The sequence below is a fragment of the Carassius carassius genome, chromosome 7 (genome assembly GCF_963082965.1).
Source record: "Carassius carassius chromosome 7, fCarCar2.1, whole genome shotgun sequence".
In the NCBI taxonomy this organism is placed as follows: Eukaryota; Metazoa; Chordata; class Actinopteri; order Cypriniformes; family Cyprinidae; genus Carassius; species Carassius carassius.
The window spans coordinates 33426821-33498909 of NC_081761.1; the positions used below are offsets into that span (position 1 = coordinate 33426821).

Sequence of the window (72089 nt, forward strand, 5' to 3'; positions counted from 1 at the left end):
TTAAAACATATTCAAACAAATAACACTTATTTTAATTGTAGTAATATCCTTATTATCGATGTATTATTATTTAAGACATTTCAATTCAGATACATACATATTAAAATATATTTAATATCATTAAAAGGTTAAAAATATCTTGTGCAACACTAAAATGGACAATCCGATCAGAGCATCCATGTTTAAAGGGTCCAAATAACTAGTGCTATATTTTATGAACAAGATCAAAATAATCCTTTCCTCTCTTATTTATTTTATATCTCTCCCATGTGTCATTCAGATTTCCATTACCAGCGACGCAGTCCTGAGCCCTGAGCTCTGATAGGCTTTTAATGGCCACACACATGCTGACAGCCCTCCTATGAGTCCTCAGTCCTCCCTCCCTCGCCCTCTCTCTCTCTTTACTACCTGGCTTGGCACATTACCCTTGAGAGCCACCTTCTCTCTCTCTCTCTCTCTCTCTCTCTCTCTCTCTCTCTCTGTCTCCTCAGCCAGCCTCACGCACCCAGACGAACCCGGGGCATGTATGAGGGAGGACGTGATGTGTCATTGTGTAGTCGGCTCTTCTCTGTGAATGTTGTTTAAGTGTGTGTTGACACACTCGGCTGCCGCTGTCACTCTCATCGCTGTGTGTGCGCCTGCCAACCGGCCGTCCTCCTGGATAGCAACATGTTCCGCCGAACCAAGAGGTAAACGAGAGAGAGAGAATTATTTGGCTCTCGCTTGCAATTGTGACTCATCAGAATGTGCTGCTCGGGTTTGATTGTTCTGCTGAATGTGTGATTTTGTTGTTTTTGGTGATGGTGATGATGATGATGATGATGATGATGCGCTGTGATTGTTGAGGCTGATGTCATCGTCTCTTGGCCGGTTCATGGAGGGATGACAGCTTGTGTTTTGCAAGTGTGTTTGCACGTGTTAACTCATGAGGCCTTGTCTTTCTGTTGAAGGAGTGATAGACCGATATATCGGTCAGGCCGATTAACGACCTTATTTTGAGATTATCGGTGTTGGCTAAATTGACTTTTTGTCACACCTGCTAATGGTGGAATAACATTTACGTCACATAATTTTTTTTGGCATTATTTATTTTAATAACAATGCATAAAAAATATATTTCAAATTAAATATTATTTTATTATATTAATGATATTTTCTGTCACATGGTAAAATTGGTGTGATTTTTCAAAGAAATAATTTAACTCGGCAAAGATGCATTCAATTGATGAACAAAAAAAGTAAAGACATTTATAAAGATTGGGATTCTATTCATTAAAGAAACCTGAAAAAAATATGGTTTCCGCAAACATATAAAGCGGCAAAACACTGATAATAATAAGAATCATTATTAATAATTATACACCAATAATAGAGCAGCAAATCGGCATACTTGAATGATTTCTGAAGGATCATGTGACACTGGAGAGTAATGATGCTAAAGAATTCAGCTTTGCATCACAGAGATTACGTTTTTAAATCTATTCAAATAGAAATCAGTTATTTTTAAATGGCAATAATATTTCACAATATTGCTTTTATTTTTCATCAGACAAATGCAGCGTTGCTGAGAGACTTATATCATTAAAAAAATCATATCTTAGAATAAAGTATGTTAGACGAAAATAAATAAAAGCAAACACTTCTGTTATTTATCTGGTTAGACACAGAGCTGATAATCTCAAAACTGTGCATTATTGACATATAGGCTAAATCAACCTTGCTTACTGTATAGCACACAATATATCGACCTAACACTAATTATATTGGCCATTGATCACTTTGATCTCTGTATTTTTGCAAAACTCATATAGGTCGACCACCTGTGTAAAACTGTGATTGACCGAATGTATACAGCAGCATATACAGTACACACATTTGTTTGGCTTGGCATGAGAAGATATAGTAACAGCAGCAACTATATGTGTTTATGTTTGGTGCATATGCTGTGTGTGCTTCTGTTTGTGTGTTTATATGTGTGATGTTGTGTGACAGAAGAGATTAAAGTGGCTTTGAACACCTGTGTTTGTGTGTGTGTGTGTGTGTGTGTGTGTGTGTGTGTGTGTGTGTGTCTGTTTTCACCGTCTCTCTCTCTCTCTCTTCATCTTTATCTGTCCCCCACGGTGCTCCATTCTGTCTGCACTGACGCTGTCGAGCTCACATTAGTCATATTCTGCTGTGGAGTTTGATTGCACCTGAAGACCCCACTGAACCGGACGTATTATTATTCATGTTTTGATTTTCTTTTTAACTGTTGCTCCACTATGACATGCGTTGACCCGACCAAGGACTTCAACTGTTTTATTCTGTGAGCAAAAAACATATTTCTCTATTAATGGTCGTTCAAAACTCACTGTGTTTTGAGGAAATTAATTTATAGCATTTACACATTTTTATGTAAGTGTTTAGTTTAGTGTATAGAGGAATATAAATCCCCCATATTTTATCAACAAAAAAAAAATTCATTTATATTTCATCATATTTTAGTAGGCGCTTTAGCTATTTTATTTCTTTTAATTTTATTGTATTTAGTTTTATTTGATTTTTTTATCTCCATTTTATTTTAGTTTTAGAGGTATTTAATTATTTAAATAAATGTTAATATTTTATCATATTTTAGTTGATGTTTTTATTTTATTTTATTTTATTTATAGAGGTATATTATAAACCCCAAATATTTTCTCATATTCAGCTATTTTATTTCTATTTTATTTTAGTTTTAGAGGTATTTAGTTTACAGAGAGAAATGTTTTAGCAGTTTTTCTTTTAATATATTTAATTTAATTTAATGTAATTTTTTGTATACATTTTTTTTTTTTATTTCTCCTTTTTTTTAATATATTTTTAATTTCTCTCTGTGTTTGACATCACAGCTCTGGACAGTCACTAGTAAAGGCTTGGGATTGCGCACAGAATTCAATTTGTGTAGCTCGAAGCATTTGTGTTCACATTTGTGTTCAGATGCTGTTTGGGGAAAGTGTGTTTTGTTATTTTGTTGTGTCTCTGTGAGTTCAGTGCTTTGTGCTCCTCTGGGCTGCTCTGAGCCTCCTATGCTTCTATGGAAGAAAACAGACGGAGAGGGAATATGAATGAGAAGGAGAGAACAGAAAGTGTGAGCCTGAGGAGATGTCTTGGCCTATATTTGAGAACAGTGAGCGGGTTAACTGAGTTCCTCTCTCTTCACCCTGCACTTCACTTTCCTCATTACTCATTACTGTGTGTTTCATCTGATCATGAGATCTCAGCCGACACTTATCAAAGGAGAACAAGAAAAAGAGACTCTTCAAGGACTGAAACGTGTTCTGGTGTGAAACGCCTGTTTTTAAAGCTTTCAGACTGTGTTTGTGATCTATCTGTCTGTCTGTCTGTCTGTCTGTCTGTCTGTCTGTCTGTCTGTCTATCTATCTGTCTACCTGTTATATTCATTTTTTTGCATGTTGGAATATTACTATTACTATATTTGAAATACTTGGCATGCAATATATAACTTTAATAATTATTAATACTAAATTATTTAATTGTATTTGTCCCATCCACACTAATCAAAAATAAAAATAGATCCCAGATCTGCTGTGAGCTAGGCCTATATGAATACAATCTTATTTCGTGTTATGAGTCATTTTAATATATTTAACTATATAGTTTTTTTTTTTTCAGGAAATTGGATGAAAATATTTTATATGAAACGATATTTGTGGTAATGCCTATTTGTTTAACGCTCTTTGGTGTGTTCTGTTTTTTTGTTTGATTTTATTCTTTAATGTATTTTCATGTTTATTTATTTACTTATTCGTTCATTCATTCTGACCATTTATATTATTTAATTTTTTAAGAATTCCAATTGCTATATTATAACCGTGTATACAATCAAATGATCACAATCAAGAGTTTATCAGCATTGATTTCAGATCATCAGCTCTGCTGTTGGTAGTGTTTTTGTGGTCGTATCATTAGATCATTAGAGCGACTATATTTTTCAGTTCAAACTGAGAAATGTCTGAAATTGAGTTGACTTTTAAAGTCTGTCCGTAAGCTTAATGTAGCTGAATAGGTGTTAGGTAATAAATGCGGTTGCATGCTGAATTAACTGTAGATATCTCACCCGCATCCCAGTGAAACAAACAGTATGCCAATGCTTTTTTTTTTAGAATGAAAGTCTGATGTGAACCTGGCGTTAATGCTCAGTTGGCCGAGGTTTAAAGATTGCCTGATTTAGCCTGCAGGAGATCACAGCATTTTAGATTAAAGCAAAGCCTCTCCTGGAGATTTCCTGCAAAATTTAGATCTCTGATCAAACACACTTGACCAGCTCATCAAAGTTCAGCTTCACGTGCACGTTACAGACAGGTCTTCAGATCATTTCATATGACTGGCTGCAGCCCTGGCCAAAGCTTTGATAGCATGAGAGAGGCATCAGGTACAGTTGTGAGAGGGTGCGATTGTGACAATAGAAACTTTGACCCTAACTTTGATCTTTAGAATTACAACCAATGGTTATTTATTTTATGTTAACAGTTATTTATGTTATGTTCCATTATTATTATTATTATTATTTTTAAATATTGCAATTTATTTAGATATTGTATTTATATACTTATTTATATTTTATTTTTTTCTAATGTAGTTTATTCTATTAAATTTCACTTTATTTTATTATTATTTATTATAAAATGTTTTATTTTATTTTACATTTATATTTATATTTACGATATTGCATTTCCTTTTCTATTTATTTTTTTATTGTATTTGTATTTATTTCCTTTTCATGTATTTTATTCTATTCTATTTAACACTTTATATTTTATTGCATATTTTTATTTATTTTTAAATATCGCAATTTATTTTCTATTCAAATTCTAGAGTTGAGATGTTTATATATTGTATGTATATATTTATTTTTAATGTATTTGCTTTTTATTTGCTTCCAATTCTATTTCAAATTCTATTTTGTTGTAGTTTCTTATGATGTTTTGTTTTATTTTATTAAAAATATAGATTTTTTCCTATTTATATTCTATTTATATATTTTATTTGTATGTATTTTCTTTTAAGGTATTTTATTATATTCTTTTTTTTTTAAATGCATTTTTCTGTTCTGTTTCACTTTTATTTCATTTTATATTTTATTTAATTGTATTTATTTTTAATAGACTAATTTGACAGGACTTCCTAGAAAATGCACATCTCTAATTTGAATGCAGGGACATCTTCTCTATATCGCAAGGACACCAGATATTGCTGAAACTGGGCCATATTTAGATTTAAGTGAAATGTGTCTGGACACTGAGACACACACCTTGTGAAAGCAGGACATCCCTGTTTATCACTGCGGTTTGTCCTTCTTTCCCTCCACCTATCATGAGCAGAGACCGAAGTGAAGGTCCTCTGTGAGCTTAGCTCTCTCACACTGCCGGCAGAGTCTATATTTATCCCATTCACCTCCTCTGAGCCTCTCTTTCACCCCTTCACCTGCACACTCGTCTGTTCTCTTCACCTTCTGCCTTTTCTTCTCTTTCTGCAAACCAGTATCTGCTGTAGTACCCTCATCCTATTGCCTAGCAACCAGAGGTCAGGTGACCTTACATCACCACACCCTGTGCATTATGAATAGAATTTCTACTCCATATAAATCAAATCTTGGGATGCATACAGTATATGTGTGTGTGTGTGTGTGTGTGTGTATAGTATATATAACAAAGTTGGTGAGTGTATAACCATTGGTGAAACCATTTTACTTAATTTCTTATCTCATGCAGACCTGCTTTTCTCATTACAAACCTTGCACTTGAGACATTTTTTTTGAAAGCTAGATCTTATTTTATGACCCACTGTTTGGTGACACAGGGCTCAGTGGGACGCCGCACATCTGTATCCAAACACAACATATGCTAGTGACTCGTCGTGTTGCTGTCTACAGCAGGAGCAGCAGATGATGAAGCATCAGAGAACGCGCTCTAGAGGCACATGAAGATGAGAAATGTAACAGGTGTGAAGTAAGGATGATGAAGCGTCCCAGCTCTCTCAGCTTTAGTCTTCTGTAGAGCAAGCAAGCGCTGTGTGTGTTGTGTTCAATAAGTCAATCTCCCTGCTCTGTGTCGTTAAACAGCTTTAGTGTATTAGTCGTGTTGTAATCCAATGGGAGATTATTAGTCTTTATATGAGTGTGTCCTTTTAGAGTCTGAGGCTGTCTGGGTCAATCTCCATGGGAACCATTGATTTAACCTCTGACCTTGTGATGACCGATTTCCGACGGGAAAATTAGCACTTCTTTTGTTTGTTTGTGGCTTTTGAAAGTGTCTCAAATCGCATAGATTTTTGTGTTCATTCTTCCATCCTCTATTCTTCTTCTTCTTCTTTCAGTAGAGGAACGTTTTCAGGTGACGTTTTTCTCTCTCAATCCCTGAATATATAAGTAGAGGAACAGACGTCACGGGTCTTGGTCAGATCCCTGCTTCGGTGCACTCACAATCCTTTAAATCCGACACAAAGGAATCGCCAGCATTCACATTTACATCAAAACCAAAGGAAATTCATATATTTGTTATATTATAATTTTAATAACCCTACTCATGGCATATTTTAACAAAAATCCTTTATCTAAAATAGTCATTCATGGGTTTATATATATATATATATATATATATATATATATATATATATATATATATATATACTGTCGTGTTTTCATTTACACAGCTTGTTGATCTCTTTTGTATTCAATCTGAATACAATTGCAGACTTACATTTCCAGATTGATAAATGTTTCATTTTCAGAGCGTACTGTAGTCATATTCTTTGATAAGCAGCATTATACGGCCGTAGGTCCCCTTGAAACCACAAACTGCATGCTTTCATCCAGTCAAACAGCATTAAAATATTTTCCTTTTGTCTTTACTTCGAAACACATTTGAAACTGGAATTGAGCATTCAGATGAACTTTTCCTGATGAATTGAGTATTAAAACCCAACAACGACTCCTGATGGCCTGGCAGTGGCGGTAAAGAATAAATCAGACGTTCCTCTGCTATAGAAGCGCTCCGCAAACACTGAAAAAACCTCTGTTTGTTTACAGAGAAGCACTGAGGGGAGTTAATGAAAGAGAGGTTGCTAAATGGCTCAGTGCTGCTGAATGTCACTGTTATTGTGGCAGTTGTGTATGTGTGCGTTTTATTTTTGGCGCTGTATAATGCAGTCGTGATTGGCAGAATCAGAAGAGCATCAGGCGCCGGTGTTTTCTCCTCGGGTGGCCGCGTGTGTGTGTGCTGTCAGAGGTGTTTGTGATTTATTGCCCTCTTCGGCTGGAAGTAAGATCCAGCACAGATCAAGCATATGCACCCAGACGCACACATTTCCTCTCCAGACTATTTTGTTACACGCAAAAAAAGCTCAGAAACTGGGGATATAAGATCCACCTGTCAGTCATGCTTTGTGTTTCAGAGATATGAACGTTTCCTGTCTATAAGACACTTCCTGTCTCCAGCTATATGAAAGAGATACTGCACCATATCCATCCAGACATCCAGTCCTCTCTTCTTCACAGTCGAATGTTCACTTTGTGTTATTCATCCGCCAGTGATTGTTCTTCTGAGTTATTATCTCAAAATTACAACTATTAAAACAGTTTTGAGTAATTGAAATATAAACGGTATCAATTAAAAAATTATATAAATATTAGATGAAAAAGTCAAGTTGAAAGGCAAGTAAGTTAAGAACTAAACTGAGTAAAACTAAAATAAAAATGCAGTTAAAAGAAAAAAAAAAAGGAAATGGAAAAAATAAAAGTTACAAAAGCACATAACCAAATTCCTAGAACTTAAACTAAAATAAATTGAATTGAAAACTTCAAAATGAAAAAACGGATATAAATAAATATTACTAACTTGACATATTTGAAGTACTAAAATTGCTAAAACTTGAAGGATAAAAAAGCCAAACAGAAATATTATTTAGAAAAAAGAAAAACAAATGCAAACTACATAAGCAAACAACAAAATTACATAAATGTTAACTAAAATACAATTATTATTAATACAAATATTATTTATTATAATAATAGTAATAAATTCTAGATGATCCCACTCTTACTGGTCAGCATATTGACAAACATTTCTTGAGGTACTAAAACTACTAAAGTGCAATAAAAATAAATGAAAGTGAAACATAAATATTTAAAAGCAAAACTTTTAATACCAAATACATTTAGGACAACAAAATTACAGAAATGTAATAAATACAACTAATTAGCTTGTTGAATTTTCTCTCGCTCCTACTGGTCAGAATATAGACAAATGTTTCTTAAAGTACTAAAATAACTGAAATCAAAATAAATAAAAGGTAAACAGAAATATAAAAAGGCAACATGAGCACATAACAAAAAACATAAACAAATTAAAAAACATAAACAAAACATACAAATCATTACAATATACTAATTTTCTTTGTTGAATATTCTAGATGATCTCAGTGTATAAACAGACGTTTCCTGAATGTTTTCATTGGCATTAATGTGCACAGAACGGCAGGAAGGCCTTTCTCATATTTCAGTAAATGATATGAAGTGAAATTCACTGCACATGACACAGTGTTCATTTCTCTTGTAAAGAGCGCAAGTGATTAGAAAAGCCATTTCTCAACCAGACATAATAACCTCATCAAGAATCACAGAAAGAGAGAGATAATAGCAGTAGAGACGTGGACAAAAGACAGGCAAAAGAAGAGACACAAATTGAGAACAAGAGAGAATTTGGGAATTTAATGCACTCTTTATTTATGTACATTTGGGGGGGGGGGTTACTCTATAACATGACTTAATTTAAAATGAGAAAAGTACAAAAAATAGTGTAAAAATAAATAAGTGTGAAAGCAATTTAACTCTTAAAAAAATCTTTAAAAATATATTTTTATGACACTACTTTATTTATACAATTTGTAAAAAAATAAATAATAAAATCATAATTTGTAAAAAAATAAATATATATTATATATATAATTTATTTATTTATTTATGTTTTTACAAATTGTATAAATAAAGGAGTTTATATATATAATAACATCAAATAATAACAATTTAATTTAGGAAAGAAGAAATATAGTCAAAATATTTTACTATTTAACTATTTATTAAAAATAATTATTTATTTAAAAATTAAGAACTAATTCTAAATCCAAAGAGATTGAAAGAATAACCAAACAGTAATAAATTAGAAAACTCAATAAAATAATAACTGAAAGCAATCACAAACACATTTTTTTTTTTAAATAAATAACTACTTCTAATTACGAAGAGGCAAAGAGAAGAAAGTATGTAGTTTTTTTCATTTTCACATGCTTTTTATTTAATCACAATTGGGGCAAGACAGTAGTAATAAAACTCAATAAAATAATTCCTGTGAAAGCAATTCCAATCTTTGTTTTAATAACTAATTTGAATTACAAAGAGGCAAAGAGATGGAAATATTTTGTTTTTGAATTTTTTGAATGCATTTATTCATTTGGGACGAAACAGTAACATTATGAGTTATAACTAAACAATAACCTGTTCATTAAAATTCAGTTGGAGAAGAAAGGTGGAGGACAATTAGCTGTTTTATCTTCGCTGAGCTCCTGTCTCTCTCACACATTACTCACTGCTTCCTGCAGTCTGATGCTAATGCACTTCTGTTCAATATTTCACAGTGCACACGCTCTATCTGTCCTGCTACGATGTGACTTCTTGTCATCGTGCGTTAGGCTCTTCATGATAAGAAAGAAGCCGAGGAGAGAATCGCATTCGGACTGACAACTGCTGCGATTTTCAGATGTGTATTTTTAGTTCTACCTCTGTTCTGTCCTATTTTCTTAAGATATGATATTTTTGAAGTGGATACTGAGCATTTAATTGTGGGATTGTGTGAGAATTAGACTCAAGAACATCGGTCTTCACTTGAATGCTGAAGCTGTGCATAGTTGCATAGTTTAATGTTGCAGAAACAGTGGAGTAGCCACAGTATTAAACTGAATTGTGAGAGGAAAACACCAACATCTAGAGCACTTCATTATACACAGACTTCCTTACTGAGAAAAATGTAAATGCAAGGTGTTACGTAAGCTTCAAACACTGTGTGTGTGTGTGTGTGTGTGTCTAAATTGCATTAATAAAAAGTAAATATTTTTATGCATTATGGTAATGTGAATTTGTTAAATAAACGGCTGTACAACAGTTTGATATTTAAATATACTTCAGACAGTTACTTTTTTTTAATCACATTACATATTCACACAATGGCAGTAAATTATTCATAGTTTATTTATTCACCCAAATTATTCTTAGTTTCTTATATTAGTTTTTATTTACATTTGTTTTTGTTTTTTTTGTTTTTTTTTGTTTTTTAATGAATTCATTAGTTTAATTTAACCATTTTATTTATTTATTTATTTATTTATTATTAATCCACAACCCCCAGTTTGGGAAACTCTGGAGTGATGTAATTTTTAATACAGTTACTGACGTTAATAAAGAATGGTGTAGATTCTTTTAGGTCAAAAGTAATCTAAAAGTAGTCTGAATAAATGACCAAATATGTGTAATCTACTGTAAGAGATTATGTTGCAAACTACAATTTCCAGCATTTAATAAGTAATCAGTAATGGACTACATTTAGTAATTTTGTCAGTGAGTGTATTGGCATGTTTTTTGAGTGAGAAAAAACACCAAGTAAAATTATATTTCGTGTTATATTTCCTTTGATTCCAGGGCTGAAAGTCATCATGTGTTTGTGCATATTTTAGTGTTCTTCTGTTTACACACACACACACACACACACACACACACACACACACACACACACACTTGTAGATGGGAATCTATAGGGCAACATGCAGCCTGAGGAACTACAAGAAACAGATGAAAGCAAAGCAAGAGAACAAGAGACTGAGAACATGATCAGATGGGAGGAGAGCAATGGGGAAAACTGTGAAGATCACTCACACTCTCTCTCTCACACACACACACACATTCTCGCTTAGATAAGGTGTAATGAGCAAGTTGTTCACTCTATGCAAAAAAAACCTTTCTGATTATTGCATCATGTCATTAAGCGAGCTGTCACCCACAGCTGTGTCTCAGGGAGTTTTATTGGACGTGATGAAGTCTTAAGCAGCCAATCCCTGCGCAGATTTGTCCTGCGGAGGCTGTCGGCGTTGTTGCCGTGGCAGCATGCCATTTCACTTTCTCCTTCATCCCTTGTGTCCGGCCTCACTCGCTGTATTCTCTCACCGAATAACTTTATTCCAGCAGTTCTCTGAGCTTACACTGTCTTCATGTGTTTGGTAGTAAGACAATAGCGATCTTATCTTGAATGTGTGATGGTTTGTTTGATTTTCAGCTGTCGCACCAGTAACCGAAAGAGCCTGATCTTGACCAGTACGTCTCCCACTCTTCCCCGGCCTCACTCTCCTCTGCCGGGACACATCGGTGAGCACAGCACTCCTCACTGATCACATGACCTGCACCTCTGAGGTACTGTCCAGACACGTTCAGTGTGGTCCTCTCTGTCTGTCCCACAGGAAGCAGTCCGCTGGACAGTCCTAGGACCTTCTCCCCCAGTGCACCGGCCCATTTCTCTTTCGCATCATCAAGAAGGTAAATAAACAAATCACTAAACAACCAACAAGCTGTTCTTCATTTGTTCCATTAGGCCTATGATGTTTTTTAGCATGCCTGTCTTTCCTCTTTTTAGTAATTGTAGTACAGCCGTCTCTTTATTTTGTGAGGCTTCATGAGTTTAGTACCAAACTGAAATCTCATGATGGACACAACAAACAGATCAGATTTGATCCCTCGTGGACAGCCAGTCCTAAAGATCAGATTTGAAGAACAATTTTTTTTTTGTTTGTGTGAACAAAGCCTGACTGAAACTGCACATTTTCCCCAGTCCATCTTGGTTTCACTGAAACAGAGCGATTCTGTTCAACAATAAAAGTGATCTCAAAACATCCAGAGCAGAGCTAAAAATCAATAGACTTTTTTTCCTTGCAAGTGCTTTTAGCTAAAAGTTGCTATTTTCTCTTTGCGTTTTTTGACCAAGCAATGCACAACTCCTTGCTCTTGTCTCTTATGTTTACTCTAAGGCTGCATTTATTTGAACAAAAATACTATATTACAAATTTTCTATTTGAATATATTTTAAAATGTAATTGGTTACTGTGATACATAGGTGAGTTTTCAGCATCATTAATATAATATACTGATTTGCTCCTCAAGAAACAACTTAATATTATTGATGTTGAAAACTTTAAAAAAAAAATTTTTTTTTGTAGAAACCATCATATTTTCCATTGATGAGAAGAAAGTTCACATAAACATCATTTATTTGAAATATAAAAGTCCTTACTGTCAATTTTGATTAATTTGATTGCCCTTGCTGAATAAAAAATAAATAAATCTGATGTTTGAGTGGTAGTGTACATTATGAAAACGAAACTTAAAATATATTTAGATTTTATAACATTTTTCTAAATAAATACGTTTTTATTCGTATTTATTTATTCATTCATTCTTATAATAAAAAGAATTGCCATAATATTATTATTAGTATTATTATACTGTCAATTTTGTTTAATTTGATTTGTTCTTGATCAATAAAAGTAAAATAAAAAAAAAAGAAGAAGAAATCTTATTGATCCCAAATATCGGAATGGTAAAAGTCTGAAAATGTTACAAATATATATTAAAAATCTTAAAATATATTTTCATTTTCTAAATAAAGTTTTTTTTTTGTTTGTTTATCCATTCACTCTTATCATACAAATAATTGGCATAATATAATATTTTATTATAATAATTTCTTTAATAAAGCTGTTAATTTAGGTCAGAGTTTCATTTCATTGTAAAGATCAAGTCTGCTTTTGCTCTGGTTCAGAGGTTTGGGGAAGTCAGATGTGTCTTTAAGGAAGGAGATTCTCCAGACGGCACACACACACACACACACAGACACACACATCTCAGCATCATCCTTCCCCAGCGCACAACAGCCGTTTGTCTGAAAGACGAGATTGAGGGACGAGAGACAGACGATTGATCCACGCTCTTTCCCGTCTGACGCGGCCCTGTCCTGCGAGGGCTGATATTGGATTTAGCCAGTATAAATCTGGTGCAGCGAAATGGTTGCACAGCATGCGTCATCAATCCTGTCCAAAGCACAGAGCAGCTGCTCGCAGCAAACACAGGAGCATGAAATATAGTGCTTTAAAAAGAAGACACAATCCAGCCCAGAGCAGTGATACATCACAAAAAATGTTTGTGCATGCACACCATCAACAAATGGGCAGGGCTCATTGGGGTCATCCCTGCTGAGATGCTCTTTTCATTAGGAGGAAGCTTTGGTTCTGAGCGCACTGGTTCTGCTTTCTTCTAATGTGGTGGGATGACAGTTTTAATGACCCCACAGGGAACGCTGCCCGCACAGAAATACACACTAAACCATGCAGAAATGCGACGGTTGCCTAGTAACCTCACAAGAATGGCGCCACATGAAATGGACTTATAAACTCTGCCCACAAAGAACTGCGAAAACTGCATGTTACTCGCTCACATTTAATGTTTTACACAAGAAACATCAAACATATGAGTTTCAAACAGCCAGACGGGAAGCTCTGCCATTTCTGTTTGCCAGTGGCACTGACATTACACACTTTACCTTTAGTTTATAAACAGAAAGAAATATATATTTTTTAAATGTTGTATTATATAAGTCTGTTATGCTCATCTAAGCTGCATTTATTTAATTAAAAATACAGTAAAAGCTGTAAAATTGTGAAATATTATTTTAATTTAAAATAACTGTTTTCTATTTGAATATTTTTTTAAATGTAATTTATTCCTGTGATGCAAAACTGGATTTTCAGCGTCATTACTCCAGTCTTCAGTGTCACATGATCCTTCAGAAATCACTCTGATACACTAATTTGCTGCTCAAGAAACATTTCTGATTATTAGCAATCTTGAAAACAGTAAATATAAATATATTTGTATATATAAAATGTGACTTTTTCGAGATTTTCGACAAATAGAAAGTGAAATAAAAAACTGAATTAATTTAAAATAGAAATCTTTCCTACCATTACAAAGGTCTTTTACTTTCATTTTTAATCAATTTAATGCATATTTGCATTAAAATATTTAGTATTAATTTCTTTCATCAACAGACTCATACTGAACATGCCTACATTTTAAATTTGCTTTATATGAAACATTAAGCTGAACCTTAGCTTTTAAACATTTTGTTGAAATTAACAATATTTGTTTTTCTCTTAAGATAAACTCTGATAAACTATGGTAATACTGTGCAAAATCTGGTACATTTATGTATAAGGAACCGTTTGGTCTCCCTCCGTAGGGCTGATGGCAGACGCTGGTCTCTGGCCTCTCTTCCCTCCTCTGGATATGGGACCAACACACCCAGCTCAACGGTACAGGACAAACTATGTATATACAGTATATGCCATTCTACAGAATTGGTGGAAACTGCCGTCTCACAACCAAAAAACACATTTAAAAAGCATTTAAGTAATAAAATCTTAGGTGTTTATTAAGATCTTTCTATTATCTATTGAAACACACAGTAATAATTCAAATATTAGTAAGCTTAATATTTATAAAATCATAATTTATTGGGTACTTTCAGGTGTGAGGTGGCTGTCCCGAACCTTAACCCATAAATTTCAACTAATGAAAATGATGAAAATTATATTGAAAAATTTTAGTTTTTAAAAGTATATTTTTGATTCTTTTAAAAAGTGAATTTCAAAAAATTATATTTATATTATATTATATTTATATTTATTTATATTTATATTATATAAATTATATTTATTTTATATTTTCTTTGTAAATTATGAAAATGAAAATTATTTCCATGTCACTACCGAAACGGTGTATGTTTTAGTCCATTGGCCGAGCTTGATTTTAAACACACCCATAAATTTGTGATCAGGAAATATTCCAGTGTCCTTCTATATCATAGCTATGAGGTGTAAGTAGATAGGTCTCAATATTTTGAGGTAAATGTGTTCAAAAGTCTGAAAAATCTGTAACTTTAAGGAACGTTGCTACCAAACACCTTTTTTTCTGCAGTTAAGTCCACATTTTGGTAGTTATTCCATAACTTTTAGCTTTTAAATGAATACCAACTGTGCTAGCTAACCATGTGCTGATTAGCATCTTTGAGCTAGGTTCAAAAGTATCTAAAATTGTCACTACAGAAACAGTCACTACCGAAACATTTGGTGGCATTTCGGTAGTGACATCTTAGGTTTTTTGGGGGGAGGGGGTGTTGTCCCATAGAATTGTCACTACTGAAACATTTGGTGGCATTTTGGTAGTGACATCCTAAGTTTTTTTTGGAGGGGGGGTTATCCCTAAGAATTTTCACTACCGAAACAGTCGCTACTGAAATTCATTTTGTGTTCTATTTAATCCGTGGCAATGCAGAAAACAAGTTTGTGTTCATCCAACCATTTGACAACTGTTTGAGCTCTTCAGTTTTTGTTTGTGATAATGCCAATACAGTGTTTGGGGATCAAATGATTTTCATGGTTGAAATAATGGTTTAACTGGTGCTTCTTGGAAAGTGTTCTTGGGTCCACCATTTTTCTCATAAATTCAAGTTGATTTTGACCTTTTATTGACTCTAGAGTGACATATATTTGCAATTAAAGCCACACTCATTCACTCATTAACACGGTAACATCAAGTAGGAGGGAAAATCATTACCGCAGGTCTGTGTTTCATTTACAATTCACTCCACTCATTTTGGCTGGTAATCTTATCTTTATAAGTCTATCCTGGATTTACTGCACAAGACAAGTGGAGCATACACAAATAAATGGAGTTAGACAGATCAAGCGCATTATAAACCTCGTAAAATGGCTTTGGCTCTGTATATTCAAGCATGCTGTATATTCAATGAAATGACGAAAGCTATGATTCTGAAGACATGTTACAAAATAGGCTATATTGAATGCAAAAAGTCGAAAATTGAACATAACTCTATAAAAACATGTCAAATATATTAGCAATTTCTTAAAAAATTTGTTTTTTCTCATCATTTTATGTCAACACCAGTATTATTATCATTAGCTAAAACTAAAACGCTTAAAAATAAAAACGTATGTGAAATAAATTACAAAAATGTACATGAAAAGCAGCATTAAACATTAAATTATGCATTTAAATGTTTGATAATACATTTTGTTTAATGAATAATATATGTAATATATGTAATTAATTTTAATTATTACTTATATATAAGAAATTTGCAAATCATAAATATAAACAATTACACATATTTTATTTCCGCTATTCACCAAGGCAACATTTCTAATTTTCATTTCGTTGAACAAGTTTTAAAATCCTAAAGTACTACAAGGAGTAAAACTAAATGAAGAAAATTCTATAACTATATAGACATATATATATATTTATAAAGACTGTGAAGAAAAATGACTAAATCTCTAACTAAAATGAAAAATGAAAATAAAGTCTCATTCAAAATAATAACAAAAACTAAAATTGTTTTTACCAATAAAATAGCACTAATCAACATTGTCAGATTGACTGATTGATTGACATCGTTCAGGATAATGCCTGATTTGTTATTATCTGATTTTCTAAATTTTTTCATAAATATAAAAACACAGCTGTGAATCCTAAATAAAAGTATATATTTTAGTAGACATCGTTTCTTTTTATTTCTGTTTAAGTTAGAAATTTTATGTATCAAGATGTGTTTTTTAGTGTCAAATAAACACTAAATCAATCTGTCAATGGTTTTTTTTGTGCAAATATTGTTCTTTTCAAATGGAGTAGTAACATTGTGAGACATTTTTGGTCCCATGTAAAGTATAGACATGTGTGTCCTGTATAATGTAATTTCTCACTCGGTTGTGTTGTCTCTTTAGTCTTCCAGCTCGTCTCAGGAGCGGCTGCATCAGTTGCCGTTCCAGCCCACACTGGACGAGCTGCACTTCCTGTCCAAACACTTCGGCAGCACCGAGAGCATCACTGATGACGACGGCCGGAGATCACCGCATGTGCGGCCGCGCTCACGGAGTCTAAGGTGCACAAGCACACACAACGCACATCTATACCAATTTATGCAATTTATGTCACTGTTACTGTCCCGTCTCTGTTTCTCTCTGCAGTCCAGGGCGATCACCTTCCTGTTATGATAATGAGATTGTTATTATGAACCATGTTTACAAGGAGCGGTTCCCTAAGGTTAGCAAAACACAAACGCTTCAGAATAAAATTAGATTGCATCCGATATAATATCATTGTGATTGCATTGTTGCATTATTTTCTGGGAAGTGTTCATTTTGAACTATATATATATATATATATATATATATATATATTTTTTTTTTTTTTTTTTTTTTTTATGCATTTAGCAGACGCTTTTATCCAAAGCGACTTACATTGCATTCAGGCTAACAATTTTCTACAATCATGTGTTCCCTGGGATTCGAACCCCCAACCTTGTTGAGCTACAGGAACATATATATATATATATATATATATATATATATATATATATATATATATATGTGCCCTATTTTTGGAGATGTTATTCAAACGCTGTCTATCCGTTACCTTCAGGCCACGGCTCAGATGGAGGAGCGTTTGGCTGAGTTCATCGAGTCGTTTTCGCCTGAGAACGTGCTGCCACTGGCCGACGGTGTCCTCAGCTTCATCCACCACCAGATCGCCGAGCTGTCCCGAAACTGCCTGACCAAATCTCGCGAAGGCGTCATCACCACCGTCTACTTCTACGAGCTGCAGGAAAACCTGGAGAAGCTGCTGCATGAAGTGAGCATATGTGTGGGCTGGATATGAGGATGTGTGTTTCAGCTAATATGAATTCATGTCTCACTTTAATTGACTGGATATTAAATAGTTTTATTAGTTACATAATATTTTATTAGCTCAATGTTTGTTTGCTTAAAGAAATTAGCTAGTTAATATCCAGTTAAAAGATAATTTATAATAGATTTTTTTTATTGCGTCTGATTACTTTTTGTGGGTCTGTGTGTTTGTTAAAATAGCAGATATTTCCAGAATTTCTCTTTTTTTGGTAAATGTTCAAATATTTTTCAGTTAAAATTATTTTCAGTTTTTCCTCAACAGTTTTTTTTTAAGTTTATTTACAATATATAATTTTGTTTTAATTCCAAATCATCAGACATCGAAGTTTCACTACTATGGAGAGCCAATTTTTTTATTTATTTATGTAAATAATTAAATAGGTTAATACTTATTTTAATTTAAAAAAATTATATTAATATTTTAATTAAAAAAATATCGATGAATTGACAGCTGTAACCCTGTAATTGAAAAAAATAAAATAAAATCACATGCTTGTACTTGCATAAAAAAATCAATCCAAAGGTGATGATAGAAAATAATAATGCTTATTAATGCTAATTATAATGAATTTGTTTATAATTTGAATAAAGATTTACTAAGTATTTAATTATGTATTTAAAGATTGATTTAAATATTTATTTAATTTGGAGTTATATGGCCCTCTATACTCTACGGCCATTATCACATCTTTTCTGTGAGCTTCAGATTTTATAAAGATTTATATTTGTCTACAGAAGTCATTTCAAGCATTCTTAGAAATATAAATTCAAACTCTTTTTTGACTGGCCGTTTTAATTTTCCATAATAAGTTCTTTCAGAGGTTTCAGTGGTCAGAAGTGTCTCTTAAAGAAAAGTTTATTTTTCTTGTGTTGTCTGTCAGGCTTATGAGCGATCAGAGAGCTCGGAGCTGACCTTCATCACAGAGCTGGTGAAGAAACTCTTCATCATCATCTCCCGCCCTGCTCGACTGCTTGAATGTCTGGTGAGAGTCTCCACACACACACACACACACACTTGACTTGATCTGCCGGTCGCTGGGTTTTGGTCGCTTCTTTAGCCTACTTTGTGCGGTTGCCATGGCAACTGGCTGATGGGGTCACCAGGGGTCAGGTATGGAAAGTACAATGTGCTGAAAGGCTTGAGTGTAACAAACCCCTCGACTGGTTTTATCAAACACAAAGGACCCCTGAAAATGTGTCCAGCTGTGCAATCACTGGAAATACGAATCAGTGAATAAATAAATAATATGGATCACCAGATGAAGACACATGTGGACGTGAAATACTGAGTTAAGGCTTATTGCTTTCATAAAACCGTTATTCTATATACGTAGTAAGGTTTCACAAAATAAAACAGGGCAAATAAAGTGTGACGATATTAATATATAAACAGTATTCTTCCACCAAACAATGTAGTTCCTCAGAATCAGTTGTGGTTGCAACAAAGTGGTTGACGAGCATCACACAAATGTAAACAAAGGTGTGTGTTTGTAGAGTCATTTACAACAGCTTCGAACGTGGCTCAGCCAATCAGAATCAAGGACCGGAACTATCCGGTTTATAAAATTATTTTGGTAACACTTTACAATAAAGACCCATCAGTGAGCATTAGGGATGTGCATCTCCATAACTGAGGCTGATGCGATACGATACATTAAAGATACATATGAAGCAGCTACAGATGTAATACGATATGATTCATCCCTATTACGATGCAATGCAATCCGATTTCGATTCAACACAATGTGATTCAATGCAATTCGATGCAATGGAAAAAATGATGCATCTACTAATAATAATTATATATTAATAAATCCGTTCTTACCGATGCAAATATGTTAGAAACGATGCATCGTGATACGAAAATAGCAACTTGTATCCAATGCACACTTCTTTTAAATCGATGAATCATATCATTAACTTTTATGTTGATGCATCGATGTGAATCGGTGAATCTTACCATCCCTCGTGAACATTACTTAATGCATTAACTAGCATTAACTGACAATGAGCAATAGTATGTTATTATAAGTATATTAACGGTTCGTTTTAGATCAAGTTAATTAAATATTAAGATATAATTTTGATTTGAATAATGTATTAGTAAATGGTGAAATCTAAAATTCAAGAATTATTATTTAAGTATGTTATATGTTACATGTAACTCATGTAAACTAATGTTAACAGATGGAACCCTATTGTAAAGTGTTACCATTATTTCATCTGAATACCTAAATAGTGTATCACAGTTTCCACAAAAATATGAAGCAGCAGCTGCTTTCAACATTAATAATAATCAGAAATATTGAAATAAAACAAATCAGCATATTTTAACGATTTCTGAAGGATCATGTGACACTGAAGTCTGCAGTAATGATGCTGAAAATCCAGCTTTGCATCACAGGAATAAAATACATTTGAAAATATATTCAAATAAAAGAACGTTACTTAAAATTTTTATAATATTTCACAGTATTACTGTTTTGCTGTAATTTAGATTTTTTCAGCCTTGGTGAGTATAAGAGACTTCTTTCAGAAATATTAAGAATTCTACAAACCCCAGTCTTTTAAACAGGCATGTATCTGACTCCAGAATGCAGCAACTGACCAAAAACCAACATTATTTGTGTGTTTTTTCAGGAGTTTAACCCTGAAGACTTCTACCACCTGCTGGAGGCAGCAGAAGACCATGCTAAAGAGGGCCAGCTAATGAAAGCAGACATCCCGCGATACATCATCAGCCAGCTCGGCCTGACCAGAGACCCTCTGGAAGGTGAGAGAGAACATCCTCACACAGCGAGCGTGTTTGTCTCTGAAGGGAAAGAGCGTAGCAGCAACCAGAGAGAGGCAGAGAAATGTAGGTCATGCCCAGAGACATTGTTGAGATTATGGAGCAGGTTAAGGTGGGGGGCGCACAGGCAGTCTGACAAAGAAAGTGCGGTTTTAATTGCTGCTTTAGAGCTTGTTTGTGTTTATTTGAGTGTTGTTTATTTATATCACAGTCTTTATTTAGATCAGTGATGCTTCATTTTTCTCTCTAGAATGGCTGGTTGCTGTGGCGACTGGAGGTGTTGTTTTTAGACTCGATTAGCAATATGCTGCTGAATTGCTCATAGACCGGCAGATGGCTAATTATTTATGAATGTTAGATAAGAATCTTTTTCTGAAGTAAATTAATACATTTCTTCAGCAAGGATGCATTGATCAAAAGTGTAAGTAAAGACGTTTGTAATGTTACAAAAGAGTTCTGTTTCAAATAAATGCTGTTCTCCTGAACTTTCTATTCATAAAAGAATCCTCATAAAATATATCACGGTTTATATCATTTTTTTATACATTGCTAATAATCAGAAATGTTTCTTAAGCAGCAAATCTGCATATTAGAGCGATTGCTGAGGGATCGTCGTGATGCTTAAAATTCAGCTTTGCATCACAGAAATAAATTAAGTTTTAAAATATATTCAAATAGAAAATAGTTATTTTAAATTGTAATAATATTTCACAATTTAACTGTTTTTATTGTATTTTTTATCAACTAAATGCAGCCTTGAGAATAAGATACTTCTCTGATGAAAATTTGAAATCTTACTGACCACAAACTTTTAAACAGTGGGATATTTTATTATTAGTAGTATATGCATATACATGTATATAATTGATTTCATTTTATTTTATTAAAAACTTAATTGGCTATTAATTGGACTTGTCAAAGTCTCAAACAATGCATTTATTTAATTTAACCCCAGTGCATGTTTATTGCATAGTAACATCTATTAAGCAAACATGATCCTTGCATGCAGAAATGGTGAATTTGGAGAGTTATGACAGCGAGGGACCCCACACGCCGGAGACGGACGACTCGGCTGAAGTGAGTTTATTAGTATAATCAAGTGTAAATTTGTTTTGTAATAACCAAAAAATAAAATTGCAACTTTTACCTACTAGTTATTTAAGAGGAAATAAGTGGCAAAAAAATTTAACAGGATGTGTTACATAAGCCTGCAATTTTCTCACTCTTTAACATGGAAACGTATTGTTAATGAAGGACCAAACAAACTTCAGGATAAAAGCGCAAGAATTAAAACGGCATAGGGAGTGAAATTATACTCCAGTCGATATATATTCCCAATGCACTGAATCTTTTATCTGGCTTTCTCTCAGGGGAAGCTCAAAGCCATCAAAGCGCCCTGTGAATCAGACTTCCAGACTATCAAACTCATCAGCAATGGAGCATATGGGTGAGAATATTGCTATTCACTCTCAAATTACTATGAAATAACGCAAAACCAATGTGTAAACATGGATTAACCAGATCTCTCCCTCTTGTTTGGATCGCAGAGCTGTGTATTTAGTCAGACACAGAGAGACGCGGCAGCGCTTTGCTATGAAGAAGATCAACAAACAAAACCTGATCCTGCGGAACCAGATCCAGCAGGCGTTCGTGGAGCGGGACATCCTGACCTTCGCCGAGAACCCATTCGTGGTCAGCATGTTCTGCTCTTTTGAGACGCGCCGTCACCTGTGTATGGTCATGGAGTATGTGGAGGGTAAGGCATGAGACACATCATTTGTACACACAACCCAGATTATAGACATATTGTACAGCCAGTTGTTTTTATAATTCAACCATGTTATTTTTTGTTTAGGTGGTGACTGTGCAACCTTGCTGAAAAATATCGGAGCCCTTCCTGTGGAAATGGCCCGTATGTACTTTGCTGAAACAGTTTTAGCGCTGGAGTACATTCATAATTATGGCATCGTACACCGAGACCTGAAACCAGACAAGTAAGTCAGCGCCCCCTGCTGGACTGGAGGTCATCTGTCGAGTAGAATACTGAAAGAAGACTCAGTACAACATTTATAAAAGTATTTATAAAGTACATTTGAAAACAACATATATTGATCCACAGTGCTGTTCAATATAGAAAAAAAAAATATACTGCAAAAGCAACTTTTACACATTTCAAGAAGTATAAAGATGTTCTTTGTTTAAGAGTGTTTAACCCAGGAACCAAACCAGACAATCATCATTGTTGGGGAAAGTTACTTTTAAAAGTAATGCTTTACAATATTGCTTTACTCAATAAAAAAGTAACTAATTCTGTTACTTAGTTACTTTTTATGGAAAGTAATGCATTACGTTACTTTTGCGTTACTTTTTAAATCTGGACAGGGCTTGCTTGTTTGTTTTTAAAATAAAAAAGGTTTGTTTTGGCAAATATAAAAGCCTTTTCACACCAAAAGTGAAACAAATACGCCTCAGGCTGAATGGAGAGTAAATTTACGTCCGTACAACAGAATAGTGAAGAAGACATTTCAACACACTTCAGCAATAAAAAAAGACACACAAATGTTTGTCTAGAGTAATTTTTGCATATTAATATGGTTGAACTGGATCTTCAAAGGTCAGAAGCAAAGACATTGGTTTATAGAATGGGATTAAATACATCAACGATATTTGTGTTGTTTAACATTTAATAATTGCAAGTTTGTGTCATATTCTGAGTTGCATTATTTTTATTAATTTTAAGGAATGCTGAATCTGTGTTTTGTTTTGTTTTTATTGTGAGTGAGATTAATTAATGCATATTCATATTTATTTTAGAACTACAGTAACAGATTTTTCTCAACATGGGGACAGGAGAGATGTCAATCAATAAATTGGAAAAAAAAAAAGTAACTTGCGTTACTTATTTGAAAAAGTAACTCAGATATTTTCTTGTTAAAAAGTAATGTGTTACTTTACTAGTTACTTGAAAAAAGTAATCTGATTACGTAACCTACATTACTTGTAATGCATTACCCCAACACTGACAAGCATCAAGGTGAATCAAAACATTACAAACTTTGATTTCAGACAAAAACTTATTTGAAAATCGGACAAAAGGATAAAAACGTAAGACCTGAGTACTTGGGGCCTAAATAAGTGAAAGAACCACTGCATTTTGAATTACATAATTGAATTAACAACAAATAATTATAAAACTTCTGATTTAATTGTGTATGTAAAAACTAAATACTTTAGGTTTTTATATGCACACATATATGTGTGTGTACATACATATATATATATATATATATATATATAATAAAGAAAACTCTTTGAATGAGAAGGTGTGTCCAAACTTTTGGTCTGTACTGTATATATATATATATTATATATATAGTTTGAGAGCTGACTCGGGTCATTTATAATGCTTTATGGGATTGGATGGGATTTGTTTGTGTCAGTCTTCTGATTGGTGGAGATATCTCTGCAGAATCATGGGCAATGTAGTTCTCCACTAGTCGTTAAACATCATTATTTAAAGAAAGAAGTTGAAACGATGTGTAATTATGGGTTCAACCATAGCATGTACCATCGATTAACAAGTTTGTAGCTTATGGTAGGTCTGTCTTTAACAGTTTATATGGAGTACGGCAATGCTAAAGTGTCTTTTACCACAATTTGCTTGTTGCAATTCAGTAGTGCAGATTTCTCTGCAGATTCATGCATAACCCTATTAAAAAAAGTTATATATTTAAAATGCATTCATTTCATATTAAGAATAGTTCAAATCTAATAACATATTTACTGAGATATCGCTCAAGACTAACTGATATAAAAATTATAATTCAACTTTATTTGGAGAACTAAATTAAGCACATTTCTTAATATTAATCCTAAAATGCATTTTAATGCCACTATCAATGAGGATTGTATGATCTTTGAATAATATCAGTCTTTAAATGCCAGATGAAGTGTAGCAGAAGTGTACTTGCAATAGTTACTTTAGCACAATCAAATATACTTCAGTATCTCTTTAGCTGGACTTTAGCACAATTACAGTGCATTAAGTACTAAATTAGTTGTTCTAGTGTAACAGTTTAGTAAACTAAAAGGGTAGGGTATTTTTTACTAAGCACATAAATATGTAAATAGTTTGCATGAAATAAATGTATTTCAAATACATTTTAGTATATTTAGTTTTCACTAGAAAATGTAGGTTTTCACCAGGAATTCTGCTGTTGACTATTTAAAAAATAGGTCAAAATAATGCAGACTAATGGCTGTTTTAATCTTATTAACCAACTCATAATTCACAATTGGTCTGTCTTTAATGGTTTATAAGTTATTGTCATAAATAAGTAATGGGATTTTTACTTCGGGAAACTATTACTAGGTGTAAAACAGATGATCTCATCTTGTCATCTATTTTCGAAGCCAACGCTCACGTCTCGTGGTTCTTCTTCACAGTCTGCTGATCACGTCGATGGGCCACATTAAGCTGACGGATTTTGGCTTGTCAAAGATGGGCCTCATGAATCTCACTACTAACCTTTACGAAGGACACATCGAGAAGGACGCCAGGGAGTTCCTGGACAAACAGGTAAGGAAACAAGCCAGTCATTTTGTGATCGGTTCACATAGCAGGTGTAAACAGGACGGGATTGTCTCTGTGTCTCAGGTGTGTGGCACACCCGAGTATATCGCCCCGGAGGTCATTCTCAGGCAGGGCTATGGGAAACCAGTGGACTGGTGGGCCATGGGCATCATCCTCTACGAATTCCTAGTGGGCTGCGTGCCGTTCTTCGGAGATACACCTGAAGAGCTCTTTGGTCAGGTGATCACAGGTGAGTCTGAATCCTGCTCGCACTTCATGTTCCAGCACATCGGAGCTAATATTAGCAGCAGCGGCGTTAATGAGTGCAAAAGCAAACACATTCTTCTTCACCAGAAACCTTTTGCAAAGTGCTCCATTTTTTTCGCAAAGCTTTGATGAAGATGTGATGAAGAGCTTCAGTGCTGCCTGCAGATTTCTGTGTGTGTGTGTGTGTTTGTGTAGATGATATTGAGTGGCCTGTGGGAGACGAGGCACTGCCTAGTGAAGCTCGGAGCCTGATTTCCGCCTTGTTGCAAACCAACCCACTAGTGCGACTGGGCACAGGTACACATCCAGCTGTTTAATACTCTTAAGCGATAAATCAAGACGACATAAATTCAGATTGGACATTTTGACATGAATACCTATTCTTGATCTTATTGTGAACAATTCATCTGTGCATTTCATTTCTTTTTTATAGAATTTCATTTATAGAGTTTCTTTTTTTTGTATTTAGCATTATTGTTCAAAAGAGTTGAGTCAGTAAGATTTTTTTAATGTAAAGGCTGAATTTATTTCATCAAAAATGCAGTAAAAACAGTAAGATTATGAAATATGATTACAAACCATTTGTATGTATTTTAAAATATAATGAATTCCTATTTAAATATAATGAAGCTGAATTTTCAACATCATTTCTACACTCTTGATATGCTGCTCAAGAAATATTTCTTACTTGTAAGGTTGCAAACACTTTTTCCACTTTTGTGGAAACTGTGACATTTTGAGAATACTTCAATAAATACAAAGAACCACATTTATTTGAAATAGAAATGCTTTGAAACATTAGAAATGTTTTAGTGTCACTTTTGATCAGTTATATGCACCTACATAAAAGTATATTATATTTTTACATTTCCTTTATATATATATATATTGTTGTTTAGTCAAAAATACTCATACTCAAAATAATTGTATACTCAGGCTCATGTTGTTCCATGAGGGTTTCTGTCACATAATTTGCTGTTTTCTATACCATTAAAATAAATGGAAATGGAAGTTGTCAAGCTCCAAAAACAACCTTTATGTAATGTAACTGCTGAAAATGTTTCCCTTCACAATAGTTCTTAAGTCTAATTTGTGTTTGTATTAGTGCTGTCAAACGATTAATCGCAATTAATCGCATCCAAAATAAAAGTTTTGTTAATATATGTGTGTGTGTTGTGTATATTTATTATGTACATATAAATAAATACACACACACACGCATGTATATATTTCAGTAAAAAATAAGTTATGTTTATATATTAAATATATTTATTTATAATATAAATTATATGAATATAAATAGACATGTAAATATTTTCTAAATGTATACTGTATGTGTGTGTATTTATATATACATAATAAATATACACAGAGCACGAGTTATATTATAGTAATCGCGATTAATCGTTTGACAGCACTAGTTTGAAAATTTTCAGACTTGCCATGACTCCATATTTGAATCCATGCGAAACTTTGAATGACACTAGAAGACTAAAGTAACTATTAACTATTTACAACCCCAGTCCCTGTGTTTATTTTTTAACTGTATGAAAAACCATTGCTTGAACATTCTGTCATATTAGGAAAGTCCTGGAAAAAACTAAAGCTTTTGCACCACAATGCATGGCCACAACACCTTGTCTTGCCAGGATTGTGTGTTCATCTGTTTGTCTATAAATGTACTTCTGTTTACTCTTGTAAACAGGTGGAGCGTTTGAAGTGAAGCAACACTCGTTTTTCTCGGGATTGGACTGGAATGGTTTACTCCGACAGAAGGCCGAGTTTATCCCTCATCTAGAGTCTGAGGAGGACACCAGCTATTTCGACAGTGAGGACACTCACACTTGCTTCTTAGTCTGCCCTTGATCGCCATCTCTCTATCTCTCACCATCATCTCACACTCCCTCTGTTTCAGCACGGTCAGAGCGTTATCAGCACATCAACTCCTATGACGAGGACGACACCAACGACGATGAGCCAGTAGAGATAAGACAGTTCTCCTCCTGCTCGCCGCGCTTCAGCAAGGTCAGTCTGACACATGGCTGCATCCATATTTCATGCTTTCTTTCTCAGAAACACTCTTGAATGTGTAAACAGACACATTAAGACTCATCCTTTGTCTTTCTTTTATTTAATTTTTCATGGTCATCAAGGTCACATTGCATCCTCTCATTCCTTTTAAAGGAGACCAGGCCTAGTTTTCACAGTTTTTGCTCCAGTGATTGTGTTTTAGAAAATGTTTTTGTATAGACACAAACATTAGTGCACTTCTGACCCTGGAGCACAAAACCAGGTATATTTGTAGCAATAGCCAACAATACATCGTATGGGTCAAAATTATAAAAATTTTTGGTATGACAAAAATCATTAGGATATTAAGTAAAGATCGTGTTCCATGAAGATATTTTGTAAATTTCCTACCGTTATTATATCAAAACTTAATTTTTGATTAGTTATGTAAAAGCTTTTTGTTGCTGGCAACTAGCCCCAGTCTGTCCTACACATCTACATTCACATCTAAGACTGTAGCGGTTAAACAAACACTTTTGTTTCTTTCTTATCTCTTCTTCCAGTTCATATACTCCGTATAAACGTTCTATTCCTGGAAAAGGCGGGAATCTTACTGTGATTGTTTTGAACGTAGATGATTCATTAAAAAAACACTTGCGTGAAGCAGTGGCCTTCAGATAAGCACACAATTGCACACTTACATAATAAACGTTCTCTGATCTTCTTCGGTGTGAATGTGCTGAGGGTTCTTCTCAAGATTTGTGACCCTCTTCAGGACCACTAGCTGAACAAGAAGACAAACGCAATTATGCAAACAGCAAAATGACTGGATGAAAAACAACTAATCCACTGATTCAAGCACTAAAATAACAAAAGAAACACCATAAAGCATCTTATATGTTACCTGTAATGACGAAGTAGAGGCAGTCGGATCCATCTGCAGGACTTTATTGAAGCAGGTATCAAACCAAGGATGCACAGAGCATAAAACACTAAGGTAGCACGAAGCAACATGCAGCGTGGTAAAACAACACTTCACAGAGAAACACAGAACCAGGCAGTCCAGATAAAGGGGGGATAATGATTAACAGGTGGATATGATGATGCTGATGAGAAAACCAGACAGGGCTGGAAACTAATGATAGCAGAAGGGAAGGATGGGAATTGCAGTCCTAGAACTCAGGTGACAAGGAGCGCATGAGACCGGAGAGAGGTGAAGGCGCGCGCTCAGTGACAGGCGCGCGCTCCGTGACAGAGCCCCCACCCTGCGAGCGGGTCCGGAAGCGAGGACCTGAACGACGGCGGGGTCTTGGAGCGGGACGATCTGGGTGAGTGTGATGGTAGGTGGTAAGAAGAGCAGGGTCCAGGACGTCCTGAGACCTGACCCAGGAACGTTCCTCAGGGCCATAGCCCTCCCAGTCAATCAAGTATTGCAGTACCCCGCCGCGACGTCTGGAGTCCAGGATGTCTCGTACCCGGTATGCCTCCTCGCCTCCGACCTCAATTGGGGGAGCCTGCACGGAACCGATCCCCTCCTGAGCCTCCTCTCTCCTGGGAGCGGCAGCGGGTCTGAAAAGACACATATGAAAGGTGGGTGAGATTCTATAATGTGCTGGGAGAGCCAAACGAAATGAGACCGGAGTGATCTGTCGAAGAATCTTGAAGGGCCCAATGAAGCGAGGGGACAACTTCTTGCTTGGGAGCCTTAAACGCAGATCACGGGTGGAGAGCCACACCCACTGTCCAGGCCTATACCGCGGACCCTCACGTCTCCTATGATCCGCATGAAGTTGAAAGTGGCGGATGGCACATCGCAGATGGACATGAGCGGTATTCCAAGTGGCCTTGCTGCGTTGCAACCACGTATCCACTGCAGGGAGGTCTGACGGCTCTCCTGACCACGGGAAGAGAGGGGGTTGGAAACCTAAGACACATTGGAAGGGCGTTAGACCAGTGGCAGGCTTTACCAGGGAATTTTGGGCGTACTCCGCCCAAACCAAGAATCGGCTCCAGTCCTGTTGGTTCTCGTAACAGTATGTCCGTAGAAACCGAATGAGGTCCTGGTTCGCCCGTTCAGCCTGACCGTTAGACTGCGGGTGGTATCCAGAGGTGAGGCTGATGTTGATATTGAGTTTGGAGCAAAGTCCCCTCCATACACGGGAAGTGAACTGAGGGCCACGGTCGGAGACAATGTCCTCGGGGAGACCAAACAGACGAAATACGTGATTGAGAAGTTCCTCCGCAGTCTGCATGGCAGTGGGTAGACCCTTAAGGGGAATGAAACGACAGGACTTGGAGAAGCGATCCACGACTGACAGCACTGTGGTGAATCCCTGAGACGGAGATAAATCCGTTACGAAATCCACAGCGATGTGGGACCACGGGCGCTGAGGAACTGGAAGTGGTTGTAAGAGACCGGCAGGTTTAAGGTGGGAAGATTTGACAGTGTTACAGGTGGAACATTGATGGATGAATTTGATAACATCAGCCCGGAGTGTGGACCACCAGAAGCGGTTGGAGACTAACTGTACAGTAGCAGTGATACCTGGGTGTCCCGCGCTGGGTGTGCAGTGAACCCATTGAAGCACCCGCTCACGGAGCTCGAGAGGCACGAAAAGGCGGTCCACAGGACACTCGGCCGGTACAGGAAGAGCTTGTTGAGCCTCAGTGACCTCAGAGATAATATCCCACTGCACAGGTGCCACGATCAGAGTGGGAGGTAGGATGGGTCCTGGCTTGGTGATTTCGTTGAAATCCTCGAACTGACGAGACAGAGCATCAGCCTTCCCGTTCTTGGACCCAGGTCTGTACGTGATCCTGAAATTGAAACGGGAGAAAAACAGTGACCAGCGAGCCTGGCGAGCATTCAAACGCTTGGCAGACCTGATGTATTCAAGGTTTCGGTGGTCTGTGAGGACGGTGAAAGGTTGACGTGCCCCCTCCAGCCAGTACCTCCATTCCTCCAGGGCAGCCTTCATGGCTAGAAGCTCCCGGTCACCCACATCATAATTGCGCTCTGCCGAGCTTAACTTGCGGGAGTAAAAGGCACAGGGAAACATTCTTGCAGGGTTACCGTGACGTTGGGACAGGATCGCACCCACTCCAGTGTTCGAGGCGTCAACCTCCACGACGAACTCCCTCTCCGGGTCTGGATGATGGAGGATGGGTGCGGCAGTGAATCTCTCTTTCAGCTGATTAAACACTGCAGTACACTCAGAAGACCATCGGAAGCGCTTCCCGCCCTGGAGAAGAGATGTGAGAGGAGCCACAATGAGACTGAAGTTACTAATGAACCTACGATAAAAGTTGGCGAACCCCAGAAATCGCTGTAACTCCTTCACAGAAGAAGGTTGAGGCCAGTCCACCACGGCCTTGACCTTGCTGTCATCCATGAGAACCCCCTCAGCGTTGATGACATATCCCAGGAAGGTGATGCGCGTCTGATGAAACTCGCACTTCTGAGTTTTGGCGTAGAGCTGATTCTTAATCAAACGTTTGAGAACTGCACGCACGTCCCGTACATGAGCTTCGAGAGTCTCTGAAAAAATCAAGATATCATCAATATAAACAATAACCCTCTGATTCAGCATGTCCCGGAAGACCTCATTAACGAAAGACTGGAACACAGAAGGACTATTGGACAGCCCGAAGGGCATTACCCGATACTCATAGTGGCCAGTAGTCGTAGAAAAGGCCGTCTTCCACTCGTCACCTCTCCGTATGCGAATGAGGTTGTAAGCGTTCCTCAAATCCAATTTGGTGAAGTACCGGGCTGAGCGAAGCATCTCCAGTGCTGCAGGGACTAAAGGCAGAGGGTATCGATATTTCGCAGTTACCTCATTGAGACCACGGAAATCGATGCAGGGCCGAAGACTCCTGTCCTTCTTCTTGACGAAGAAAAACCCCGCGGACGCCGGGGATGTGGAAGTGGTGATAAATCCTTCAGCAAGCTGTTCCTTGATATACGCTCTCATGGCCTCAGTCTCCGGTTGCGAAAGTGGATACACACGGCCGTGCGGGGGAACGGCTCCAGGTAGAAGTTCAATGGCGCAGTCACTGGACCGGTGCGGGGGTAAAAGTGAAGCCTCTCTCTCGCTGAAAGCCTGAGCCAGATCATGATATACAGCAGGAACTCCTTGCAGATTCACTCTCTCGGGGGAACTGTGGCTAGATTCAGGACCATGGAGAGCAGGCAAGCAGTGGGCGTGACAGAAAGGGGACCATTGATTGATTCTCCTGTCGACCCAGGAAATGAGAGGGTTGTGTCTCTCCAGCCATGGCAATCCAAGAATCACAGGATGAAGGGGTGAGTTTATTGAGTACAACTGAGTTCTCTCCGTGTGACGAGACCCGAAGTTGAGCGTCAGAGGCTGCGTGATGTATTGTACCTCCCCTGTCCCCAGGGGGCGTCCATCCAGAGCGGCCACAGCCACATGAGACTCACAAGGAATGAGAGAGATATTTTTAGACAAGGCAAACTCCAAATCGACAAAATTACCTGCGGCACCAGAGTCAATTAAAGCTCTTGTTTCACAACTACTCCCATTAAAATACAATGAAACTTCGAGGGTGAGAGAACGTGGAGAATTAATCAAAGGACTCACCGCAGAGGTATCACTGGATCTGGGTCTTACAGGACATGAAACTCTCTGATGACCGGCTTGGCCACAGTACAGGCATAATTTACTCCGCATCCTTCTCTCACGTTCCTCTGTGGTGAGATGTGTGAAGCCGACCTGCATAGGCTCGTAATCCGTGCCGGAAGGGGGAGGAGTGAAAAAGCTGGATGTGAGAGGCGTGCGTCGAGAGCGGATGAGATTGTCGAGGCGAATGGCAAGCTCCATAAGTTCTCCGAGGGACATCCCATCATCGCGACACGCCAATTCCCCTTGCAGATGCGTTTGCAGCCCCCTACGATACAGCAGTTTAAGCGGTGACTCTGTCCACCCCGTCTGCGCTGCCAGGGTGCGGAAGGAAAGCATGTAATCCGCCGCGGTGGAATTCCCTTGAATTAATGTGAGGAGTTGTTCCCCTGGTTCCTTGCCGCCAGCGGGATGTTCAAATACCTCTCTGAATTGAGACATAAACACATTAAAGGAGGGAAAGGTATGATGACCCCCAGACCAGAGAGCAGTCGCCCACTCCAACGCCCCCCCGGTGAGTAGTGAGCAGATGAATGAAACGCGGGACGCGTCATTGGGATACACCTGGGGTTGCTGGCTGACGAATAATTCAAACTGCAACAGAAATCCTCTACAGGCAGCTGGTGAGCCATTAAACTTCTCTGGTAGAGATAATTTGGGATTGCATGCAGCCGTACTCACGCTTGATGTGACGGGCACAGGTGCAGCGGGAGCTTGAGCTGAATTAGCGACGCGCTCTGCAGAGTGAGAGTATGAACAGACCTCACAAGTTCTTCGGTGAGATTCGTTAACTTGGTCAGCTGCTGTTGGTGTGTGAGTAACACAGATGCCTGGGAATGAACCTCGGAAGCAAGACTCAGGAAGTCTGCTGGATCCTGTGGTGGTGAAGTGTTCTGTAATGACGAAGTAGAGGCAGTCGGATCCATCTGCAGGACTTTATTGAAGCAGGTATCAAACCAAGGATGCACAGAGCATAAAAAACTAAGGTAGCACGAAGCAACATGCAGCGTGGTAAAACAACACTTCACAGAGAAACACAGAACCAGGCAGTCCAGATAAAGGGGGGATAATGATTAACAGGTGGATATGATGATGCTGATGAGAAAACCAGACAGGGCTGGAAACTAATGATAGCAGAAGGGAAGGATGGGAATTGCAGTCCTAGAACTCGGGTGACAAGGAGCGCATGAGACCGGAGAGAGGTGAAGGCGCGCGCTCAGTGACAGGCGCGCGCTCCGTGACATTACCGTTCAAACATTTGAGTCAAAATGTTTTTGACAGATACAGTAAAAAGAGTTATTTTATGAAATATTATTACAAGTAAAAAATAGTTTTTCTGTTTTTTAATTTAAATATATAATTTCAAATGTTCAAAAGTTGTGCTGATTAATATTTTAGCGGAAACCCTGATACAATTTTTCCAGGTTTTTTTAATTAATACAAAATTAAAAAGAACAGCATTTATTTGAAATATATGCATATTTTGTAACATTATGAATGTCTTTGCTGCCACTGTCAACTTGAACCATAGTGTAAGTAGTTCATGTGATTTGTGTGCAAAATTCTAAGAAAAGGCTTTAGTACGGCTTCAAAATGCTTATATTAAAGATTATTGTTCGATATAATCAGACTTACAAACCTTTATACCACATGCAAGGTGTAAACGAAGCATCCTTTGGTGTGGCTCTTTGTCTTTCAGGTATATAGCAGCATGGAGCACCTGTCCCAGCTGGAGCAGAAGACCCCTGTAGTCACCCGTCGAGAGCACAAAGGTCGGCGCGATGACAAGATGGCCAAGCGGGAGAGTCTGGGAAGCTTCACTATGAGGGACAAGAGCTGGAGGACGGGCTCCCCTGAGATGTACATTTGAATATATTCATACATCACTGCATATGAAGATACGATCTTAAAATTACCATATTTTAACATTCCCTGTCATTTTCTTTTTTATTTACACAGGAAGCGTTTATCATGCTCTGAGTCTCTGTATATGGAAGGAGACTGCAGTCCTCCGATGGGCGCCCGGCGCCGTTTTTCAGCCCTGATGGACACGCACAGGTTTGCTGCTCCTCAAGAGGGCGATGGAGAGCTTTCCGAAAAACAGGGTGCCGTTAAAGCCCCGGGATCATCATTAGAGGGAGCCATTGCTCCACCATCACCCAGTGCTAATGAACAGAGGAACTGTACGAAGGAAGTGATGTCAGCTAGTAAAGGCCCAGGTGTGTTGAAAACAAAATTGAAAAAAATGTATATACTGTATATGTATAGACTAATTAGACTGAGTTTCTAATGAGAGATTATTTCTGTGTATGTAAATTTGGCAGATAAGCCATTGAGACCAGGTGAGATATCGGCACCACAGGCCATACCATCTACAGGAGCCATAGCAGTGGTCGGTAGGGACGTGGTCATGGGTGACACTGTCGGACAGCGAGCGACCAAGGATCTTGTGCTTCGGCAAGCACGTCATCAGCAGCTGTCAAGCGATGGGGAGAAACGCAGCTCACGTCCCACCAACAAGGTCATCAAATCTGCGTCTGCCACCGCGTTGTCTGTCATCATACCTGGAGGTACAGTTCAGCCTTCATGAAAAGGAACATTTTCCCTCCAATTCCCATTACTGAAATGCAAAAAAAACCTCATTAAAGGATTAGTTCACTTCTAGAATAAAAATGTCCTGATAATTTACTCAACCCCATGTCATCCAAGAGGTTCAAGTCTTCAAGTCTTCTTTCTTCAGTCAAAAAGTAATGGTTTTTGAGGTAAATATTGCAGGATTTTTCTCCATATAGTGGTCTTGAATTGTGGCTAATGGGTTGAATGTCCAAACTGCAGTTTCATTGCAGCTTCCAAGGGCTCTACACTATCCCAGTCGAGGAATTAGGAACTTATCTAGCCAAATGATCAGTTATTTTCTAAAATAATAATAATATATTTTCAGCCAAAAATGCTCCCATTCCCTGTCCACTATATGGAGAGCAATCCTGGAATGTTTTCCTCAAAAAAATTATTTTATTTTCGACTGAAGAAAGAAAGACATGAACATCTTGGATAAAATGGGGCTGAGTAAATTATCAAAAAAAACATATTTTCTGGAAGTGAACTAATCATTTAATTTGCTTAATTGCTTAATTGTTATACAATTAATACCAAATGCAGAAAAAATATAATATATTCATTATTGACTTATCAATATCTAGTCGAGCAGCACGGTAGCTCTCCACTGGCCAGTCCAATGTCCCCACGCTCTCTCTCGTCCAACCCCTCATCGCGAGACTCCTCTCCCAGCCGTGATTACTGCCCCACAGTAACAGTTCTTCGTTCGCCAATTACCATCCACCGCTCTGGCAAAAAATATGGGTTCACTCTCCGTGCCATTCGGGTCTACATGGGAGACACTGACGTGTACAGTGTGCACCACATAGTCTGGGTGAGACATCAACATAGCATGGGAAAAAGTTGATTGAGTGTGAAACAGATATGCAGCAATAGCTTTATTGAAGTTGTGTTGGGTTAATTAGTATTTCTGTCCTTAACAAATCACAGCATGTGGAGGATGGAGGCCCTGCTCAGGAGGCGGGACTATGTGCTGGTGACCTCATCACTCATGTCAATGGTGAATCTGTGCATGGTTTGGTCCATACCGAGGTGGTAGAGCTTATACTTAAGGTGAGACGTAAGATGTTCTCATCAGCAAGGTAAAATTGTACTGTAAGGTTTAACTGCTTAAACCTCTCATGTGTTTTTTTTGCTTTTTCTTTGTTCAGAGTGGAAACAAAGTGACTGTGACCACAACGCCTTTTGAGAACACGTCCATTAAAGTGGGACCAGCACGCAAGTCCAGTTACAAGTCCAAGATGGCTAGATGCAGTAAGAAGACGGTCAAAGAGGGACAAGAAAGGTACAGTGTGCCTCCAGTTGTGAAGACTGTCCGTATAAAGAATATATTTTTTCTTACCACATCTGTTTTTCTCTTTTTCTTCCATGATTATTCACAGTAAGCGGCGTGGGTCTTTGTTCCGCAAAATAACTAAGCAATCCAACCTGCTGCACACAAGCCGTAGCCTGTCATCTCTGAACCGGTCCTTGTCATCCAGCGATAGTCTTCCTGGCTCTCCAACACACAGCCTGTCCGGTCACTCCCCTACCCAAAGCTACCGCTCAACTCCTGAGTCATCCCACCTTGGTGAGTAGATCAAAGCATATTTTGTGATATAAAATGTAAAACCAACAATTAAAAAGTTTATTGGACCCATTCATTGATATTCTTGACCCAGGTGCCTCCTCCCAGAGCAGTTCTCCTGCCTCCAGTACCCCAAATTCACCCGCAACAACCCAGCATATGAGACCCAGCTCCCTGCACGGACTTTCCCCCAAACTACACCGCCAATACCGTTCAGCTCGCTGCAAGTCAGCGGGCAACATTCCTTTGTCTCCATTGGCTCATACACCATCCCCAACTCAGTCCTCACCACCTCCATTGCCTGGGCACACAGTCGGGAGCTCCAACACCACCCAAACCTTTCCTGCAAAACTACACTCGTCCCCACCAATCATAAGGCCTAGACCCAAGAGTGCTGAGCCACCCAGATCACCACTACTCAAAAGAGTGCAGTCAGCAGAGAAACTCGGGTCACCGCTTTCATCTTCATCTGAGAAGAAAGGTGGGATCGGGGTGATGAGGAAGCACAGTTTGGAGATCGGACATTCGGATTATCGTAAGGATAGTTTCCACTGTGAGCTTGGCCTCCAGAGCTTGGTGGAAATTGAGGGTGAGAACCTGGCATCTGCCCCAACAACTTCTCCTTCACCCACTCATCCAACCCCATCACCGCCTGAAACGGGCGTTCTGAAACCAGTAAGGAAGCTAGGCAGGCAGGAGTCACCTTTGAGTAGAGATGCTTTGCTTGCGGGAAGAGAAAGGGATCGAGACAAGGAGAGGATTGGTGAACCAAGTCATCCTAGTGAGCCTAAACCAGGGGCAGTCAAAGAAATGCTCCCTCCTGGTGGCATTATTCCACCTGGAAGTAAGAAATCTCCAAGTGTTGAAGCATCTCTGCGGCTTCCTTCCACTCTACAGGAAAGTTGCCTAGCCAAGCCTCAGACTTGGCAGCCTCCATTGACCAAGTCTTCTCCAGTAGCATCAGAGTCCAAGCCTAGTGTAGTCACCTCCATTCCGTCGCCCCTGACCACAGCGTCTTCCCCATCTGCCAAAACAACTGATCCAAGTTTCATCAAGGAAGCGGGAAAGGATGACCAAGGAAGTCTTACAAAAGTTGCCCAAAGCCAGGGAATAGGAACCACTAAGCCTTCATGCTCTGCAAGCGTATCAGGTGTTATGAACAAAGACTTGTTGGAGAAGAAAGGGGGAAAGGATACTGGGAAGAAAGAGGTAAAACCAGATTTTGTGAAGACTTCAGCTTCAGTCAAGCCAAGTATGCCATTCAGTGCTCCTGGGAAGACAACAAGCACAGAATTAACCAAAGCAAGTAAGGGACCAGGTGATGGAGAAGGTCTCAAAAAGAGCATCTTAGATTCCCACACCAGAACTTTAGATGTCAGGGCAAGGACTGCTCCATCCAAAGGGGTTGTTCCATCTCACCCACCCCAGGCGCAGTGCTCTGCTTTGGGAAAACTTAGGCAGGACAAGGGCTTAGCTCCGGTCAGCTGCTACTGGGGAACACTGGATTGGGAGGACAAATGTCTCTTGGAGGTTGTTGAGGAACACTCTCCATCCCCAACTCCTTCTCCAACTGGAGTGCCTCCTGATCTGTCCAAAACTCAACTTCATTCTCCTGGTGAGAAATCTAGTTCGGCTACACAGTTTACAGGCACAGGGAAATCTATAGAGCCTGTTAAAGGTGGAACTCAGGAGGGGCCCGTGGCCAAAGATACCACCAAATCATTGGAGGTCACCCAGGCATGTGCTCCAGGAAGATCTGATCCTCCTTCTGGGAGTAAACCAACTTCCAAAGCAGTCATCACACCTAAGAATGGCTCTTGATCATGGGCTAGTGGAAAAAATAATTGCCTTTATTGAGGGTTTAGCAGAATTCAATGTTTTCAAGCACTTAGAAATTTAGGGATATTCCAGCCAGTGAAAAAAACCATATTATGCTGAACAAAGGACAACAACTCCAAGGCAATTTTAAAGGCTGTTATTTATTGTACATTCAGAGCTGCACCAGAAAAAGAGTATAGATGTATTATATAAGAATGTGTGTTGGGTGTTTGTGTGTGCGAGGAGGTAAATGGGTGCATGTTTCGTGGTGCTTGTGCAACAAGGTGAAAAATCAACAAGTGCAAAGTGCTTTAACAGATCAAACAATGCTGAATACTGTGAAAATCAAAACAATGTTCCTACTTTTTCTAAGGTGACCAACCACATAATTTCCTTAAACATAAAACTGAAAAGAATTTGCTCAAGGTAACAGCTTATCAAGTTTTTGGCATAGACAGAACATAATCAAGGACACATTGCTTCCATTGGTGTATTTTTTATTTTTTTTGGCTTGTTATATGATTCAGAAGTTTCTAATCAGGTTTACCATATCCATTAATAATTAGTAAGTACTGCCTTAGCCATGAGGAGAATGTCAGCACAAATAGCCATGACCCCCAACACCCCCACAAACACACTTCCTGTTCTCTTATTGTCCTATTAAAATAAAAGGCATAAAAATGACAAAAATAAAGCCATGAGGGAGGATGCTAGCTGAACCATTGATTCATTAAAATTCCCTCTTAACCAAATCTATCATATTGAATTAAGACTGTTGAAACATATTTTGTTGATCACTGCCTTCTGAGGTAAATATCACAGATTCTTTATGGCAAGCTGGTGCATTCAGTGTCCACTTTTAAATGGGGAACGTCTAAAACTTAATTCTCAAATCAAACTAACTAAACTAAAAAGACAATGTTGTTCCTCAAAGACAACCACTGATCTATAGAAGAAGACAGTTCCTTAGTATGCATTGGCAAGCAGGTGCCTCTATGTTTGCATACTTGCCAAAAGTAGGTTTCTAGCCTTACAGTGAGTCTGTAAATAAGTTTACAGGCAGATTTGATTCATACTCACAAGTAGGTCAGTGTTTAATCGCAGCTCTTGACACAGACTGGTGCATCTTTACTCTCTTCTGTGCTAGGGAATTCTCTATAAAAGTGATTGTTGACCCAACTGGGACTCTAGCACTCAAGTCTTATATTCGCTACCTGAATAATAGTCCTTCAACCATGGGGGTTTGCAATAGCAAAGGGTCAAGGTTTGACTGGTTAGCATGCCCCGGTTAGCCCCTGCTGGTGGATGTCATAACTACACCATCTGGCTGCAAAGAGAGCATTGACCGATATTTAAAAGTAGCTGTGTATTGAAATTAATGCCAATGCATTTTGAAAATCAGTAACATGAGAGAAGTGGTTAAGGTTGTGAACATCTTTGCATCTTTGCAATGGAGTAGTGATTATTACTAAAAACCTTATGGATTTAAGTGCTAAATGCATATCAACAAATTCAGATGGCATCCTTCATGGGCATCGTCGTAACACAGGTCTTGATTACAGAGATTGTTGGATCAGCACATTTGATGATTGTTGGAATCTGCAGAGTGAAGGAGGATCGTATGGTAAATATATTCTATAGTTACTCAAGCATCAGTAAATGTCACTGTTGTCATGGCAACTCGGAGCTTGTGTAGTATGCCGTCTGTTGGCGTTTCTTTGTGTGGTCTGAATGTCGTTCACTAACATGCAATGAAAATATCACTAACATTTGTGCTAAAGTAACTTTTCACTTAAGCATATGCAAAACAAATGTTTGTAGGGATGCAACTGATCCTTTTTTGCAACGATTGTTCTTTTGCCATTTCTAATGACAGATGACTAGGAAGCGGTTGTGAAGATTACAGTGGTTTACGACAGTAACCATAGTTTATATATGGTATTAGTAGTAAAACTTATTAAAGAAATGGTATAAAACAGTAATAAACTAAATAGTATAAATCGTATTTGTCTCAGTATTATCAATTTCATAATTATGTAAGAAAATAAAAAAACAGACTGCAAATGTTTGTGCTTTCAAAAGACTCACAAAACTATAGACATTTTCAGTCATTTGTCAGATTTATTAATGCTGTGCATAATGCATAAATATGCATATAAGCATATTGCTAAATATAATACAAATATATATCATAACTGATTTGAGGCGTGGCAGGAATAGATGGAGTTATGCTGCCATCTGAAGGCTAAGAGGAACGCTGTCACTATTTTACACCCTACATTAACATGGTAATAATAGAAGGAGTTGCAATCAGTGACAAGACCAAGAGTGCTTTATTTATTTGTATTTCATAGTACCATACAGAGGTATGATTTACTGTAGCATGGTGATGCCTTTGGATAGACATTTAGATATCTATTAATCCTTCCGTAAATGTATTCTGACGCTGTTTATCTCTCAAGCGGCATCTGAAATATCTTTTGCTGTTTCATATCTGGTTCCAGTGTTAGTGAGATTTCTTTATATCTATCAAAAAACATTTATTTATTGTAGTATACAGAAACTCAACACAGAGTATATCAGAGAGTTATTTGGATGTATCAGTGAAATGGGGAAGTGACGACAACATATGCACAAAATAATGTAAAGATTTGGGGTGAATGTGTTAATGTATCTGATGTTATGTTTGTAACACACCATTTTCTTTTTTTGCCATTCTCGTCATATTCGGCCCTTTCCCGTGCATGAACTCTCAGTTGTGGTTAAAGGCTACTAACACTTCACTGGCCTGAATGTTTCCACTTTATATCATGTGACTGTTATAGCTGATTGAATGTTTTATAATGTTCACTTATTCTGTACTGTAAAGCCCTGTGTCTTATTCGATTCTGAATTGTTTGATCTACACTGCAGTGTGAACTGAAAAACAAGAATCCACACATATTAAAAGTATGCTGTCCACTCGTATGTATCAGAATATAATCTTATGTGTTTGTGTTTATGTGGCCATATTTGCATTTTTTTTTTTTAAATGTAATTTCCTAGAAAATGAGTTTTTTATTTGTTTTGAGAATGCACTTTATTTCATGTAATTTTTCATACGTTCTTTGTTGTTTTATCAAACTGTCCAAGATTCTGTATAATACTGTACATAGAGGTAAATAAAGACATAAAGATATTCCATTCTAATGTGAATGTCCTACATAGGAGAAATGAAGAGTATCTCAGTCTTGTATCACCTGTTATGTGGCATTTTGGACATGAATTTGTTAATTTATTCTATTTATTTGGCTCTACATCACTTTTACTTACAGCAAATGTCAATCGATCCATTAACTGAGGTGCAGTGTGTGTAGTCAATTAATAAAGAGATATTGTATAAAATTACATGCTTCTTTTATTTGCTTAATATCATACTAAACTCGAACTGGCAAGTTAATCAAGACAAACTCTGCATGTTGAACCTGTTGAACGAGTTGCTAAGGTTTTTATTTTTTGTCTGTTTGCTAAAGTATTGCTATTTTTGGTCAAGTCAGCATTGTTATAGACTTATGGTCACACAGCTTTTGACCTCTTTTATCACATTTATGGATTATTAGTTAACAGTACTCAAACCTACCTTTTGTAAATATAATCATGACTCAATTTCTTAAAAAAAAATGAAGACATGAATGAAGATGCATATGCAAAATCAATTGATTTTTTAAATCACCGATACATTTGTAGTTTTCAAGAGTTTTTTTTTTTGTAGTTTTTTTTTTTTTTTTTTACCAAACTTTGTATAAAGATGATTCTCAACTATGTTATAACAGAATGATTCAATATACCATTTTTCTTTCTGCAATAATAATAATAATAATAATTGGGTTTTCTCATTATATACAATGTATCTATAAACTAAATCTAGTTTGCATATTAATGTGTTGGCAACATGTAATGAAAAAAGAAGTGTAATAATGGGAGTAATAATTGACAAGATTTTCATAAAAATATATATAATATTTCATAGATTATTGAAATATAATTTCTTTCTCTATTCATTTGTTATGTCTCCAAAAATGCATAATAAACATGCTTTTAATCCCGGTGTCCTCATGTGAGGACATGTATGAAATCAATGTCCTGTTTAGTAACAGAAAGTCATATTTTGATTTGAAACCCCATAACATTTTCCTGAGATGTTGATTTATGATACATAATTTAAAAGTTAGACAGATTTAAATGATAACTACAAAATATTATCATATTTCCATAAGAGTGTCACTAAATTAATTTCAGACATTTTGATGACCAAGGAGAGGGAGTGGTCATGTGAAACATTTGGTATCTCTGAAAAGCCCTGAATGTGCTCTGTACGGGACATCCAGACTTAAAACTGTGGCATGAACAGTCTCAGAGAAATTCACAAAAATATAATATCCTCATATGAGGCCGCAGGGTCTCAAGAGGATACATTAATCTATTTCTTTTCCTACATAATTATTAACAAAAAAGATTGGTAAAATATCTATTTAGGAATCTTAGACCTTTCCAACGATATATAGTTTGTCATGATTAGATTAGGATTTAATTTGTAATATAGTGAAGTAAACGTAGGCGTCCCACCGAGGGGCCGGGTGGCAGTTAAAAACTGCAACGTGTATACATTTTTTTCCCTCATTAAAGTAAATCTGACTAACCAAATACATTTCTAAGTATTTTCTTTCCTTTTGATACCCCAGACTATTATTTTAATTTAGATTCGTCCTGTATGTACATATATATATTTTTTTAAATTAAATAAATAAATAAAATAATTGATAATTAATGGACTACAGTTGTTCTCGTACGTATAGATCGTCCAATCATCAAACGACATCGGTCAGACCTGGCCAATCACGTCGCTCGGTGGGCGGGTCTAGAGTGTGTATTCGCAATGACAACAGGAAGGGGCTTCATACTGCTGCATATCTTAATCTCTCTCGCTGTTTTATACACTATTCGTCTCAGCTGACAGTTTGAGAGCCGCGCAAGATTGACAAGACGCAGAAACTCATGACTACAGCTTTAATCGATACTCGCCACGATGACGGCGCGTGAACAGGCCTGAGCTCGGTTTCACAGAGAGCAGCTCGACGCTGGACATCGCTAACGTTATTTAGAGGAGAAGCAGGAAAATATCCGGCACATTAAACATGCCGGGTCTAACATGAAGGTAACGCCTCTAGCTGGTTAAAATGACCTTTGAAGTGGACTAGAGTCAGTGTCCTGAAACATGATATGTGTCTTCGTACTACATACTACAATATTTCACACAATCCACGGAATCAGGCTGCATTATAACGATTCGCGGTGAATTGGGAATTTTTAGGACATTAAGAGCTTTATCATGACTAAAAGTAGGCGATTGCTCCATTCAGACATGAATTACTTATTTACAATGATATTATTTCACATTTAACCACACACAAAATAAGATTTTTCCTCCTAGGTTGTTCAAAATGACATACTAGTGTGCTTCTTACTGCATTATTAGCAATATATACATTATATAGCCTACTTAATAGTCTTTTCTACAATGGCATGTCACGTGAACTAAAAATGTTACAAGTTGAATTGAGCGTGTGCAGTTGAGTTATTACTTTGTAAATAAAAGATGCTAAATTACTGTCTCCCCCCTCCGATTTTGTATAAAATGTCTTACATTTTGGCAGGTAAAATCGATTGTTGTTTATAGTGGGACGCGACAGGAGCGCATTGCATTGTGGGAAACACATTTTGACACATGAAATATGTATTTTGTGCAAACTGAAAATTCGCACTATTATCATGCCATTAATCTGGTATAAGTGTAGTATTATAGTACGCCATTCTGAAAGAAGCCATTGTGATCATGACCTGGGTGTTCACTATGTTTTTTTCTGCTGAGCTCTCAGCGGTCACATGGTCCAAAATTCACATGCATCCAAGTTACAAGAATGAAGTGGAAATTTTTCAGCTTTTGGATTATTGGGAAATGATGTCGCCTCTCATCGTAAACTGGTCTCATTGTGAGCTCAGACTTCCTTGAGAGAATAAGGAAATGGGATATTCCCAGTATAATGTGTGCTTGTACTCTTGTGACCGTCAGCCGGCACACCTGTCCTCAGTCAGGGCTCATGTGACAGGCTCTTTCTCACACACAGCTTGTTTGTTTGCGTAACACTCAGGTGGAATGTTTTCTAGATCGAAAGGTGTGTATTGTATTGTCACATTACAGTCAGTAATTAAAGTCGTGTGACTTGTTTGATGTTTCTACAGAAAGTACAGTAACTTATGGTATTAAGCTTGATTTGAATATGCATGTTAGTCATTTTTTTCATGTAAATTAATGTGTATGTGTGTATTTGTGTGTGTGTGTATATATATATATATATATATATATATAAAATAATACTTTTATTCTGCAAGAACTCATCAAATTGGTCTAAAATGACAGTAAAGTCATTTACAATTCAGATTCAAAAGAAACGCTGTTCTTTTGAATCTTCTCTTCATTAAAGAATCCTGTAAAATTGTTTCACAGTTTCTACAGAAACATTAACTGAATACAGTTTTGATAAAAATTAAACATGTTTCTTAAGCACCAAATTCAGCTTTGCCATTACAGCAATAATTTTTATTTTTATATTCAAATAGGCAAGAGTTGATTGAAATTGTGATGGTACTTTACCATTTCAATGCTTTTACAGTATTTATGTGGCCTTAGTGAGCAAAAAGACACTTTTTTTATTTCAAAAACCTTGATCTATTTGATTGTGACAAGCTCTTAAAGGGTCATGAAACCCTAAACCAATTTTTCTGAGATTTTAACAGAGGTAGGTGTGTTTAACACCATAGAAGACAATGTTATAATCTGTAAAATTTAATAATAGAATATAAATGGTTAAATTTGAGTTTGTATCGGCTATTTTCGTCTTCCGGGTTTGAAATCTTCATCAAGTCTACGTCACAGGATGTGACGTTTTTCTGTACGGATCATACAGTGATGACTCATCGTTCTCTCATAATTATTAATGAGGCTGAGCCTTCATATCCAATGAGAAGACATTTCACTGAATTAATCATGATACCACGTGGATCTTTTCAATGATAGACCTTTCAAACAAACTGTGATATTGCGTAGTCGATGAGAGAGGCGATCATGGGACGCAAGTGTTTGTATGCGTGGTGCAAAAGTTCAAGCGCATTGCATAGCTTTCCCCGCGATGCTGCCAGGGCTAGAGTCTGGCTCCGTGCGGCTGGTTGGCCATCCACAACGGACACATCTAATTTATATATATGCAGCAAACATTTTTCTCGAGAGAGCTTCGCCTCTCGAGAAGTCCTCCACCTCCACAGAACCCTGCGCGCTGCCGTCACTGTATATTTCTATGTCGCTGTCCATCTTTACTATTGTTGTTCAGGTGGCGCGTCGATCTAGGCACGGAATTTTTTTTTAACCGGAAATCTATTATTTGCAAATATATTAATTTATAGTGTGTATATAAAGTATATAGTTGTTTATAATGACATTATAATTAATATGTACATTTAATATGTTTTATTCAATAGAATTTGATGACAGGGCGTTCAGTTACTTTTGAAATGACAGAAATAGTGTCAGTGTATTGCCAGCTTTTTAAAAAAAAACTTTTTTTGCTTACGTTTTACGACACATTTGTGATGATATGCAATAACAGTTATCCCTGCCGTGCAATACCACATCCACACTCCCCTCCCCTTCTCACAGCCATCCACGCCCATTTCAGTTGCATTTTTCAAAAACAGTGTGAGCTAGACTTGCGCTGAAATAGGGGGGTTTCATGACCCTTTAAATAATATATAAATTGCTTTGTTTCAATCAGTCTCTACAATAACTATAAAAATCCTTATTCAGTAATCTGAATGACTGGAAATTACTGGGATACTCCAGAAAAGTTGTTGATCAAAAGGTCTGGGGATCCTGTACATTACACTCAATTATACATCAGAGATTACCATTGTAATCAAAATAAATAAATAAAATTTACCAAAAATAAATAAATAAATAAGGTAAGTTCATTTAGGCTTCAGTACTTTAAAATGTCCAAATAAAAGAAATAATATTAATTAAATTTTTATTGTTGTTGTTGTTGTTGTTATTAAATTAATGTTTTTAAATATTACCTTTTAAGTGAGTGTTAAATGATGACCAATATCGTCTTAAAGAAATTAAATATCCATTGTCGACTGATATCAATAAATAAAAAAATCACCAATAATAACTAATATGGTAGCAGCATTTTAAGCGTCTCTAGTATCTGACCTGTTTTCTCAATTTAACTTCACATATTAAAGCTTCGGTGTCCCTGATGTCAGAAATCTGATTTCATATTCAGAATCAGACATTTTTGCAGCTTCATATACTTTTTTTGGACTGAGGAAGGGTTCTGAGAATCACAGCGTGTTGTCATAGCACAGTTTTACCAAGAAATGAAGGAAGCTCTCTTTCTGTCTCTGTGTTTCAGGCTGAAGTTCTTCTGTAATGCTGCTATATTCAGCCTGAACCATGAACTCAGTGTCTCCCAGTGGCGTTCAGTACATAGTGGGCAGCGGTGTTCATGAGGACAAGCCCTCGGCGCAGTCCAGACACCATAACGGCCACGGCTCATCACCTGACGGCCTCAGAGAAGGCTCCGGAGAGCCCGATGAAGTGGATCGCCTGAAAGCCAAGTTCATATCTGCATGGAACAACGTCAAATATGGTTCGTTTTCATGCATTTGTTATGGTTTGCGAACTGGTTTATATGTCTGACACAAATAATGACACAGACAGTAAGTTCCTTTTTTCCCGGGCTATTTTTGAAGTCAGATGTAAAAGCACATGTTCAAAAACAACCACAACAAATATCACTGACTGTATCTTAGTTAAGTTCCTGTCTTCATTTTCCCAGGCTGGACCGTTAAATCTAAAACTAGCTTCAACAAGACCTCCCCTCTGATCCTCCTGGGTCAGTCCTATCTGTTCAATAGTGAAGGTGAGTCATTTGATCTGCCTGAGAGCCACCATTGGTTGAGTCAACTTAACGGGATAGTTCACCCAAAGTGAAAATTCTGTCATTAATGACTCACCCTCGTGCCGTTCTAAACCTGTAAGACCTTCGTTGATCTCTGGAACACAGATTAAGATATTTTTGATGAATTCCAAGAGCAAAATGTTGAATGTTGTATTCTTTCGTGCCTTATTCTCAGATGAGGTGGATGGTTTCCGGCAGGCGTTCGTGTCATGTGTGTGGCTCACCTACAGGAGGGAGTTTCCTCAGCTGGAGGGATCCAGCCTGACCACAGACTGCGGCTGGGGCTGCATGCTGCGCAGCGGACAGATGCTGCTGGCGCAGGGGTTACTGCAGCACCTCATGCCTCCAGGTCGGATCTACTGTCCCATTTCTTCATTTGTACCTAAATCCTTACTGAAAAACCAATTACTTTTAATAAATATAAATAGTCACAATAAACACTCGTGGTTAAAAGGGTTTCTGTGGGTCTTAAAAAGTCTTCATTCACTCTTCCACAAATTAGGGCCTTAATGTATTAAATGGTGTGCATTAAATATTGCATGCACTGCAAAAATGATTTTCTTCTTCAGTATATTTGTATCGTTTTCCAGTACAATTATCCAAACATCCTTAAATCAAGATAGGAAGTCTTGTTTACTGAAGAAACAAAGACAATTGACAATTAACTAATAATTATTTTTTAAGAACTTAATGGAGATTGGGAGGAAGTAGCATTTTGAAACTTTTAAGTGTTGCTAATACAACTCATTATCTTTAATTTTATTGTGTTTACATTTAGTGAATATAATGACATGTTTCCTTCACTTTATTCTTTAAATTGTCTTTACTTGGTCTTAAAAAGGCTTTTGAAAAGTCTTTAATCCACCTTTATAAATCTTGCAGAAACCCTTAGTTAAGTAATATAATCCATAAGCTATTTAATATATATATATATATATATATATATATATATATATATACTATTGTTCAAACGTTTGGAGTCTGTAAGGTTTGTAAGATTATGCTCTCCTATGCTACATTTAAAACAGTAATATTATTAAATATAATAATATTATAACTGTTTTTAATGTGTTATAAAATGTAATTTATTCTTGTGGTGCAAAGCTGAATTTTCAGCATCATTCCTCCAGTTTTCAGAGTCACATGATCCTTCAGAAATCACTCTAATATACTGATTTGATGCTCAAGAAACATTTCCGATGATTGAAAACAGTTACTGTTTTGATTCTTTGAGGATTCACTCGTTCAATATTAAAATCTTTTGTAAAATTAGAAATGCCTTTACTGTCTCTTTAAATCAATTTAATGTATGCTTGCTGAATATAAGTATTTATTTCACTGACCTCTGTAGACTCATGTTGTCTTCTGCTCTCTGTATCTCAGACTGGAGGTGGGCAGATTGTCATCCGCTGACAGATGTGGATTTCGAGGTGCTAAAGCCTCGCTCGCCCTCCCGTCCGGCTGCCATGTCTCTTCCGTCCTTCAGCTCTTCCTGGACCAGCCCTATTTCCCAGAGAGACCCGAGCTCTGGCAGCAGTGAGGGTCACAGGCGGACCCCGGCTCAGTATCCTGCAGCCAGCCATGAGCCTCAGCTGGAGGCTTTGCACCGAAAGGTGGTGTCTTGGTTTGGTGACCATCCCTCAGCTCCTTTTGGCGTCCACCAGCTGGTAGAGCTAGGAAAGGAGTCGGGGAAGAGAGCGGGGGACTGGTACGGCCCGTCCGTAGTGGCTCATATGCTGAGGTTAGAGAAGAGAAAATGAATCTTATCATATTTAGATTTAAAAGCTTCTTTTTAATAACTGATCTTTTGTCCTTTTGTGATTTCATGTCTTTTTGTCCTTCAGAAAAGCAGTGGCTAGAACCGCTGAGTTTCACAACCTGGCTGTATACGTGGCACAGGACTGCACGGGTGAGGCTTCATGTTCAGTCTTGTGGGTTGTACATCATGCGATCGTTTAGTGAAACTGAAACGCTTTCCTTTACATCTTGAGCTCATGCTTCTGCTTCTGTGTGTGCTGCAGTGTATAAAGGAGATGTCGTGAGGTTGTGTGAGTCGCCGCTGACACAGGATCTGTCCGAGAGCTGGAAGTCAGTCATCATTTTAGTGCCAGTACGACTGGGAGGAGAATCACTAAACCCCTCCTACATCGAGTGTGTCAAGGTACAAATACACCCACACCTGCATGGAGGAAAAAACTGAACTGAAATATATAAATCACCAAATCCGATATTACAGTATATTTGTATTAATATTGAAATATAACATTGTTATATATGTCTGCATCAAATTAAACTTACAAAAGTGATTTTATATACATAAAAATCATATAATGTGCAATTAAAGTGTCTACTTTAATGGTTCAAAAACATTTGTGAAGATAAAATGTCAGAATATGAATGAAAATGTTTCATCATCATTCAGCATGACACATTTATATATTGTATTATAAAAATTTTATTTTCACAGCACTAAAGTAAATCATATGGCCCTATTTTACTGTATGATTCTTTAAAATAAATATAAAAGTAATGTATTAGGGTTTACATTTTAATTGGCATGATCAAAACATAAAAAAAATGTGAATCAAAATTATTTTTGTGACAATCATCGCAAAATTCATGAGACACACACATTTATATATATATATTTATTTATTTATTATATATATTTATTTATTAATTAAATATATAATTTTTTTTTTTTTTTACTAACCTCTCTTTTTTCCTAGAACATTCTCAAGTTAAAATGCTGTATAGGAATTATTGGAGGAAAGCCCAAGCATTCCCTGTTTTTTATTGGCTTTCAAGGTACGTGTCTATAAAGAGTAGTGCTGTCAAACCATTAATCGCATCTAAAATACAAGTTTCTGTTTACATAATGTTTTTGTATACTGTGTATATTTATTATGCATATATAAATACAAACACATACAGTTTATATTTTGAAAATATTTCCAAGTATATATTCATATAATTATAATTGATATTATATATAAATATTTTGAATATATTAACATATTTTCTTAAATATATACATGCATGTGTGTGTATTTATATTTTCATAATAAACACATATATTATGCAAACAAGAACTTGTATTTTGGATGCGATTAATGGTTTGACAGCACTAATTAAGAACTATGTTTGGATATGTTACTGCCTTCCTGTCTGCTCTCTGATTGGCAGCTGTTCTCTGTCTTCCAGACGAGCAGCTGTTGTATCTAGACCCACACTACTGTCAGCCAGTGGTGGACGTCACCCAAGGCAACTTTTCTCTGGAGGTGAGATGGAAAGCATCAGTGCATTTGCATCAGAAGACATTTTCATTTTGAAGTTTCTGAGGAACTGAAGTTGCATCGGTCTTTTCTCTCGTAGTCTTTTCACTGTAACTCGCCCAGGAAGATGAACTTCAGTCGTATGGATCCCAGCTGCACCATCGGCTTCTACGCGCAGACTAAGAGAGACTTTGAGTCTTTGTGCTCAGCGGTCAGTGAAGTGAGTGTCTTGTTTGAATCAATAAGATATATGTTTTGAAATTTGATACTTTTCTGAAGCCATTTCGGAATGAATGCATAAATATCAAGAAGCTGAAATAAATGCTACTATATATTTTTTCAGATATGGATATTGTTTTTTGTTCTTTTTCAGGCTTTGTCATCTCCTAAAGAGAAGTATCCCATCTTTACATTTGTAGAGGGCAGGGGACAGAACTATGGACTGGATGGGCAGAGCGGGGGGTCCATGGACGGTCCTGCAAACATTTTCTCATGCAACAGAATGAGCAGGAACAATAAGAGAGGAAGCACAGATGAGTTTGTGCTCCTGTGAGGAGCGTATCGCGTGTAACACAGACCCCACACCAGTGATGCTGCACCCAAACTCCATAAAACTGCTGTTCATCGCATCTGTGCACTGCAGAATATAAAGCAAACCTGGCTCTGAGATTCTCAAGAAAACCTGTCCGAGTCATGTTTCACCCCGAAACCAAAGAAAAACGAAGAAATTATGGTTTGCATAAAGAAAACATTGCATTTTCCTCCAATTTATCATTAACATAATGCCAAAAAAAAACATTTCTCCATACTGTAATGTAAAAAAGCTATATTATTTGAATTGTAATGTGTTTTTGCACTGCCTTTAATTTATCTAATTTATTTTGATTGCTGCATTACAGTATGAGCGTGTTTTGCATTACATTAATGAGAATTTTGAGAGGAAATGTGAAAATGTAATAATTCTAAAAATAAAGTTAGCTTTCTTAAAGCGTAATACAATTTTGGGGTGACACCTGCATTTCTTTGGTAAACTTCTCCATCAGTGTGACATTTGTTCATGAATGGATGCGAAGCATTTCTTATCATCGCATTTGTTTCAGCTGATTCAGCCACATTAAAGAAATGGCTCACCCAAAAATTTAAATTTAGCTTTAACTCAGTTTGAACAGATTTGGAGAAATTTAGCATTACTTTCTCACCAACGGATCCTCTGCAGTGAATGGGTGCCGTCAGAATGAGAGTCCCAACAGCTGATAAAAACATCACAGTAATCTACACCACTCCAGTCCATCAATCTTGTGAAGCAAAAAACTGTGTTTGTAAGAAACAAATCCATTACTATGGTATTTTCACTTTAGACTGTTGCTTCTGGCTAAAATATGAACCCATAGTCCATCATTTTTTGCTTCCTCCAGTGAAAAATTTGCCTCGTTATGTAGGTTTTCATTTCACAGAATGTTAACTGATAGACTGGAGTTGTGTGGATTATTGTGATGGTTTTTATCAACTGTTTGGACTCTCATTCTGACGGCACCCATTCACTGCAGAGCATCCATTGGTGAGCAAGTGATGTAATGCTGAATTTCTCTAAATCTGCTCTAATGAAGAATCAAACTCATTGACATCTTGAATAACCTGAGGGCGAGTCAGTTTGCAGCAAAATCTCATTTTTGGTTGAAGTATTTCTTTAACATGTATATAACTCATACACACTAACATTTTGTCTTATACACTGAACACATGATCCTGCTGTTGTGTTACTGTCTTTAAAAAGGTATAAGGGTGCTCTAAGTTGTTGTTGTTTTTTCCCTGAGTGTGCTCATAACAGAGCTGGAGGGATTGTGGGTAATTATGACATTGAGTAAACCTCCTCGTTGCTGTATGTTATGGCTAGTTTTCTAAGTTATGTAAATTGTAAATCTCTCAGCTTGTGTGCTTGAACTGTGTGTGTTTTTGTTTTAAATCATTGTGCTTCATTTGTCACCAGTTTCTCTTATTTAATAGTATATTTTTTATGGGAAATCACAGCCGTAGTACCTCCTCGAGCTCTGGAAGTTGTGTGGCATTGAGTCTGATGCTGGAAGCTGTCTGAATAGTTGATGTCTGATTTGTTTTTGTTCGGGTCAACAAAATTAGCTGTTACTGTTCAATCATATTTAAGCTGTTCATTTTATTTTTACAACTTGTATTTTTGATCGTCGTTCTGAAGATGCACCGGATGAAGCTGAACTGCTGTCACTGTTTGAACAATTGTTTTTTTTTTTTTTTTATAATTGTATGTTTTTCATTGTGTACATTTTGTCTTTTACATCTGGACATGGGACCAGTGGACAAGAGATTGTGTGGACTTTTGTTTATTGTGGCCTTTTTTGTTGTTGTTGTTGTTTCAGAATTGGAAGATGGAAATGATCAAGTAAATGTAAGAGAGAAGTAAATTTGTTATAATGCCCCAATTGTCCTCACTGAGTATATGACATTAAAATAACTAAGTATTTTTAAAACCTGACCTGACATCTTTAAATGCATCTTGTTACCATTGAGCAGGAACACTATACTGTCCTATTTGCTTGAGTTTGCTTTGAGTTGTTTTTTTGTTTTAACAAAAGTGTGTCAAAAATAGAACAAATATGATGAAATTTGTGAGATATACGTGACCCTGTCATAAGTAGCATGGGTTTATTTGTAGCAGTAGCCAACAATACTTTGTATGCCATCTTTTATGCCAAAAATCATGTTCCATGAAGATATTTAGTAAATTTTCTACTGTAAATATATTAAAACATAATTTTTGATCAGTTATATGCATTGCTAAGAACTTAATTTGGACAACTTTAAAGGTAATTTTCTCAATATTTAAATCTTTTTTGTTTTGCTTCCTCAGATTCCAGATTTTCAGATAGTTATATCTCGACCAAATATTGTTCCATCCTAACAAACAAGCTTATTTATTCATTTTTCAGATGATGTATAAATCTCAGTTTTAAAAATGTTTACCCTTATGACTGGTTTTGTGGTTCAGGGTCACAAAACAATACATTATATGGGTCAAAATGGTCAATTTTTCTTTTGTGCCAAAAATCATTAGGATATTAAGTGAAGATCATGTTCCACGAAGATATTTTGTAAATTTCCTACTGTAAATATACCAAAACTTCATTTTTGATCAGTAATATGCATTCATTGCTAAGAACTTCATGTGGACAATTTAAAATGTGATTTTTCTCAATATTTACATTTTTTTTCCTCCCTCAGATTCCATATTTTCAGATAGTTGTATCTCGACCAAATATTGTCCAATCCTAGCAAACAGGCGTATTTATTCAGTTTTCAGATGAGGAATAAATCTAAGTTTTCACGCTTAAGCTTTTATTTGGCTTTAGTTTTGACGTGTCGTCGGGGACTTTTATTTTGAAGCGGAGTCAAGGGCAGGGCGCTGACTTCCGCCTGGCCGAAGACAGCGGGCGCTGAGATCAGGGCGGATTCACCGAGTCTGTACAAACATGGACAGTCAAGGCAGGAAAGTGGTGGTGTGTGACAACGGGACCGGGGTGAGTGTGACTTCGGGGCTCGTACGGCTCGCTCCGGTCAGGCCGAAGCTTTATTTCCCGGCTGTGTGTGATTTAACGACGGCTTGCAGGAGAACGCTGCAGCGGAACAGGAAGTGATCCGATAGCACCTTATTTTACACTGATTATTCGTGTTTTACACACGACCCGTGATGTGAAAAAAACTCGGGTCGGATGCACAGATATCATCGCTCGGGACTTATTATAAATGGGATTCCATGCGGGTGTTTTGCGGAAGCTTTGTATATGTATTGACACGATGGATATTAACACACATTTCCATTGATATTTTAACAAGGCCGCAGAATGAGCATGCATTATTTATGAAATTAGATGTTTATGCAGATCTGTATCAATGATGCATGTGTTTTTCTGTCAGTAAAAGGAAATGTTAAGATGATCTCAAACTCACTTCCGAGTTTGTAGTCTCTCATCTGGCCGAGAGAGGAAGTGACATACGAGACAATCCGTGTTAAGTGCACACACAATAGCTTTGTTAGTACCTTTTAAAACACACGAAAAATCATGTGTTTATTTTTAACTGAACATTAAGAGTTGATATATTGTTTCTCATCAAGTGCACACTAATCTTGGGCCTTCCTGTTAAATTTCCAAAAGCATATTGATCCTTTTTTTATTATTTTTTTCCTTTTTAGTAACTTTAAAATATGTTTTTAATAACTAGTGTTTTAGAGCTTTTTATATATTCCGTTGTTTTGTTATTTTAGTTTTGCTAAGTTTGTGCTTTTGTCATTTTATTTTATATTATTATTATTTTTATTTATTTTTATTTCAGTTCTAGTCATTTTAGTACTTCAACATACTTATTTCTTATTTATTTTCTCATAACTCTCCGTCTGTCTGTGGTTCAGTTTGTGAAGTGTGGATATGCCGGCTCTAATTTCCCGGAGCACATTTTCCCGGCTCTGGTGGGGAGACCGATCATCCGCTCCACTGCCAAAGTGGGAAACATCGAGATCAAGGTAAAGTTTCTTCACTAAACCTTTCCCTACAATGACACCATGACTTGGGCTCTGTCCCAATCACCCGGCCTTGTTGTATACACCCTACAGCAGTCTCCTAAAGCTGCATTATAATGATGCTTTGAAATGCTACCTATGTAGGTCGTTCAGGAGATTTTGCATCATTCTAAGGATTTCAAAGAAACACAGTGAATGGTCATATTTGGTAACTTGAGTAACTTCCTGCTTGACTTGAACTTCCTGAGTGGTTTTCACTGGGGGCGGAGCTGCTATGAGAAGGTTCACAGGTTCCTCTGATTGAAATATTCAGCTCTGATTTGAACTAATTTAAATGATGCACTTTTTTTCTTTTGTATGTAGGACAAGTTTGGTCCTTTACTTGAAGAATCAGTGCGCTAACATTGCTGATCATGCATCAGTTTTTACTCTTCTCTTCAGGAGTTTTGCTCTCATTGCTCATCTCCTGTTCCCTCTGTATTTGTCTTTCTGTCCTCTGTTACTGTATTGAGGTGCTGTAGGATTATAGGAGGATGGTGTGTGTGTGTGTGTGTGTGTGTGTGTGAGAGAGTCTAACCTGTAGTGATTCTCTCTCCAAAGCCTCTCCGGTGATGCAGAGCTGGTAGCAGTTTGACATGATTTTTGTATTAATGTTCAAACTAATCCTAAATCTTGTTCTCTCACTAACCCTGGTTTAATGATCTTGAATTAGATTTTATTTTCAGTTTTTAGTTAAATTTTAGATGAAGTTTTAGTAACTTAATGTGCTTTTGTAATCTCTTTTTGTAAAAATCTTTTATTTTATTGAAGTGATTTTAATAATGAAATTTCAGTTGCTAATGCAAGATTTGGGTTTTTCTTGTACGTTTTTCTTCTAATAGCTATCTTTTTGTTTTATTTCAATTTCAATTCAAGTTACAAAATACTGATGAGATGCCTGGTTGTGTTTTCATTCAACAACTTTCTCTCTAGTTACAGATGGTGTGATCTGTTTACTCACTTTTAATGACTGTATTGCAGTGCTTTTAATATTTTTGCTGTCAGATACATTAGTAAACTCGTCACTGTGCAAAGTGCATTTCATAAAAAACATTGACTTTTATTTTGAAATTCTGATGCAGTGGAGTTTGTTTCGTAGTTGTTTACAGCTCCATTCAACACATTTAATTTCTCTCAACCTGGACAGCTTCTGTTCAGCTCGAAATGAAAGTTAACACTGAGCGTCCTGACCTTTGACCTGTAGGACCTGATGGTGGGCGACGAGGCGAGCGAGCTGCGCTCCATGCTGGAGGTGAACTACCCAATGGAGAACGGGATCGTGAGGAACTGGGACGATATGAAGCACCTGTGGGACTACACTTTCGGCCCCGAGAAGCTCAACATCGACTCCCAAAACTGCAAGATCCTGCTCACGGAGCCGCCCATGAACCCCACCAAGAACCGAGAGAAGATCATCGAGGTCTGAGCGCCGTTCGCTGAATAACATCTGTGAGGAACCTCAGTGAGGCTTGTGTTTGTGATTTTTGACCCTCTTGTCTCCCTGTAGGTAATGTTTGAGACCTATCAGTTCTCAGGTGTTTATATCGCCATCCAGGCCGTGCTCACACTTTACGCTCAAGGTAATGTGACTTTTAATGATGGGAAAATAAATGAATTTTAAATAAATACATTTAAAAAAAATATCATATCTATATAATAAAATAAAAAATATAAAATTAAATAAAATAAAAAAATTATGAAACGAAATAAAAAAAATAATATAAAAAATATACAAAATTGAATAAAATAATAAATATAAAAAATTGAAAATAAAATAAAAAATAAATGTAAAAAAATATAAAATTAAATAAAATAATAATAAAAAAAAAGTGAAATTAAAAAAACAACATTAAACATAAATCAAATCTATAATGATAAACCCCTCTGTGCTGGACTTGATGGAGCTGCTGTTTGTGTGCAGGTCTGCTGACGGGTGTGGTGGTGGACTCTGGTGACGGAGTCACTCATATCTGTCCAGTGTATGAAGGTTTTTCTCTTCCTCATCTCACACGTCGTCTGGACATCGCCGGACGAGACATTACACGCTACCTCATCAAGGTACAGTCCTGTAGATACGGTCTCAGCTGCTGACTGTTTACATGCACATATCTGAATCAATCTGAATCGCTTCACTCCAACTGAGCATTTATAATGCAAAGTTAATGCATCCAGTGTAAATATTATAATATCAATCAGCAAGGTTGTCTTTCTAGCATGGATAAAATATAAACTTTTTTGCACATTTATAATTTTAATTAAAGGTGAAGTGTGTTTTTTTTCAGTATTAGTTTAACACTTTCCTCTATCAGAAAAAGTAATTATGCTGAGTCAACCATTGTTATTTTAGTATAATTTATATACAATTGTAGTTTTTTTAATCCTATATGTTTCTGTGTGTGTGTGTGTAATTAGCGTTTTCATCTTTCATTTTAATTTTTTCACATTTTTTTTTATTATTTCTTTATTTCTACATAGTTTGGTTATCTGAAATGCAGTTTTAGTTTGTTTGTTTGTTTTATGAGCTTATTTCAGTTACGTTTTTCATGTACTAATATTTGAATCCTCTTACTGCTTTATTTCAATTAAAAAAGGAAAGAATAGTTTTAGACTGGCTCTTAACGCTCTCCGTCTCTCTCCAGCTGTTGTTGTTGAGAGGTTATGCCTTCAATCACTCGGCGGACTTCGAGACGGTGAGGATGATGAAGGAGAAGCTGTGTTACGTGGGCTATAACATCGAGCAGGAGCAGAAGCTTGCGCTGGAGACCACCGTGCTGGTTGAGTCCTACACGGTGAGCTTTATTAACCCATGAGCTCTGCTCCCAAACCTAGTGAGCATTTAAAGCTGTCACAAACCTTTTAGAAGCCCCAGTGAGCCTCCAGACAGCAGACTTGTTCTTGCCACCAGAGGGCAGCAGACGGTTGTGTACCTTCTCCTCCTTGAGCGTTCACACTCTTCCTCACTGGTTTGTAGCTGCCGGACGGTAGGGTGATTAAAGTGGGCGGCGAGCGGTTCGAGGCTCCGGAGGCTCTGTTCCAGCCTCACCTCATTAACGTGGAGGGAGTCGGGGTGGCTGAACTGCTCTTCAACACCATCCAGGCTGCTGACATCGATACCAGGTCAGTTGAAATATTCCTCTTTACATTCAGTCATTTAGCAGACAATTTTATCCAAAGCGACTTACAGATGCATTCTATTCAGAGTTAAAAAATTCTGAAAGATTCTGTTCCTATTGCACGTTCAATATTAATACATAAGAGTAAGTTGTATTATGTAATGCATATTATTATCTTTATCTGTTACTATGTATAATGTTTATATGTGACCCTGGCTGTAAAAAACAATTAAAGTCATTTTTGGGTGATTAACTGTTTTCTACATAAAATCATATATAAAAAATGTTAAATAAAAATTAAATGTATACTTTACACATTATACCTTTTATTTTACTTTATTGTCAAATCATTTTATACTATTTTATTAGTTTTTGTTTCCTTTTTTTATACAAATTGTGTAATATCATAAAAAAATAGATAAAAAAACATTTTAAATGTTTTTAAATATTAAACTATATAAATATATATGTGTGTGTTATAATTAAAAAAAAATACTGAAACGTTTTAAATAATAATATTACCATTAATATCCTTATTTTTATATCATTAGCTCTTACATTATATTATAAAGAAAATGTAAATTGTGTGTGTGTGTATATATATATACACACTACAGACCAAAAGTTTGGAAACATTACTATTTTTAATGTTTTTGAAAAGTTTCTTCTGCTCATCAAGCCTTCATTTACTTGATCAAAAATACAGAAAAAAACTGTAATATTGTGAAATATTATTACAACTTAAAATAATAGTTTTCTATTTGAACATACTTTAAAAAATAATTTATTCCTGTGATGCAATGCTGAATTTTCAGCATCATTACTCCAGCCTTCAGTGTCACATGTAACATCCAGTCTATCACATGATCATTTAGAAATCATTCTAATATTCTGATTTATTATGAGTGTTGGAAACAGTTCTGCTGTCTAATATATTTGATGAATAAAAGGTTAAAAAGAACTGCATTTATTCAAAAAAAAAAAAAAAATTCTAATAATATATATTCTAATAATATATTTTCTTTACTATCACTTTTTATCAATTTAACACATCCTTGCTGAATAAAAGTATTGATTTTATTAAAAAGAAGAAATTACTGACCCCAAATTACTGACCAGTAGTGTATATTGTTATTACAAAATATTTAAAAAACATAGCTTCTATTTTTTTTTTTTTTTACTTTTTATTCATCAAAGTAGCCTAAAAAAGTATCACATGTTCTGAAAAAATGTTAAGCAGCAGAACTGTTTCCAACTTTGATAATGAATCATCATGTTAAAATGATTTCTAAAGGATCATGTGATAATGATCCTAAAAATTCAGCTTTGCATCACAGAAATAAATGATAATTTAAAGTATAATAAATTTAAAAACAATTATTTTAAATTGTAATAATATTTCACAATATTACTGTTTTTTCTGTATTTTTGATCAAATAAATGCAGGATTGATGAGCAGAAGAAACTTCTTTCAAAAACATAAATAAGAGTAATGTTTCCAAACTTTTGGTCTGTACTGTGTGTATATATATATATATATATATATATATATATATATATATATATATATATATATTAGTTTATGTATATATATATTAGTTTATGTATGCATTATTAAGCATTAAGCATACATATTTTATATGCTATATATATTGTGCCAAATATTATCTTATTTTTGTCTGTTATTTGTCTCAGACTGCGTTTTACAAAGCATCTTATAATAATAAAAAAATATATACATATAGAAAAAAAAAACTTGTTTAAATCTTTGAAATACCAGACATGTTGAAAATATATTCTAACTATAATCCTCTCATGATATCATGTATATTTGTATGTGTCTCTGTCAGGGCTGAGTTTTACAAACACATTGTTTTGTCGGGCGGCTCTACGATGTATCCGGGTCTGCCGTCACGTCTGGAGCGGGAGCTCAAGCAGCTCTACCTGGAGAGAGTCCTGAAGGGAGACATCGACAAGCTCTCGGTACAATAACTAACCTCTGATACACACTTAGACCATCTCTAGGACCAGTTAGCAATGCTGCAATTTATTCAGCAGTATTTGAAATTATCTATGGACTGTCATGTCAGAAATAAACTTCCTTTATTAAGGGGAACTTCCCCTTAAATTGGAACACTTTTTTTTTTCTAACCATGTAAAAGGTCACTGTGATGTTTGCAGATGCACTAAACTGATAACTAGATACACCTATGATCAAATCTATAATCAAATGTTAGCTATATTAAAATGGATGGACCCCACTAGAGCATTTTTGCCTCCAAATGATAAAAATCCAGAGCAGTTTGTTGGATTTCCAGGGTTATTATAGTTGCTAAACTAAATTAAAAAACCTTGTTACTTAAAATATAGTAAACATTAACTGAAAACAAATCAAAGGTGTAAAAAAGTAAACTAATTAGAATTTCTCATTTTCATTTACTAACATGTACTAGAATAACTCAAAACTAAATAAACATTTATAAACTATATAAGCATATTTCAAATAAACAGTTACACTACAACTTTAAATTTAAACTAAAAATGGAAAATATCCATATAAAAACGAATTACAGAAAAACTCAAATTGATACTGATCCTGCTGTAGTTTTGAGTTTTGTTAGTAAAAATTCCATGCATTATACAGCATTGTTGTTTTACTGAATGCATCTTCGCTTCTGCTTTTGTAGAAATTTAAGATCCGCATCGAGGATCCTCCTCGCCGTAAACACATGGTGTTTTTGGGTGGAGCGGTGCTAGCCGACATCATGAAGGACAAAGACAACTTCTGGATGACCAGGGAGGAGTACCAGGAGAAGGGCACACGCGTCCTGGAGAAGCTGGGGGTCACTGTTAGATAAATCACACACACACACACACGTACACACACACACATGCACAACATTACACTCACAGTCACAGGGTGGCATTTTGGCAGCGTAAACACACAGAGGTGTTCTTCAGTTTATGAGGATATACTTGAGAACAACAGAATACAAATACTTGAACTTCTTTGCAATCCCCAAAAAAAGTGCTTCATGTTTGTACGACATTCCAAATGTAAAGATTCATATCAGCACCAGACAGAAATTGAATGAAATCGAGTGATTTGCTCACGAAACGACTCGTTTATGCTGCCAAAATTAATCCTCAAACGATGTATCACCATATCGTGACCTGTTTATTTCGAGTCCTTCACATTGACCCTAACAAAAAAACAAAAAACAGTAAGAAACAGGAGGATGTTGAGTAAGTAGAGGGACAAAACAATAAAAAGATGTATTTTTAAGAAAAAAAATGTTTTTGTAGTGAGTATAAAAATCTCTGCAGCCAATTTGCTAATAAAAAAATGAAGAATATAATCGTGGCCAATAGTATCAAACACAAAGACGTACTTCTAAAGGCAGATTGCTTTTGCTGAAACGTCTACTTTCTTTCTATAACTTCCCTTGATGTCTTTCTCTGGCTTTAATCTCAGCATCTGCGCACTCCATTATTGGATGCCCTGGAAATAGAGCGAGAGAAAAATGCAGTAGCGACCGGGACCAACTTCCCCAAATAGCATTTAACAGAACATCTGAAGAGTGTGCTTTTGTCTAATAATGTCGCTGAGGATGCTTTGAATGCTCTCGTGATCAGCAGAGTCTCATTTTAGTTGTGAAAATTGGTATTTGGAAGTCTTTACGGGTAGACTCTCTGTTCATGTCATGCCGCCTGCAGTTCCAGGATCAGTTTAAGGGACCTTCATGAAAAAAATTGAATTAATATCAGACTGCATTTGAAAAAAGGGAAGTGATAACATTCTGCTGTGTGTTTAGCGTACAATCAAAAGAGAGTAACAAGGAGTTTTCTTTTAAAGAAACTCTACCTTTTGTACTTTTTGTAACATTATTTTCGTGACATTTTAGCACTATTGTTTTTAAATTCTCATTACCGTTATGCTAAAAAATAATTTGCATAACCATAATGTAAAAAAAGCCCTAATTTTTATTTCCATTATGCAAAACAGAAACTTTTTCAGCTCTGAAATTCAAATAAATAATGTATTGTTGTTATTAACATAATGCTTTTTAAAATACATAAGTTTTGTCGTACTGTCTTTTGTTGGCCGATTTAAATTTAAAAATGAATAATTTAAATTGTGTATTTGTACTGTAATGCACTAAAAACGACTTGCTGTGATTTGCCATCCTGTATGATAATAGGAAGTCAGACGTCCAGGGTGGAGTTGTGGTAGTGAGAATAAAGAAGATTATTTCATTGCTTAATTTGTTACGAAAGTAATGTCACAATGCAAAAAAGCTTTATGATACTAAAAAAGGATGATCAAATGTAATTCTGATAGCTTCTCCTTTTGATTTTGGTGTGAGTTTTTGTGAGACTCACATAGGGAGGATCGGCCTTAAAACAATAGCAGTTCGTTTAGTCATTGCTCATGCATGTCACAAATCCACATGACAGAGCGTCGCTCGCTCTTTTGCAATAAGCCTTCATTCTTCTCATCAGCTCATTTATTTAGTGTTCCAGTGAGTCGCAATGGCGTTTGAGTCTCATGATTGTTCACTTTGCTACTTTTTTTTATGGTTTTGCGTTCGTTTTTTTCTTTGCTGTCGATTTCATGTCCTTGTTGAGTTGCATCTCACAGTCTGGGAATGAAGGGCCTCGCTGACGCCCGATGGGTGTTTCTGGGTCAGGCGCTTCATTCCCAGACCGTAGGCACCCTTGATGTAACGGTTTACTGCCTGTTTGTAATATGAATGAAATAATAATGATGGAATTGTTAATGATGCTAATCATTGGAGTGTTTGTACTAGTGACAACCCTTTGGAAGCTGGATCAGTGATGTTTCTGTGTTTGTGCACACTCGCACATGGAACAAACTATATATACATCAACTCCATTGATTTCACTCACGCATTCTTCCAGTGCCAAGTTTGGGTATTTTGGTCATTTGTTTGTTTGTTTGTTTTCTGCTTTTTGGTTTTTGTTTTGTTTGTAACGTGCTGCCAGACCGCTGATTTAAATAAAGAAAATTGATTTATAACTCTATGGTTAAAGTGAGTCTTTTTCAGCAGACTGAAGTGTGTGTGTGTGTGTGTGTGTGTGTGTGTGTGTGTGTGTGTGTATTTTTTCTTCATATGTGGCGTGTAACTATGGAAGCACACAATGAATTGCTGCCCATCTCTGTTACCATGGAGATGTGCTGTACACAAGCAGTAACTTTTCTTTGTTCACCTCTTAGAGTTGTAGTTTACAATACCAGCCTCAGACACACATACTCATTATTTATTCATGATAATATCCATATTTGCATAAGTAAACAAACACATATTATCTATCTATCTGTCTGTGTGTATGTATGTATGCATGCATGTATGGGTATACACACACACATTTATATATATATATATATATATATATATATATATATATATATATATATATATATTCGTACACATAATTTTCACAAAATGGTTAAATCATGCAAACACCCTCAAATAATTAATTCCCTTTATTTTTTTGTCTGTGAAGTTTTTTCCTAAATCCTCATTACTGTAATGCTAAAACTAAATTTCTCATTCCCATTATGCAGAAAAAATCCCTCTTTATTACCATTGTGCAAAAAAATGAAACCTTTTATTTCTGAAATGCATTTTTTTTATTACGTTTAAAGAATGTTATTGTCATTACCTTAATGCTTTTTATTATTATTGTGTAGTATTAAATACTACATGGCAGGTTTTGTCCTGGTTTATGCCGATAAAAAAATATATATTTATACAGAAATACACGCACAAAAAAGCGACAGGAATGAGAATCTAATAAGAATCAGCATCTTGTAGAATAATAGGAATGACAAAATGTCCAAGTGTGTTACGGTAATGAGAGTTTAGGAGGTGAATGTGTGTAATTGTCAAGAAAGTAATGACACAATGAAAAAAAACAAAAACTATGATCCTAAAACAAGATCCTAAAATAATTTCTTAACGCTTTTCATTTTGATGCTGGGAGTTTTGTGAGATACACAAAAGGAGAATTGGCCATAAAACAGTGAGTCTCTTTCTGTCTCTTGGGTCTGGGCTGGGGTAGATGAATAGACAATATATAGATTTAGTAGGTAATATTTTTAGCGTTTGCAACATTAGTTTGTGGGCAATACAAAGTGTTTTTCCCTTTATATTCCCATCTTTTCACAAGAAGACCATCAGGTTCTTGGAGATACAGTCACCCTGCACAGTGTTACAGAGCTGTGGCCTGATGATGATATGTCTCTGTGAGTGAGTGTGTGCGTGTTTGGAGGAGGGGGTGATTGTGTTCACATTTGTTTCCGATTTTATTCATGTAAACAGGGGGGCTGTCAGACTCAGTGGGGCCTGTTTAAATTAAGGCCAGGCTGCTCTACACAGAGACTCTCGCTGTATGTTACATTACACATATTAGTTTATCATACTGAGAGCAGTGATATATTTGCACAAATGACACAGAAATGCATATTTTGTCCCAATTTCGAGTGGTTATGAAAAAGTTCAGCCAAAATCACATGTGGAAAGACAAAACAACACCAAAAATGTACCATAAAAGTGGTCCATATGGCTTCGACACTATATTCCATGTCTTCTAAAGTCATACAATATCTTTGTGTGAGGAACAAATCAAAATATTAGTTATTATTTGCTGACAATCACCCCCTCTGTCACATTGTAGATGTATTGAACAAGATTTATTGATGATGGGATCTGCTTAATAACAAGTAACATGGTACAGACTGAAGAAAACAGTGTTATTCACATAATATATATCCCATAATTCCATTGAGCACTGTACACATGACTGAACTGCCCTCTGGGGAAGAGAATAGTTATTCTGTTCAGTTGAACACCGCATGCTATATCCAGTGCACAACAAGCCGATTCATTGGTGTATGAAATGAACCACAGACATGTTTACTATCAATATCATTATACAACCAACCGGACAGCGAGAGCAGAAATCTGGTGTAAATGCTCTTTTCTAGCAGTTTTCAGAGTTATTTGTGAATAGAGTCAGCACAAGGGCATGCCGGGATTGAGTTTGGGGGAGTATATTGCAGCATTAAAATAAGTTCATCTTTCTCTCTTACATCCACACATAAAAAAAGCAGTCAACGTCAGCATGAAAGCCTCTGTAAACTCTCTTTGCTTTCACAATGTGAAGTGTTTTACGCGAAATGAAACGTACAGGGCAAGACTTGAATTTATCCATTAATCCATTGTTTAAATTTAAAATTCTGAGATTAAAAACGAGTAATTATGACAAAAAGTTATTAATCTTTTTATGAATTTTGTCATACTTTCTATTTTTTTCTCAAAATGTTGACAGAAATATTAGTATTAATTTTGCCTTTTTAATCTTATGACAGTGTGTCATAACTTTGTCTAAATTATTACTTTTTATGATAAATTGATTTACCAACGCATTTTTAATGTCGCTTACTGACGTCAAACCCTCTTTTGTTTTAGTTGGCGCGAAATACCACCTGTATCCATTATAACAGTGACTATAAAGTAAATATCAACACGGTGACTTTCACAATACTGGAAAGCCGTTTACCGTTGACCTGACACGAGTCTATTCGAGGCGCGAGTTCATCCGTGGTATTTTAATTAACGTTAAATCGACAGCGGTTTGGTTTTTATGCTTAAGTGTAGGACGGAGCATTTGAATCGCACACAGAACACAAATTTGACGGGAGCAGCTCCGGTGTACGGCCTTCAGAAGATGACACAGCTCATATATACATCTCTGTGAGTAACCGATAATAACACATGGCAACATGTAACACACACCACACTCGTGCGTGAGAGACTGGAATTGTGTTTACCAAGATGATTAGGCGTAAGTTAGTTGTGTTCGCGCCATATCGTCATTACCGTGATCACGAGATTGAAAACCCGTTCACATGCTCGTAGAACTATTTCACTCTGATATGTATCTCATATATGGTGCGCTGCTCAATATAATGCATTAATTTAAGATAGTTAATGTTTGGTTCTACACCAGAAACACAAACTATCTATATGACAGTTACAGTATAACTGTAAAAAATCAAAAGTTGAGAAAACGTAAAAGTTCAAGGCAACTAGTTGGATACTTTAAACTTTTCTGAACTTTTGATTTTTTTGCAGTGAATACATGTTGAAATATAAATGGAGGTACAATAGCATCTAGTTACATTTGAAAATGTATGCAATTGATGTTATGTTTTGCTTAAAACCCCACTTTAAACCATCATCGAGTGCTTGTGATGACTTCCGATTGAGATCTAATGAGGATTTTTATATTATAATAGGTAGATATGCACTATTTTTATGTTTTATAATGGATTGAACGTGACAACTGCTTCTCATTTGACATAAACATCCTTTATTGCTATAAAAATATCATGAACTGCAAAAAACACATGCAGAAAATATGTTTCTGTTTGCTTTCAATTTTCATCTATTAAAAATTCTTTAGATCCCATGATTGACAGATCTTGAATGAACGCGCTCTGACGCACAGGACGAAAAAAAATAATCCTTGCTTTTTCGCAACACAAATGATTGTGCCTGGTGTGAGTAGCCTCATAGGGATCTATTGTTTTGATTCAAAAGCATCCTCGCACCAAACACTCAAGGTCAAAGGTCAAGGTCAAATTTATTTATATAGCACATTAAAACAACAAGAATGTTGACCAAAGTGCTTCACATTCAAATTTTCGCATTCAGTGTGAAAAGGCCTTTATGTGCTATGTTTAGGCATTGATAGTGCGAGTCCAAGTCCAAGGGTGTGAACAGGGCGAGCACTAATGCACCCTTATCCTAATTAAATTTTTTATTTTATAATTCAAATGCATCCACCCCCCCCCCCCCCCAATAAAAATGATTGAACTCCACCAGAGGGTTAGGAGTGTAAAGGTAACATACATTGTGTTCATCTGCTTCCTTCCCGCTCCAGATCCGTGTCTGTTTCCCATCATAACCCTGTCTGCTCATACAAAACTGCTCCCATAGCTCTATTGAGACAATTTTTACTGTGTCTTTCTCAATACTTTAGTCTCAAGGATCCAGACGCTACCAAAAACTCCAGACTTGGACTCTTAAAATGCACATTAACGGGATTTGAAGTTCCATAGAGATGTGCACGGTCCAAAAGTCTTCCAGCTGACCTCGGACTAATGCAGTAAAGTCATTACCGTGACCTCTCCGGTCCTGCAGACAGGTTGCCAGATAACTACTGCTGAAAGTAAACAAACAAGAGTGTACACGGGGAAAGAGACAATGCTGGCCCGGCCCTCTCTTTTCCTGCTGCACACACACACAGCTCCGTCCAAGGTCCCTGCTCAGTGTGGGAAGACTCCTCTGGAGACGCAGACGGCTCCTTCACTCCACTCTCACTCTCTGAACATCTCTGTTTCCTCCCTCTTCCTTGTTCTTTTGTGTAAAGCTACAGTGTTGATTTCAATGTCCATTTAATCTTTGTTGACCTTCATCTTTCTCACACATGCTTCGAACTCTTAGTTGTTTGTCACGCACAGTAACATCTGTGTGTTCCCAACTGGGTGGAAACTGCGTTGCACAAACACTCATTCGTAAATCCGTGCGATTGCACGACAGGGTCCTGAATGAGTCGAGGGAGCGTCATCACGGCGCCTCCTGCAGTCTGGGAGTAAGGTTGAGGTGATGGGGTTCAGCTGCACGCAATCAGGAAGATGGACCAATCTGACAATAATGCAAACAAATGAGCGTGTTATAAGGTTAAATATGCCTGCTAAGTAGCAAACGATTAACACCCTATTCTTTACCCCCAACATTACACATCTACAGTGTATGATCAGTGAAGCTGTCAGTGATTGAAATGACCAAACTTAAATAGCAAATGTAGTTCACTACCGTTAAAATCAACAAAGATGTCAGTGGACGAGACAACTAAACTAAAAATGAAATAGTCCACTGCCATTAGAATCAACAAAGCAGACGAAACAACAAATCTAGAAAGCCAACAAAGATGTCAGTGTTAAAATGACAAAAATAGTACATTCTTCTTATTATCAACAAATTATCATTATTGCTTATTATCAGCAGACAAAATGATTATATTCGAATGGAGTGGATAAATGGATAAAAGCGTCTGCTTAATGACTAAATGTAAATAATCGACAGAGATGTCAGCAGATGAAGCAGCAAAGCTAGTACGCTTGAGTTAGAACCAGTGTTAACTAAGACGAATTTAAAAAATATAAAATATTAAAATGAACATTTTCAGCAGACAAAATGATCACAATAGAATGAACTGTTATTATCGTCAAACTGCTATGCTAATATACAGATTAATAAGTTTGAAAAACAATGTTTTTTTATTTTGTTGAATGTAATAAAGCTGAAAAAAAATTTTTTAAATCTAAATATAAATTAATATAAATTTTGCCTTAACCAACTGAAATGAAATTTCTTTCGGTAAATGTAAACCTTTTTTTGTTAAAATGAAAAAATAAATAGACGAAAGTACAATATAATTAGTATGCTGGCATTATCAACAAAGCTGACAAAATGAAAAACTAGAATGTTTGAGTTTTAATTAAAAAGTAAACTGATACAGATCAGAATGGCCCGTTAACAAAGTTGTCTATGGATGAAACAAAACAACAAAAACAGCACCAAACCTATGTGCTCTCCTTAATATCCAAAACTATCAGCAGATGAAATGACAAAACACTCCTATAATACTCATCTACAGAATGATGAGACAAAAGACGAATGCTAAAACTAGCATGCTCACATTATAACCAACAAATGACAAAACCAGATTATAACAGGATGACTGGTTTCGTCATGTTGTGAGGCGTTTTGGTCATCCTTGCTGTGGTATATGCATTAGTGTGCTGTTACCTGATTCCTCAGCGTTAACAGTGGGAAGAGGACAAAGAAGGACTCCTGTTGAGTCCAGCGTGGTCTTAATGTCTGCACATGTTGGAATTTGATGCTATTTGTAGTTACAGTTCCAAAGCTGGACAAGGCCTTTGGGACCCCCTCCCTCTCCCCGTCTGTCCCACTCAAGCTGTTATTCACTCATTCGGGAGCTCACGATTAAGATGTTTTTGACTTGGCATTACAATGGTTGCACATTCTGTTGGATAATGCAGAAGAAGATGCAGTCGAGATGGGCTTTGGGACAAACACTGTCACGTGTAATTCATGCACAGTAATTCTCACTGGACAGTGGCCACACACACACTTTCCCATAATATTGAATAGTCAAACATCTGCGTGACTAACTACCATTTGTTTTCTAGTCTCTTGGCTTTTATTTATACCTAAACCAGACACAAGCTGTCCTCATTGAAAGTGTGCAGCGCAAATAAATATACCCAATCCAAATGGTTTTGTTGCTGATATAAAGTATATGGTAATGTATATGTGGTAATTGTGTGCATGTGACAGAAATAACATGCAAAAGTGGCCAATCACTTTAAAAAAAATGCCTTTTGGTTGCGGAAGTATTTTTCATATTAATTTTCTCCATAGGCACTTAAAAGAAAAGACTTCCGTAATCCGTGTAGAGTTTTGAAAGTAGCAAACAAACAGGACATTACCAATTTTGACATGATGCAGAATTGTTTGAAAAAAGACAAATGTATTGCACATTTTGAGGAAACAAACTGCTCTTCCCATAGAGCATTGTAAATTGTAGGAATCATTCCTAACAATAACATTTATAATACATATAAATATGTGCATGTGCATCAGGGTCATTTTAGTTAACTAAAACTGAAATGAAAATTAAAACCGTTAAAAGGTTTTACATAAAAATGAATATTTTTAGAAGTATTATTTTATAATGAAAATGTTACTTAAAATAAAATTAAACTTTTTTTCAGCTATTTGATGTACTAGAATAACTAAAACTGAAACAAAAAAATTGATAAAAACTATATAGACATTTATAAAAAGACTAAAAAGTACTAAAACTTTCAAATGAAAATGGAAGATATAAAAAAAAAACTGATTCAAAATAATAAAAACTATAACTGTATCTTCTTGATGCTCAAAAAACACTGATGTACATATATGTGTGCAAATACATATATAGAGATATGGAAAATATAATTTCTAAAATGGAAAACTAATTTTATATCAAAAAAAAAAAATTTATATTCAATATATTTTATTGATATATTTGTTACAAAATATTAAAATATATACAAATATATAAATAGTTTGAGTGTTGGGAACAGTTTTTAAATACATTTGAAATTTCTGACATTGTACCAACATTTAACAGTTTCTGAGCTTGCAAAACATTCGTGTTGTTACTAAATATGAATATCTCTATGGAGAAAATTAAAATGATTTTTACTTCTGAAACCTTACTGTTGCACTCAACGACAAATGCTCTTGCATAGCTTTTTGCAGTAAGAGGAAAATACCAGACTAATATGGAAGAGATTCAACGAGAACTGACGTGTTATGTCACACCTCGTTGTAATCAAGTTTTATCTTTTGTAATAGAAATATCCTCGTGCCAAATGTGAGTAAAAGACGTCACGAGAGCGTGAATGTAACATTTGGAGATGGACAGAAGGCGTGAGACGCACTGGCTGATTCAGGCACTTTCTTTTAATCTCAGATTGTTCAGGAGCATCAGACAGACAGAGAACTCACTCTCCTGGACACCAATAAAAAAATAAAACTGCTCCTCTTTAGTCACGCGTCAGATAGTACTACTGCAAAAGCTTTTCACAGGAAAAATTGGGAAAAGATCGAGGATAGACACCAGAAAGACAGACAAATAGGACATAAAACATCAGGATTGCAGTCGTCATTACAACGCTGTCACAGTCCACTGATTGGCTGGATGTTGTTTTGAAGGATGATGCTGATAGGCCAACGAACGAATATTTTTTGAGAACTTCACAACAACTTACACAGTGTTCAGTTGGTTGTTTTTTCTTGTTTGTTAGTTGTACTAGTATGCGTTGTGCTTAAGACAATGGCAGAGAAAAAAAAAGACATCTGGTTTTCATCCTGTTGGAGGGGTACATCAATTTTGAGGCTGGTTTTCATTTCAAAACATTGATAACAGGCACATACATCTCACAAAACCCTTTAAGAAAATGCTCGGCTCATATCGCACCCCCTAAATTTTGCTTATTGAAAATAAAACCCATTTTTAGGTATCTGCATTGTGATATTATTTTCTTGGTAATAAAGCACGTTCATTTCTTACAGCAGTGCAACAACTTACTCTACTCGTCAAGTATTTATGAATAATAGTAATACTTGTAGTAGTAATATTCTTTTTCTTGTAATAAAAATCAGTTATGGAATTATGGAAATTAAATGTTGTTATGGTGCACTGTAAATGATTTTTCAAGGTTCTAAAAAATGATCATTGGAATATGTAACTATAAGAAAAACTATTCGATCTTGTTACTTTAAAATATCACTTCAATTCAATTTGTGAAATTCACAAGCAGTTTGAGTGGAAAAAAAGTTTTCTTACAGTGTAATGTATGGAAAAAAGGTATTGAGACTTTTTATATGTAAACTTGCAATTGTGAGTTATAAAGTCAAAATTGTGAAATATAAACTCACAATTGTTACTTTTTTTCTCAGAATTGCGAGTTTGTATCTTGCAATTCTGACTTCTTTTCTTGCAATCTAGGGATATGAACACATAATTCTGACATAGAGATATAAATGTAAAAATATTTGATATAAACAAAAATATTGACTTTTTCTCAAAACTTGAGTTTATATCTCACAACTCTGACTCAGACACTTCATATTGGAAATAACGGTCATAAAAATAATGCCACAATGCTAAAAGCTCCTAATATAGGCAAAATAAAGCCTGTTTTC

General features: G+C 36.4%; 4 protein-coding genes across 4 annotated transcripts in view; 3 read left to right on the forward strand and 1 right to left on the reverse strand.

Annotated features, from left to right (window-relative positions):
- The first annotated feature begins 422 nt into the window (after positions 1–422).
- mast1a (microtubule associated serine/threonine kinase 1a) lies at positions 423–38186 on the forward strand. The gene is made up of 26 exons (XM_059555028.1): positions 423–689; positions 11361–11449; positions 11542–11617; positions 14373–14445; positions 16936–17093; positions 17179–17254; positions 17633–17842; positions 18780–18881; positions 20539–20671; positions 21699–21766; positions 22060–22136; positions 22237–22445; positions 22545–22683; positions 25136–25268; positions 25347–25512; positions 25725–25826; positions 27235–27357; positions 27445–27554; positions 33882–34042; positions 34142–34401; positions 34507–34752; positions 35383–35612; positions 35729–35851; positions 35950–36083; positions 36181–36368; positions 36460–38186. The coding sequence occupies exons 1-26, from the start codon at positions 670–672 to the stop codon at positions 38184–38186; spliced, it is 5133 nt and encodes a 1710-aa protein (XP_059411011.1). The 5' UTR covers positions 423–669.
- A 4908-nt stretch (positions 38187–43094) lies between these two features.
- On the forward strand, positions 43095–52802 carry LOC132143989 (cysteine protease atg4da-like). Its single transcript, XM_059554665.1, has 11 exons — positions 43095–43377; positions 46691–46927; positions 47117–47200; positions 47415–47588; positions 48623–48980; positions 49084–49148; positions 49261–49400; positions 49969–50047; positions 50444–50520; positions 50615–50734; positions 50888–52802. Exons 2-11 carry the CDS (start codon positions 46732–46734, stop codon positions 51065–51067), a joined length of 1473 nt encoding a protein of 490 aa, XP_059410648.1. The 5' UTR covers positions 43095–43377; positions 46691–46731; the 3' UTR covers positions 51068–52802.
- Positions 52803–53902: 1100 nt separating this feature from the next.
- Positions 53903–61495, forward strand: actr2a (actin related protein 2a). The gene is made up of 9 exons (XM_059554667.1): positions 53903–54062; positions 54953–55063; positions 56304–56519; positions 56607–56679; positions 57021–57157; positions 57739–57888; positions 58071–58216; positions 60063–60195; positions 60900–61495. Exons 1-9 carry the CDS (start codon positions 54015–54017, stop codon positions 61068–61070), a joined length of 1185 nt encoding a protein of 394 aa, XP_059410650.1. The 5' UTR covers positions 53903–54014; the 3' UTR covers positions 61071–61495.
- Positions 61496–70822: 9327 nt separating this feature from the next.
- The window catches only part of spred2a (sprouty related EVH1 domain containing 2a), a 14071-nt gene continuing 12804 nt past the window's right edge, over positions 70823–72089 (reverse strand). The window contains exon 6 of the mRNA XM_059554668.1: positions 70823–72089. This exon is cut by the window's right edge and continues 1388 nt beyond it. The gene's annotated coding sequence lies outside the window, so the exon portion shown is untranslated.

Coding starts and splice junctions, on each gene's coding strand:
- LOC132143989 (XM_059554665.1), top strand. CDS start 46,732: ATGAACTCAGTGTCTCCCAGTGGCGTTCAGTACATAGTGGGCAGCGGT. Junction 47,201..47,414: donor CTATCTGTTCAATAGTGAAG/GTGAGTCATTTG, acceptor CCTTATTCTCAG/ATGAGGTGGATGGTTTCCGG. Junction 48,981..49,083: donor GTAGTGGCTCATATGCTGAG/GTTAGAGAAGAG, acceptor TTTGTCCTTCAG/AAAAGCAGTGGCTAGAACCG.
- mast1a (XM_059555028.1), top strand. CDS start 670: ATGTTCCGCCGAACCAAGAG. Junction 690..11,360: donor ATGTTCCGCCGAACCAAGAG/GTAAACGAGAGA, acceptor TTTGATTTTCAG/CTGTCGCACCAGTAACCGAA. Junction 17,843..18,779: donor TGGAGAAGCTGCTGCATGAA/GTGAGCATATGT, acceptor GTTGTCTGTCAG/GCTTATGAGCGATCAGAGAG.
- actr2a (XM_059554667.1), top strand. CDS start 54,015: ATGGACAGTCAAGGCAGGAAAGTGGTGGTGTGTGACAACGGGACCGGG. Junction 57,158..57,738: donor TTACACGCTACCTCATCAAG/GTACAGTCCTGT, acceptor GTCTCTCTCCAG/CTGTTGTTGTTGAGAGGTTA. Junction 57,889..58,070: donor TGCTGGTTGAGTCCTACACG/GTGAGCTTTATT, acceptor ACTGGTTTGTAG/CTGCCGGACGGTAGGGTGAT.